Below are 72,089 nucleotides of genomic sequence, written 5' to 3'. Positions count from 1 at the left end.
CCAGAGCCAGGACATAGTATATATACAAACAGACTGTATAAGATCATAGGATCAGAGTGGACCAATGGTGTAACAGGTCAGAGTGGTTCTAGACTGTCGAGAACAACATGGACAAGGACATCTCAAAAGATTAAATGACTGGTTATCTAGAAGGAACAAATGAAGAAATGCTCACTGAATAAAGGTCACTGTATGTAACGGCCAAATATCAATAAAGCATATGTAACATGATGAGAGGAATAAACAGTTAATGGTCCAGATTTTTATAACACCCCTGATTACTTACTGGTTTATGCCACAGCTCCGGGCGCTATACCTCTCCAAATGATTGCAAGATTTGACCGATGCATTGATCGGGGTATGAGTGCTTCATGTTTCATGAATTGGTGTGTGACTCAGCTCTAATTATAAGCTCTTTTTGGAGATTGGCATATTTATCTAGGAGCTCTGGAAACATTATTCCACATTAATCCGCATGTTCAGTGCCAAAACCTGCAACCGGATAATTAATCATGAAACATAGGACTTTCAGTGGTCGACAGCACAGCGTGGTCATTAGTTACATACTCTCACCACCTCTCTGTCTGTCTGAGTGTATCTGTGTGTCTTCCACCTTCTCCCTGACATGAGTGAAGTGACGGCGAGCTGCGGTAGCGATTGTGATACGGCGGAGCTAATGGATTTGTCCCAGGCATCGGAGACACAACGCAGCCCGAGCCCCTCGGAGGAGATGAAACACAAAAGAGTTTAAACACTGGGCTCCTTCATCTTCATTTGGCCTCAAAAGACACACAGGAAAAATACGAAGCGCTGGGAACGTCGTCTCACATCTCACCTCATCTACACGGCCGGCTCCATCCATCATCTGTGGCAGCCGTAATCCCGCCGCTTTCATTCTGCCCCGTTTGTAAATGAGGAAGGGCCTTAGTCAGGGAATATGAGAATTTTTTTTTACAGTTTGGACGGAATATCAAATGGCACGTCTTTGTAAGTGTTCTTTTTATTAATCCGCAAATGAAGACAAAGTTGAGAAAAGTAGAATGAAAATACAAGCATAATCTAATAATATGAAAATCTGATAAAACAGTATTGGATTTACTGAAACAACATATCACATGTTCAACTATGGTGTTTACAATTCACTAGACAAAAATACTTTTACCAAATCAAGGATACCCTCCATCAATCTATCCATCAATTCATGAATCTATCCATCAAGTATCAATTCAGATATTTCAGGCAGTGACTCAGTCCAGTTGGTCACTCTATAAAACCGTGTCAGTCCAAAAGCAACAGACAGCAGATTGATCTGAACTCTTGATAGCCAAAAACCTCCTGAAAGAATAGCAGAACGTCGGCTCCGAAGGTCCCTGTGCAACTATTGTTTCATGTACAAATCCAAAAATCTATAACGAGGTGACAAGACACGAGACAGAAACGCAAAGGCAGCTTGCAGTCACTTGGAAATGGGTTATAAAAGAAGAACAAAGGAAACCTCAAAGCCGGGATTTGGTGATTTTATACCACTATTAATCATTAAAACAAACAGAGTATTTACACATTCCAAATCTCTCTCTCTCTCTGAACTTTTACAGATATTTTCATAATTTATTTGTTTGATATCAGAGCGGCCTTGTAAGAGACCAGATGCCCTTATAAAAAATCTAAAAAATCGTATTTTATTTGATCATTTTGGCCATAAAACTGGAAATTGTTATGGCCATACAAAATTAAAGTCCTTTTCTCCTTGAACATAACACAGCAAGTCAATGGCAATGCATTGAATGAAGTTTAAAAATGTACTGTAAAATTCAAAGCTAGAACTCAATACGCCTCAATATTACATGAAACATGTGCTTGCTTTGTAAATGATGTTTGAAGATTATGTCTCACAATGTCCTACATGCAATCCAACAAATGTATTCGTATCCCCTCCCTATCGAAGCACCGATCGATACATGACCTCTCATTTCCCAATGAAACTGGGTCAGGGCTGTTAACACAAGAATACAGCGGATTAGCCAGCGTTGAATGCTTATTGAATAATGACTTGTGATGGCAAAATGTATTTGCAAGAAAGACATTATTGATTTACTGTTAGGGTCTCAAATCCATCCATAATTCATATCTAAGCTCTCACATGGCTGCGGAAATCCCTTTAAGGCTCGAGCAGGGGAGGCTGAGTCACGGCGCACCTACTGGAGACAGGAAAAGGAGAGTGAAGAAGCCAATCATGTGACATTCTTGTATACTAAAGGTGTACGACAGGGTCACGGGGTCAAAAGTGAAAGGGCGTAGGCGTTGGGCGACCGCAGCTGTGTGCAATGAGCGGCGTCCAAAGCTCACTCAGGTTGACCCGCAAAGTCGGCGCTTTCACCGGGAGTTGCTCTGTAGCAACATCTGGAGCTGGTTGTGCCTTGTATTGAGCAGGTATCGCGGCAGGACACGGAGCCGTCCTCTCTCCTTTGTTTGTTTGTCATTTATTAACCCCTGGTCCGGCCTCGCCGCGCACTACTCATTAAACATGTGATTGACAAGGCAAAATGGCCCTTCCCGGCACGAAAATGTCGGTAAAGCTTTATTTTCAGAGATCAGATAGCAGCTCTAAAGGGCACTGCTATTAATCCAATGTGGTCGTAACAAGATTGAACGATCCCTTATTAAAGTCAAAACAACGGGAACATTCGTATCATCAGCCCACAAAAGAGGTGAGCACAATGTCTCTTTTTAAGTACTGTTTATGCGGTTGTACCAAAAAAAAAAGTGCACCACAATGAGTAGGCCTTTGGAGCACCTCTGCAGCTAGACTACCTTTTTTGTCACGCACCCTTTGGATCTTCATTTATACACCCGCCTGAAGGGTAATGCCAATTATTTAAGTAAACCCAGGATTTTATATGTGATTTTCTTAATGAATAGTCAGCAAATAGATGACTCAAAAAGTGTTGGTTTGAACAATTCTGTGTTTCTGGAAACAGACAACTGAAAGGTAAAGTTTCATTAGTGAGATATTATCCAGGCGACGGTTGTGCTGAAAAAGGGGCTGAAATGGGTAGCAAAACAGATTTTCCCGTCATAGGTGCTCATCTGCTTTGTGGAGGCTGTGATGGGTAGCGATAAGAAACGGAGACCCATAACCAAAAAGTCTGAAAATCCCCAAATCAAAAGTAAACAGATCGAAGACTGTGTGGCTCTGAATCCGTCTGATAACGTCTGACAGGAGATCAAACATGATGGACGGCCCAGAGCTCATTTTTCACATCACACGCTCACCCGACTAATGCCCTTTAACCTCAGATGACCCCCTGGATGTTGTGCTTCCAAGTCAGTTTTCTGAATGCATGTTTATTTGTTGGTAATTGTCAACATGTGTAGCCTTTAACCACCTCCTCCAGCGCCGAACCAGGTCATAATCGCACAAACTGTCACACCCACAATGACCTTTTGCGTCATCAAGAAAAGTGGACTTTAAGTTAAGTAGTTCATGTAGTAAACTTAAGAACATGTTTTAATTACCGTATTTTCCGGACTATAAGTCACTCCGGAGTATAAGTCACGCCAACTGCTGTGGCCATCTAGCTTTTTTGTTTTTTTCTTCATTGCAGTAAGAGTACCCTCCGCTTCTCGCCAGTCTGCCACAAGTGTCTCGCTCACTCCATACTTTCTTTCTGCTGCTCGATTACCCTTTCCGGCTGCATATTTCACTACTTGCAGCTAGTAATCTGCAGAATATGATTTCTTTTTTGTGGGTATTTGAGTTCAGAGTAGCAGAATACTGGCACACAAGCCACAAGTCAGTGTAGAAATAGTGAATATGGGAAATTATATATTTTGATGTAGAGTATAAGTCGCACCCCCAGCCAAACTATGAAAAAAGTGTGACTTATAGTCCGGAAAATACGTGTAATCCTGGCACAAAACAACATTTTTAGTAATTTTTTGTTTACCCTTTTTTTTTCTGCAAGTAAAGTCCAGGTACTCAACTTTCATTGGACAGGGAAAACTCACCAGCCAATTTAGCAATAGTTACATGTCTCCTTCTCTTTGGCATTAACATAATATATTTTATTTATCAAACAGCCTGAGATGCATGTTCTCTCCCGCCACCTGTTAGCGCTGCACTCTGCATGCCACCACGCGCCCCACACGTAATTGAGCAGCGCTGTGCATCTTCAAAGTGCACACAAGCAGATGTCTCTCATCTCTCGAGAGCCTATCTGAGAGGAATGGATAAATAAGACATAGGCGCAGAGCTGCAGATCGAGCAGGAGGTACAGAGATGATGAGCAGAGGGGATGTGATGAGACGCCGCATGGGCCAGGAGAGGGCACCAGGAAACAATATGGCCGCCAGGCACAGTCAGTGTGTGTGAGCGCGAGTCAGAGAGACAGCGATCAAAATTCTACTGGTGTGAAAGAGACAGTTGTAGGTCGGCGTGATCCTGAAACTTGACTGCTGAGGTAATTAAATGATTCATTGTAACTACTTTTGTTAGAACCTGTCTGATGAAGGGCAGACATATATCATTTGTGGTGAAAGAATTGCAGAGAAATTTAGGCTTAACGAAACTGTATTGCTGTTTGCTTTTTTGTTTTTTTGAATCACACAATCCATGCCCTACATTAAGTATGTATCTGTATTCACTTTCATTTATTTGTTAGTTGAGATATTTTGGGATTCTATCTTTGAGTGACGACTTGGGATTCACGGAATAACTGTGTACCACATTAGCATTTAATACTGATTTAACACTCACATATAATTACGTGATGACTTGTAATAATATAAACATTTTCCAGAAATATAGAAAAAGCGTCCTAGAAATTACTATGTTTAGCCCGATATCAGGAAAGAAAAAAGATTTACTGGGTCCAAGGTCCACAATGAAGGCTTTAAATTAAAATCCCATCTGTCACATCCACATTGAGTCACAATGACAAATCTAAATTGTGTCGATAAAAGTCTGAAATAAATCAGAAACCAGTTTCTTACAGTTACTGCAAGGACAAGGGCAATAGTCATATTAAAAGTCAAGAAAATGCTGCACTCTTACAAAAGAAATATACTTTAAGGAGGATGAAATGGGTTCTTTGCTAAATACTACGCTTTTCAATCCTCCATTCATTGTTGCCCAATGATAGGTCAATGACCCCATCATTAATTTTATCCAAATCTAATTGTGACAGCAAGATTGTATACAGTAAGCTGAGTAACATTCTTGCAAGGTTATGTATAAATTTAGACTTTTGCGCCACATTCCATTAAAGGGGTGGACGCAACATGAATTTTGCATAAAAAGTTCTCGCGCAATAATGAACTTTGTGTTTGTGGGGAATGGCAAATTACCCCTGATTAGACGGCTGAAATCTTGAGAGCAACCACGGAGTCAGCACAAACCCCACCACTTCCTGCTTCCTCATTAACGTCCAGGGAGACAAACAACAATGGGTCCAGGATCCCCGTGACAACTCACTGCGAGAGCCTAATCGATGATGCGCTCTCTCTCACCAGATAGTGACACCATATTAATGAGCTTCCAGCACCGATGAGAGCTAATTATCAATGAAAACAAGCGCAGGGCAAAAGACACTGAGACACTCGTGAGCAGAAATATGCAAAGTTCAGAACTGGCGATGGCTGCCGGGTCAATATTTTCAAGCGCTGACAGACAAGAGCTCTTCACATGAGCCGTGGCCATCAATTAGTGGCTAGCGTTGGCAAAAGATCAGGATAATCAAGTGGTGTAAATACACTGTTTACACCATTTCCCAAGGCTCAGAAAGGCAAACTGAAGGCAATAACACTAGCGCTATCAAAAACACCACTGTAAGGTTCAGTGGGGAATTAGCTGTATTAAGATTCACAAGATTACTTAATAAAATGAAAGTCTTACATTTCAATTTTATGATTAGGGTATAATGACAAACAGTATTCTCATCGAAAACAGCGTTGTTATTTTGTTTAATGTGTGTTAGTTAGTCTGTCTCCTTCACTTGAGCTCAAAAAGAAAGCCCCTCAAGAATACGTCAGCACTTTATAATCCATGAGGCTCCTTATTTTTTTTCAGTGCATAACCTTCACCAGATTTGCTCAAATTGTTGAAACCGTGCAGCTAAGCCTGTTTGACTTTTGCTACCAGTGTTCAGAGCTTGTTTTGAACTGTTTCTTTGTCCACAGCGCCTTCTGCTGCATTTTTGAACATTTTCATGACAAACAAAAAAAGTCCCGAGGGTATTTTACAGGCACATACATTATTCCAAGTTATTCTAAAGGATATGGAGTTCAGAGCATACTATTGGTTTATATGGGAACCTTTACAGTAGAAGCAGTTTGGGACTGCGGATCAACAGACGAATCCTAAAAGGAACAAAACAAATGAAGCTTCAAGGCAAATTCAGCCTGGAAGACCTACCTGCAGCCTTCATTATCCAATCATCCAATCACAGCCCCATCTCGAGCCGCGCCTTCGAGTCAGCCAATCACGGCAGCTGCTCATCCTGCTTCAGCCATTCAACGCACAGGATCCCCTTCTCAAGCTCCCCGGTCAATCACTCGCCCGTTTCCCAGCCGTGCTGCGACCCTCCTCCGCCTGGTCTCTCCTTGGCTCTGCTCGTCGTGCGGACTGGCCGCCCCGGGTCTCTTCCTACCAGTGTCCAGGCTCCGGGGGATGATTCTACCATGTACAGTGGGGGAAAAAAGTATTTGGTCAGTTTCACATAGACATTCTATTGGATTTTGGCCAAATACCTTTTTTCCCCACTGTATTTCATATCGTTAATGCAGTCTTCAAAACAACTTCCTAACACATTCTGTCTCTGTGAGTCTTTTCAGGTTGAAATACTGTATATAAACAAAACAGCTTCCCAAAACTGAAATGAGAGAAAAAAAATAAAAAAAATAAAGCTTCTTTGCTTTTGTTACACTGAAACGCTTCGACCCACAATGCCCACATTCTTCTGTACGAGCGCAGTAGTACTTTGTTGCATGGCGACAGACTCTGGCATTGTCCACTCGGTTCAAAGTGTCTCCTTAATAATACAGAGATGTCATAACAATAAGTTATAATATGTCCTTTGAGGTAAGCTAAAGGTTCCTGAACTTAAGCGTTGCAATAAGCTAATGCAGCAGGAGAGTCAAACGGCCCCGCAATTTTATGAGCAATTAAAAAGGTAGCTGGCTTCATAACCATCCATAAGCTCTGAATCTATTCCCTTTGGTTAAGACAGGAGAGTTTAGGGGCTTACAGATAAATCAGGAAAAAGGCACAAGTGGGATAATGGAAGTTACTTTTGGTGCGCTCACACAATAGATTTATTTAACTGCTTTTTCGGATTAAAATGAAGATACGGTAAGAATTCTCAATTCCAGCGCAAGTATTTAGGGGGCTACTAAATGTTAGCGAATCAGAAAATCCAACACAGACCGTGCAGATTACCGTTCATTAGTATAGACTGCAGGCTTCACTGATACCAAAACAATGGACAAGCTAAGCCTAGCCCCGCAGCATGTGACTAAACAAAAGCACATGATAATCACTTTTTGGACCGATAGCATAGACATCTGAGGCTTCTGACTCTTTTTTTTTCATTTTACATAAAACCACAATCCTGTTTAGAGAAAGGAAGGACCGGGCTATAGGCTACTACAGGCCTAATTTGTGGCCACATGAAAGCATGGCACCGCACTTAACAGAGCAGTGCCAACACTTGCGGGTGACGGGAGGGAAAATCTGGACAGAGATGCAGTGGACTGGCTGTGCTTGAAAATGAGCCATAGGATTAATACTCGAGGCTCCAGCTTTCTGAGTTGTTCTATTAAAGCTTCAAAATCAAACCGGGAAATGTTGAATCTGCAATGCTTAGAATAGAATTTATGTGTCTAATAAAAAATAAATTAATGGAGTTTGCATATTTGTTTGAGTATTTTGGCACAATCACGTACACTGTATTGATCGGTGGTTAGCGCTGTCGACAGAACATTTTACTTTTGGCTTCCTGGGTAGGGCTGGAAAGGGAATGCGCATTAAAAGGCAAAATCTTCAGCTAATCCTCATCCAGCGTATGATCTCGATCTCCAATAGCACTGAATGATAGGCGGACAAAACGAAATACAAAGAACATAAATGCAATTCCTCTCACATTTATCACGATCCAATATATTCTGGACATACAAAATATATCGGATGCTCATTTAGTGTAGTTGTTTGAATGCCACGTTACAACATACGTACATGTTGAAGCAAATCTGGTACAAATAGTTCTCCTAACAGGCCTTAACTCAAAATAAGTGTTTCTCATCCAGCAGAATGTTTAAAATGCCTGAAAAACAAAATGTGTTTACAGTATGGACTATGAGGCTATTTATAACATGCCGCCCCAGTCAGTGTGTGTATGTGTGTGTGTGTGGTAAACGTCAGACAACATTTGAAGAGATGGATGTCTTCCAAACGACTGTGACAATAAGAGAATGTCGAACGTCATGTGGGCAGGCATAGGGGAAGCTTCATGAGAGTGTGACAGAGAGATAGAAACTGCACTGTGGGAGATGAAGGGGAGGGAGCTAAAAGTGAGTTCCCTCTAGGTCTGTGTCTGCTCATTACACCTAGGTTTTCCCGTGCAAAGCGAAATGCTGGATACGTAGAAGCGTGCATAAATTGGGTGGATTTGCGGCAGAAAAATGGAAAGTCAACTGAGTCAATGAAGAATGATTAAAGTTCCTACACCCAATTCCTCCGTTCTAAAAATTGAGAGACATAGCCGTGGGAAGGTGTGTTTAAGGGCAAGCTGTGCATCCAAATACTTTTTCCAAACTGTTTTGAACTAATTAATGTTGCCTGAAGACAGATGGACATGAATTTCAGCTGTTTCCATTTGTATAATATCTCCCACAAGACGCTCCGCCCGTCCCGAGTGTTCAAACGCATGGATTCGCACACACACTTTTGAACTGTGAGAGTGCGAAGCAGAGTTCACTCTCAAATCCCGCAACACCAGCACACTGTTAAAAGTTTAGCAATTGATTAAAAAGGTTTTATTATAAGAAGCAGTCTCCCTGTTTTCACAACACACCAAGGAGGGGAAAGCATTTTACTTCCCCATGTATTAAATGTTCAATACTGTTCATCCCTCTCCCTTTTTCTGCAAACTGCATTTGTGGTTTCTGTGTTGGACACTGTTTTTATTGGATGCTTTTGTATGTCTTTGCCGTGTTTTTCTGAGGTTCAGCTGATTTCTTTAGTCCATAATGGTCCATAATGGCCCTGAAGGAAGCAGCTTTTCAACAGTAAACAAACAGCTAGCTTATGAGCTAAAGACATTGGAGACCTACACATTTCTTCTTCTGAAACACTGAAGAGGCAACAAGAGCCCCCCACACCTGCAGCCGAGTGGAGGCGTCACAAGAGCAGCAACAGGAAACAAGGAAGGGACAAACAAGGAGGTATCTGGGCGAGACTCGCAGCTAAGACACACATGCCTTCTATCCCTATAGTGTTCTTCTGCCTAATGGACGCTCACTGGAGAATAAAACAGATTAACTGCTAAGCTCTTCCCAGAAGATAGTGAAAGACTGTCGTGGAGCAGAGGGAGCTGAGAAGGAGGAGCTGACCAGTGCAGGACACCACGCTCTGAAACAGGGACAAAGAAGGCGCCACTTTCAGAGGATCAGAGGAGACTGAAGGCGGCGAGGTGTCCTGAAGGTGCTACAGTTTCCTCTACCTTCAAAAACATGCAGATCAGGTTGGCCCACAGAGGCGGCGCGGCTCAGGACTAACACCTGAACTCTATTTAATTATGCACTTCTACATCGACAAATAAAGCACTTAATACAAACAAATAAATGTAGTCTCTCATCAAAACCGTGTCCGAATGGGACTCCCTGCTGACATGATGTCCCTGCGCGCCACACAAAACACGAAACCAGAGCCATTACACTTCCACCAAGCTCTGAACCTGCTGTGTGACACTACATGCCAATTGTTTTATAGGCGCACTTACCTGGAGGGGAGTCACTGGAGATTTCACTGAGCTTTGGACCCAGATGTGCTTCCAAAGAGGCTGATTGGTCACGGTGTCCCCTCTTCTCTCAAAAGTTCTTTTTCCAGGACATGAAATAGACACAGAGAGATTTTGCCAATGAAAATGACCATGTAGACAAAGTGGTTATGGAGCAAATTACTTCAAAAAAATATCTGACTGACCAAATTTAATCTTTTACTGAGAAAGAGCAGCACTGATTCTGTCCTCGATATTATTTTGATCATAGCTACAATAAAAAGTAAATTGTCCCGGCAGGAAAAGACACAAATGAATCTGTGACAGAACAAAAACCTAATCCTACAGATCTAACTAACAAGTACAATACTAAAAAAAAACAAAAAAAAAAACAGGTGTTAGCCCATGACTGAAATGGTACACCAGATTGGGAACTAGTAATGTTGAGTGGTTTCTAAACTCAACAGATCACTTAAATTTCCATAATCCAAAAAGAGTTATTCATGTGGTCTGGTGTGCACGTCCTGACAGAAACGCTCAGTGCAGATAATATGACACGCGTAAAGGTTTTACCATGCACAGACTTACAGTAAAGTCTGCTTTTAAAACAGTTGGGAAAAGCATTGAAATGAGTGAAACAGTCATTTCACGGGTATTGACTTTTAGAGCTGTGTCGGCCCCACGTGTCGATGCCGCCGCAGTCTAATCCTCACAGCAGACCGGGTCACAATGACATTTATGTAAGAGCTTATTTGTATTTGGATTATATCAGAGATGAGTATCGCACATTAGTGAAGCTGACGTTGCAGCATTAAGCTCTTCAAACATGATATGGGAGAGTTTTAGTACATTATGTAGATGCATGAGAAAGTAATACACAAAATACCTATGCAGTTTGATTTGTATGTATTTAAATGTCTTCTTTAAATCTTCTACTTCCTTTCACCCGACTCTCGGTCCTTTCGGTGAGGTTAATAAAACCACTTTTCATTCTAATAGGTAAATCTATCCCCTTACTTTCTGAATGAAACCAGACAATATAAATTCTGATTCCAAAGTGAATAAATCCCGCTTGGACTGGGCCAATTATGAGGCCTAGTGCCTTGGAGTTGTGAGCCAAAAGCTATTCTCCCCTGCAGCTGGAGAATGCCTCTCCCGGGTACTTCAGTTAGTGCCCCCCACACATATGCACATTAAACACTAAGCCAACTGTGCGTGGATGGGATAAGCAGCGAAATCTATGGGGTTTTCTTAATTTTTCCTGAAATATGGTTCAAAGACATAACGTATGATCATTTGGAAAGTACAGCACAGTCCAGTTATGAAATACGATGGTGGAGACTGGCATTAATGACCTGGACTTCCTTATTGTTACCTCATCTGGAGTCAATAAATGCCATTAACATGTAGATGCATTACATAATACATTTGAAATCCGGTTAGAGAGCTTTGTAATCCAGTGTGGTCTTTGTGCCCATTCCAAACGCTTAAAAACAGATAGGACGGCCCTATTAGTGCAAATGACTGTTGCCCCATTGAGAAACAAAGGTTTTCCTGAAAGCTATGGATGCCAAATCAATAAGCCTCATGCGTGGTAGCACACCAAGACACAGCCCATTTTTGATTCAGAAGATTTTTCTAAGGCATTGGGGGAAAAATTAATGTAATACAATCTGGGGGAATCGCATGAACTTACAGGACATTGGGCCTCATTCACGAACATTCACAGCACGTTCTTATGCACAAATCTGTTTTAGGAAGATTTTTGGCATTCACAAAACTTGTTCTTAGCTGAAAACGCTCCTCTGTAAGAACAAATCCTAACAACAGTCTGGAGGACTCTTATGCACAAAGAAATCTCCAGTTCTGTTCACGATCCTGCTCCTGACGGGACACATTCTGAGTCATATATATTTGTACATATTAAATCATGTATTAATTAATTCCAGAATGTAAATATCCCCATCATAAATTACAGATGCCTTTATACAGAAATAAGTTGACAATATCACTTGTAGTCTACTTTTATTAAAGTGGCTAGATGCAAGTTTGCCATTTTATACTCACTACTGCCCTCTCAGGTCATACGTGTAACTGCCCTTCTATATTAAGAAAATACATGACGGCACTTCGGACCCGAATTAACACCTTTTTGAGTGACAGTGCAGGATTTTAGAGGCAGTTGTGGTGAACAGGTCTGGGCTCATTCTACACATTAGGACATGGCAGGAACATGTAGGGGGAGGATAATACATTATTTTAACATTTTTAAACTCTGTATAGTCCCTTTAATGCACCAATGTATTACTGATAAAAATATGCAATGTTGCCGTTCACAAATAATGCAGCATTAAATGCGCTGCATAAACTTTATTTACTGAAGACGAATGTGGTTCTCGAGAATGCGACCTTGTGTTCCAAAGGCGCGTACTCTGCTCGGTGAGCTAACCGGGAGGAGTGTTTAATCACAGGGAAGGAACACCTTTTCATGATTTACAGGTTATATCAATTTAAACATTTTGTAAAGAGAGCTAATTCGCGTGCCTAAAGGCTTAGGTATGTTCTTTTTTGTCCTCATGCTTATGCGCGTTTCCAAGTTGGGATTCACAAACTTGAGAACACAGTTGCAAAGGATTTTCCCTACTTAAGAACGTGTCTGATGGGCCATTGTTCCTTTGCATTCAATGATAAAACACTACCATATAAGGAAAGTAAATGACAACCCTCAGCATCTTTTTTTTTTCTTTTGATAAAACAAAGTGAGAACAAAGGAACCGAATGGCCTAAGCTAAGTCACATTGGGGAAGACTATCACACTGCGTCACATTGTACCAGTTTGAATCATCATCAAATTGAGCTAATTCGACGCGAAACACTGCAAACAGACACTGAGTGCAACAAAATCGACACTTTAGATGGGCTATTAGTAAAATGTCGACAACCACCCGGTGCATCTCAAGTGTGTTGGAGAAAATTTGGAATCAGATAAGACATGGGTCAGACCTCCCACAACCCACATCCACGACTTGGTGCACACTAATGGTCTCTCCAATCAGTTAATTCATTTAAAGTATTTACATTATGACATGCCTAAGTGATTCTGATGCTGCAATGCACACCTTGTGCTGCCAATGAAAGACTTGTCTGCAACTGCCTCTGTTTAGGCTACAGCATCACTGAAGAGGAAACAGGTTATTGGCCTGACATGTCTGCGTGTGTTTCTCCAAAAGGTCAAAGGCCAGGGCCGGCACCTCGCTTCCATTTTTTGTGAAGCCGCTGCGGTCGCGTAAACGCACACACGACAGGGAAACCTGATAGGGGTACGGGACATGAGGGAGTAACCCATGAAAAAAGTGGATAACCTCTAAATCAGAGGGTCATAAACACTTAGCGATCTGTGAACATCAGTAAGTGTAAAAGTGGAATGGGGCAGGCGGCATCCTGCAGTAATTGAACATAAAAGATGTCTGTGCGCTTTGGAAAACGCTCGGTCAAGGCCACCCCATGTTGAAATGAAGTCGCTTTGCTGAGTGCTCAACTGCCAAACTAAATCAAGAGCTCGTTGGTGAGTTTCCCATTCGTAGCCATCAGCAACGCACCACTCTCACTCCGGCTCCGCGAGTGATCTTGACTTGAAGTGTGGTATTTATTTTTGCAGCACGGCCTGATTTCTGAGAAGTGAACAGGTAAGAATGAAAAAAAACAAAAAAAAATCCGACTTGATGCATTTACTGTGTGGTCTGGGGAGACGTTTCTGTAAAACACGGGGGTTGGGGGTTTTCCATAAACGCTGAAGTTGAGAGATGACTTTTATTCATTTGCATTGAGCAAGACCATTACTCATGCATATTGTTCCACCGCTAGATCTGGACAGGCAAGATAAGAGCCACCGTGGTCGCACTGCTAAATGAATTTGATTAAGAAAGTTACAGAGGAGCCAAAGACAAGCCATGTGTTCAGTGAAATCAAGTATTTCGTTGAACTCAGATCCAAAGCATAACAAAAGTTCTAGTTATGTATTACCAAGTTTATGCAAAGCAATAACTGCATTATGATGAAGTTTTCACGTTACCTGTCGATCCATCTCGTCTGTTATCAATTCAACTACAATATGCTGTATGCTATGAAACCCATCCTGCAGTACTCACCTTTTTAGAATTCAAGTGGACCAGTATGCCCACATAAATCATTTATAATATTCTGGTGTTTCAGATTAGACGCAGCACTGGCTGTGGAGCCTCTAGAGGGGCAGGTTCTGCATGTGGTGGCATCATGGTGTGGAGGACAAGCCGAGCTCCTTCATCTACCTGACTACATGATCAAGCACTACCGTGGAACAGCCCACGCGGCACGGTGAGGAGGACTCTTCTATCCTGCAGCCGTGATGTGCGTCATGTGTTGATTTTGCAATGCCATTGTTATTCAGGCCCATGGCGGATCAGTCGCGACTTGGACAACAGTGGGAAAGTTCTTTTTTGTCTTGGACATAGATACAAAACAATGCATGAGGTATGGTTCTCCATTTTCATCAGTGGTGGAAGAAGTACCCATGTTGTTCACTTGAGTAAAAGTACCAATACAGATGCAAAGAAAAATGTATCAGATTGAATTCTACTTTATTTTTTAAAATCTTATCCAGACACTAATTACAAAAAAGTTAAAGCATTGAACACAGTTGAAAACTATCAAAATAGTAATGAAGAAATGTGCTCTTGAGACTGAATGTGCCGCTGGTGTTCTCAGACTTTACTATGGTAGTGTTTCTGATTAGAACTACTTTACTGCAACTTTTAGATTCACCTGCAGCGTGTCTACAAAGAGATCACTTTTAAAAATAGATGTGCCGCTCTTACAGCCATTTTCTGCTTCTCTCGAAACTATTTGACAATATGAAGAGGGGAAACCAAGCTTCAATAAGTAGGGTGGGATACACGTTACAAATATACCAGATACAGCAGCATTCTTCGCTATGATGGAAAACTCATGTATGACTGAGAGCCTGCATAACAAAGAGAGAAGAAAAGAAAAGAACATGGTCCCATAATTCTGTTCAGTACAAAGCCATGCACAAAACAGAGTTAATCTATTTTATTCTTTTCTCAGCCTTACATCTCCTCTCCGCGATGCACTCAAAGGCTGGGGAACAAAGTGAGCGTCTTACAACTTTCTCTGTCCTTATCCTATTACCTGTCCATCAAGTCGCTCCAACTCGATTACTCACTACACCTGTGACTTCAATTACCTGCATTGAGAAGGCGATGTGTCAAAATATTGATTCCATTAATCTTACACTCAAAATAATGACGCTCGGCTGAAGAGTTATGGCCTCTTCAATAGGGGCCTAATAAGGAAGAACTAATCAAACGGCGGCAGTGATGAAGCGTGTGACATTTGGGACTTGTAAAGTCTACAAGTCCCCGGTGGAAGCCAAACAAAGGAGGGTGCTAAGTGTCGGCCTGAGAAGCGCTATCCGTCTCTTTGTATTGACTGACTTCAGCTACAATTGGCCTTTTATCTGGGAGATGCCACTTGTCATTTCCTGCTTTGGGGATAATGGCTGTGACAAAGAGAGAAAGGACAAGCAAGACAGATCATCAGCAGCGAAGTTGGCTCATGCAAAATGCTGTTGCAAATTAACAACAGAAAGTTCCCAAATAGTTTAGTACATTGCCATCGACATTCAGCATTTTAATGGCAACTAAGAAACATTACCCAAAGACTAAAATTAGCTAAATAAAAACACAGACAGCAACCTCCCTCTCTTTCGGTACAGCTGCATTTTTTATTTCTGTCTGCCACATTGTTTTACTGGATACTTTTGCATGTCTTTGCCGTGTTTTTGTGGGGATTGGTGTTTTTTTTTTTTCCTGCAAAGAGTTCATAATGGTCCTGAACAGCTATCTTATCAGCTAAACCCATTTGAGACCTACAAATGTCTTCTTCTGAAACACTGAAGAGGCATCAAGAGCCCCCCACACCAGCAGCACAGTGGAGGCGTCACAAGAGAAGCAACAGGAAACAAGGAAGGGACAAACGAGGAGGTATCTGGGCGAGACTCACAGCTAAGCCACACATGCCTTCTGTTGATGGCGAAAACTGTTGTGGAGCAGAGGGAGCTGCTCCACAGGACGAAGAGGAAGGAGGAGGTGGAGCTGACCAGTGCAGGACACCACGCTCTGAAACAGGGATGAACTCAGGAGGCGCTGCATCGTTTCAGAGGATCAGAGGAGACTGAAAGCAGCCAGCCGGGTTCCTCTGGGTGCTACAGTTTCCCCGAGCTCCAAAAACATGCTGGTCAGGTTGCCCCACAGTGGCAGCGCAGCTCAGTTGCAGAGGTAGGTGTCCCTGCGTTAAGCCAATAGAATGTAGGGGGCGCACTATAAAAGGGGCCTCTTCCCCATCACCTGCCCTCTCACCTCTCTGACGTCACACCTGCTGCGGGGCTTCGCTAGCGGCTAGTCTGGGGTTGCCTGGTTGTGCGTCGTGTCGGGAGCCTCAAGCCGGCGACGTAGGCTTAAGGCCGTCAACTTTGTATGCAACTTCCATGCCTCGATGGTAAGCGTGTACGCAGCTTGTGTCTTGTCATGCGGGTAGGTTTTCTAAGTTCCTACGGTTCACATAGCGCTGCTGATGCCGGTCCGAGTGGTGCCGTATAGCTGGACGTGGTCCGGGGTCTGCGGGCTCGTAGGGTGTCTCGCTGCGCTTTCGCTACCTGGTAGGATCTTTGTTTTGTTTCTGGCACCTGTAAAATGCATTGTTCCGTACTCATGTTAAATGTAATTGCAGGGTCTTGGCAGCACCATCATGCCTCCCCTGCCTGGAGGTCTGTCAAGTTGTTCTCTTCTGTACGTCCAGGATTCAGCTTTTAAAGAACGAAACGTCCAAAATGAGCTTTTTAAGAAACCAAACTTAACTTGTATAATAAAACAAAATGCTTTTGTAAATCATTTGCCTCTGCCCGGTCCTTTTAACGAACTTGTGTGCCTTAGACTTGTTGTAAAGGTATTTCCCAGTTATACTGGGTGGCGTTGTGGCAACATATTTATTTAATTATTTTATAGTAACCTCCACTCTGCTACACTTACTTACTTATTTTAGATGAATATTTGGTTTGAGAGCAACATATTGGTATTTAAAGGTATCTCTGACTAAGACTTGACCATAATTGTCAATGAAAGCTACAGTGCAAACTTGAGGGGGAAAATGGTAATATATCACCACCTAATCTTTATGGGGATACTACTATCACTGTTTTTAGAGAAAATGGAGAAGATATCGTTGCATCTCCTTGTGAAAGTAGTAACCTGGGGGTTTTGAGGCATAGTGTAGGCATAATGTAGGTCATTACATAGGGTGCAATAGTGTCATCACGCGGCAGTGCTTTCTGGATAAATGCTAAGGAGTGCAGATTTTATTGAGTACATTAAAAGCTAATCTTTGTAGTGAAATTGGGCATATGCGATGTAAGCCAGTGCTATTCAGCTTCTGTGTGGCTTAAAATGTATGGCATAGTTACAACAAAGAAACTTCTGAGTTCATCTGTGTTAAATGGACACCTATAAGGTTGGAATATCCATTGATTTACTGTATGGATCTAAATTAAATGCCAAAATGTAATGGACTATGGAACTGTCCACAGTCAACAGTACCTGCGGTGGCTACAACAGCAAATATAATGCGCAAATCTGCATAGAAAAAGCAAATTGATTTACTGCTGTATTGTCAGAAATGCCCTCCATTGGGTTCTGTCTTCAAACAGCCCCAAGAACATGCTGCTGCTAAAATTGCCACTTTCAGAACTCTGCACTTTCCTGTCCTTGGACTCTCAACCAAGACAAATAGCCCCACAGTGTGGTCAGTGTCCATTACAAAGCCTACTTCTGCCGGTAAAAGCTGAACAAAAGGTGGTGTTCTCACGGCGAAGACATCTGCTGGCTGGGTGTGCAGGGGGGGACAAAGTATTTTAAAACACACTGCAACATCTTAAAGCATTTACTGGCATCAAGAAAGCGAGAGCGAGGCAAAGGGGGTGGAGAGCGTGCGGCGAGGAGGGGCTGTGAAACGCGGCAATAGCTTTTTCATGCCAGAATAGTTTCAGGGCGCCAGCAGCCAAATTGGTTTACAATTCGATGCATTGAAGAAAAAAACAAAAAAAAAACACTGATAAACACATAATCAAAAACACAAGGGATAATTCCGCGCGCTTGCCAGGAGTCGACATCACAACTGCAGATAAGATTGAGAATGAGGCTCAGAGGGCAAGCAGCAGACAAATTATGGCATTTTAGAGTGTGGAACTAAGGCGAGGCAGTCACATAATGTAGCACTTGTCATAAAAGAGGCAGGGCTTATAGGTCAGGAATTCTCCATTGCGATTGTGTTGTTGTGGCGCTAGGGGAAGTGAGCCAAGACTTGTCTGCGCTCTGGACTATTTCAATCCAAGCCTTCGGGCAGGTGTTTTATATGGTCCTGAGTGCTTTTCTATACTCCGCAATATCCTCAAGCCTGCACCCTTGGGAGTCTGCGCAGGGTAGAAGTGTTCTGCACAATCGGAAATAAAGGAATATCACCACCAATGCTCTCTTACACTCCTACACATGCCATTTGCATTTTGATATTTAAATCTGGAACATGCATCTCGGGCCCAAAAGATTATATTTTTCTAGACAATAAAATAAGGATTAGAATTGCAGCAACCGGCAGAGGAGCAGGGGCACAGCGTCAACCACGATTGGGGAAAATGTAGAGCTCACGCCTTGAATTATCACAGACACAGCAGAGTGTTGTTTGCGTTCATTTGGAACGTGTGCTCGACCGTTTGACCCCTGCTCAAAATAGCGAGCCGCTTTGAGAAATTATTTACTCCTTTTAAACATAACTGAAGACCTCAATTAAGGCAGTGGGCCACCTTTCTGTAGGGGCTAAATGGATTTACTTCTTCACAAATAGCCTCTCGGGCAGTGAGCTGGAGGACGCATGGCTATTGCTGCATGTGCATTCACTGGAGGCTGGATAAAGGCTCCGTGCTCAGCAAACTAATAATTGCAATCATTTTTTTTATTGCTATAGGCAAGTAAATCGCACCTATGTCGCTCATGTCAACATGTAGACTTGATATCTATTAGCAATTTGCCTTTAAATATTGTTATTGCGATTTGAACTGAAAGTGTTCAAATCAAGACGTGGTTTTATCACATCTCAGGAGGCAGGATTATGAACTTAACAAGAGTCACATGCATTCAGAACACGATTTATATTGATCTAAAACGAATGACTCCACAGAGATAGGTGTTGTGTTGAGGGTACAATGCCGATCTTTTAGAGGTCGACCGATATACAGTTGTGCTCAAAGGTTTACATACCCTGGCAGAATTTTTGATTGTTTTTTTTACAATTTTTCAAAGAATATGAAAGATAACACAACAAATATTTTTTCACTAATAGTTAGTGTTTGTGTGACGCCATTTATAAGATAAGATAAGATAATCCTTTATTGATCTCACAAAGGAGAAATTCACTTGTTACACTCGGCGTTCAAGAAGATCACTCAGAGTTAATAAAGTGCAGCTGATACAGAGATTATTGCACATGTTACTTTACAGTCTTATTGTACAGTCAGTACAGTTGTACAGTATGGTGAAACAACTGCTATTTTTAAATCATAATGTAAAAAGAAAGTACCAAAATGGCCCTCAAAAGTTTGCATACCGCAGTTTTTAAGTAGGTAAGTTGCACTTTTCATCATAGGCCTGGTTGACAACAAAAAAAGTGCACCATACCTACAGTGAAACATGGAGGTGTTTCACTGATGCCAGTGGCTCCAGCAGAATAAAGTGAAGGTCCCGTTAGTGTCCATCTCAGTCTCCTGACCTCAGTATCATTGAACCACTGTGGGGAGATCTCGAAAGTGCAGTTCATGCAAGACAACCCAGGAGCTTACAATGGGCCGCTTTACCATCAGAATAAAATAAAGAACTTCATCCACAACTACCACAAAAGACTCCAAGCTGTCATTGATGTTAAAGGGGGCAATACACAGTATTAAGAACTGGGGTATGATCATCTTGGTACTTTCTATTTTCATTATGATTTAAAAATAGCAAACTCAGTTGTTTCACCATAAATAGCTTCACACAACCACTAACTATGAGTGAAAAAAACATGTTGTGCTATCTTTCTTTGAATAATAGTCAAAAAAATCTAAAATTCTGACCATGGTAATGAAAAGGATTCTTATTCTGATTGACCATGCTACTCAGGCCCAAAATTAGCATCCTAGACAGAACTGGCATTAAGAAAAGCACTCATTTTGATCGACTCTTAAGTTTAGAGATTATGAGAACATGTCTGTCGCCAACCTCATCATCTCCTGCACTGCTGAGTAACCAGCTGTAACTGTTGAGAATAAGACAGCACCAAAAGTTTTTTGTTTTTTTTTCCCCTCAAAGCATTTCAACGATTCTCTTTGCAGCATAGCCTTAGATGAATAATTCTTGTTTCTTATTTATAGAAGTGTACAAGCAATAACACACAGTATGGGAGCTTACAGTAAAACCCTTCACAAAAGGACATTGAAACAGAATATTTTACAAGCTCGGGGAATCAGGACCACCAAAGCACAGAGCAAATATCGCTGAGAAACCAAAACAGAAAAATATGATTGGTGTTGATATTGCGGCCTGAAACCAGCCCGACGACTGCCGTTCAATTTCGGTCTATGCCAACTTCATCATCAACTAATTGCTATTCTCATTTTCACTCTTCCTTTTTATTTTTTCATTTCTCCGGGGGCAAACTCTATCTCCACCACAGAAAAAAAAAGGTTTCAACACTTCTTTTACAGTACATTGAACTGCACCCCACTTTTGGATCTCTGCCCTACAATTGGAAACCACTGATATTTTCCCGAACTGCCTCACAGCCGTTCTCACCGTCATTCAGTGAAGCCATGAGACATTATTTATTTAACCTCACACGTAATGGTGCTATCCTTCTTATTACACGGTCTCATCTCGGAAACTCGAGAAGCCTTGTTTTATTTAAGTAAATCTCCCTATACATTGGAGATAATCTGACGCAAACCACAGAGTAGACTATAACAAAAATCCCTTGGCGCCTGGCAACAAAGAAAATTGTTTCTAGCGGTGAATTATAGTCATTTTTATGTCATAAGTAGTGATTTTCAAAAAGAGACGTCAGGATTCACATGGAAATGACAAGCGTAACTCTAGCCCCGGCACTATCCGACGCCAAGAAACCCGGGGAAAAAAAAAAATTGCAGACCATCTTTTTGCGGTTTTATATTGCAAACATTCACTATAGCAATCTATTTTATTCTCCTGCCCCCCCCACCCCCCTTCAGCTCCACATCTGCAATTCTGATTCCACCTGTGTGTGCAGCTGAGTGTGTCCGCTGCACAGGCTCTGACAGGCCCTCTGGACGTGGTGCGCAGGTAGCCCCTCTGCCGGGTGGCGCACGGTGAAGGACGGATGACACACCGCGGCGCTGGGGTCTGCTCATGTTTAATTCGGATTACGCACCCGGCTCTCCCCACACGGCCGAGACCGTCGTGCCGCGCCCACGCCTGATCCCAGCGAGCAACTCCGAAGGGGAGTGGAGGGAGGGGATCGGAGCGGCTCTCTCTGTCCATCACCTTCGCTACGGTGGAACATTCAATTTATTTTATAGCAGCACTCCACTTGATAGCACTGACCTCCCAGGATCCCATGGAGAGTAATGAGATGGCTACAGTGATGTCAGTCTCAGGGTCGAAAGGGGGGGGGGAAACACCGGCCTATAGCCAGATCTTGCGCGGGAATACAAAAAAATATACATCGGGGAGGGGAAGGGATTAATTTCAAGAAGAGCCATGTTCCGATTTCAAAGAAAGCACCGGCGAACCCGCTGTGCCCAATTGTTACAGTGTCCTTGGGTGACGGCCATGTGTGATCGGTTTGTCACGCCTGGGCTTCATCATGGAATCCAAACACAGGGGGGAAGATGTGCATGAGACAAGCGCGGGTTTCAAGTGATGATCCCGAAATGACTCAAAATGTCAGAGCAAAGGAGCGGAGATGACAGAACGGGGCTCGCGTTTCAGTCGGACGGCTGGCGCGTCGCGGTAACTGAGAGGAAGTGCCAGGATTGATTTTTTGTTTGGGGTAAGAACTGATCAACATGTGGCCCAGCACGTTCAGACATCTGCCCTATGTAAAGCTCCACACTGTAAGGGAGACAAGTAAAGTCAGGAAAACAATGTTGTTTTTGTAACATTTTTAAATGGTTCAGACTGCAACAAAGTAAACTAGTTTAAATTGTTTATCTTTGATTTTGCTGTAAGTCAAGAGACAAAAACAGCACCTGCCACCATATCGCATAATGTTTCTATTGTAAATAATGTCAAGCTGAATCTGAAATGATGTTACAAAGCTACTAACTTCTCATGTATCCTGCCTTTCTCACATTTTTATCATCAGAGAGAGATACCACAATCACAGGGTACTGCACAAGACGCAGAAACATCTTAAAGCGGAAAAATTGCAAAGTATTTCAACTAAAATGCTGACAAATGATTAGCAACTGTGATTTGCTTACTGGTCTAACATAATGCAATATAAAAATTCTCCTGCCGACAGCCTGATGGATGCCGAGTAAATGTTTGCAACTTTCGGATGTGCTGCTTGCCAAAAAGGCAATTTGATATAATTATGAAATTTCAAACTTTGATCAGTGTATGCCAAGTGCATGCAAAGCTGTCTGTTATCCACCAACATGGCGCTGACTGTCCTGCATTGCAGTGGGCGGCACGGTGGCCGGACGGGGTCTTTCTGTCTGTGCAGTTTGCATGTTCTCCTCGTGTCTGAGTGGGTCTCCCCCACGACTACAAACATGTAGACCAGAATGAATGAGAGTGTGAGTGGTTGGTGGTGGTCAGATGGTCAGGTGGTCACGGGGGCCGATGGCTCAGATTGGAAGCCTGGTGTCAATGAATACTGACTACAGTGTGGCACTTTGAGCAGTGGTGGAAAGCAACAAAGTAAAAAGTACAATTAAAAAGTTCCCACCCTCACCTATGGTCATGAGATTTGGGTAATGACCGAAAGGACAAGATCGCGAATACAAGCGGCCGAAATGAGTTTCCTTCGCAGGGTGGCTGGGCGCACCCTCCGAGATCGGGTGAGGAGCTCAGTTACCCGGGAGGAGCTCGGAGTAGAGTCGCTGCTCCTTCACGTCGAAAGGAGCCAGCTGAGGTGGCTCGGGCATCTGTTCCGGATGCCTCCTGGTCGCCTCCCGCGGGAGGTGTTCCGGGCATGTCCTAGTGGGACAAGGCCTCGTAGAAGACCCAGGACACGGTGGTGGGACTATGTCTCCGAGCTGGCCTGGTGTCGCCTCGGGGTCCCCCCAGAACAGCTGGAGGAGGTGTGTGTGGACCGGGAGGTTTGGGCATCTCTGCTGAGACTGCTGGCCCCACGACCCGGCCCCGGATAAAGCGGAAGAAAATGGATGGATGGATGGATGGACAATTAAAAAGTACACATTCTAGGTAGTTTTACTTTACTTAAGTACATTTTATGATGAATACTTTTTTACTTTTATTTCTCTACATAGAGCCTGTATTTGTACTTTCTACTCCACTACATTTTTAAATTTGATCAGTCAAAGCATTTCATTTTCAAAGGGTCCTCGCTACAATGAACTGGTTGTTTACGACTGGTTTAGACCTAGTTTAGTCCGGGTTTTGACTTGGTTTAGTTCCTGTTTTTGACCTGAGTTAGTGGTTTACTTGTTTAGACAGTAACTCTGAAATTATTTTACTTTATAAAGCACATTTTACAATGCATACTTTTATACTTTTACTTTTACCAAGTACTTTTACTTCAGTACATTTTTGGTCCTGTATCTGCACTTTTACTTAGTTAGCAAGAATATGGAGTACTTCTTCCACCACTTTGAGAAACTTGGTAACACAGGCTTGAAAAGTGCAATACAAGTGTAAGCCATGAATATGAGCATGGAAATCAGCTGCTGTGTCACGTTTAATAAAACAATTGTGGTCAAAACATACCGCCTTCCCTGTCGTGGATGAGTGGCATTGACAGTATATCTGCGCAGCGCCCCCTACTGTTTTGGAGTGTGCATCATGAGGCTTTTAATGGGGCGAAGCATGCTGCCAGTTTGATACTTTTTACTTTGGAGTCTTTATACGAATGCAGTGGAGTAAATCTTTTACATTTATCTTAAAGTAAGTAGTAAAGTGGAGAAAAATATAGAAAAAATACTACTCAAGAAAAGTACAGATCCTCTACTTAAGTACAGTAGCCTACTTGAATGCATTTAGTTGGGTACCACTTCTGTCATCAGTGCTTTTTCTGCAAAGCCGTCCAAGCGAACGTTGCTGAGATAACAAAAAAAAAACATTAAAAAGTTAAAACTGTCTTTAAATATCCGTTCAGTACAGAAAATATGTATTGTACTTATTGTTGTGTGACGATAAGGGCCTTTACAGTGATGCTTACATGTTTCAAAGACTGACAATCTGGAATGCACCGTGTGAAATAAGACCTGACATTTCCCAACAGGCGCAGACAGACGGCTTCACTGTGATCCATGTGATACTTATCATATTATGTCTCCACCAATCACTATCAAATATTGTCTTATTCATTTACAGTTTCAAAGAACAGGTTTTATGGCAGCAATGACAACTGAGTGTGAACTGCAATGATTAATGAGAGAGCGAAAGCGGCAAAGGTTTTTTGTGTGTGTGTCAGAATGGGGTTACAGTGTTCTTTTGGCTGAGGGAAAGTTTACTTTGATGAAAGCGTAGATACATTTACAGCAAAACAAAAAAGATATATTGTATGAAAAGATTGCATGGCTGAAATTGGAGCACATGGCATTTTTTTATATTTTATGCAGACAAATGTCCTTACTTGTTTTTATCCGGAAAAATATCAAAATAACCCAGTGAGCCTCCACCGTTTTTATGACTTATTTGTCTTTGTAATTAAATTAGAAAAAGAGCAATTCACTTCAGAAAGGGTCTGAGAAACGTTATTAAGATTTCTCTCTCTCTCCTGTTTTCTACTTCCAGGCAGAAAACTCGCTAACCAGACCAGAGGCTCTGCCCCAGGTTTCTGCATCTTAAATGTTGTGTGTGATCTGGTTGTCTTCATGTCTTCCTCTCCTATAAGGGTTTGTGGTAGTAGTTAAAATGACATCACTCTATTCTCTTTTCCCTGCTCTGAAACTTGCACCGCCAAAATTCCTCTCTGTCTCTCTGATTAAGTCAAACATTAATCACAGCCTGAGGTGATTGTGTGTAAATACTCCTGATAGTACGGCGCAGCGCCGGTGTCATCACATTTCACTGTGTTTATGTGAAAGACTGCCATACGTTCCTCTGCACCACCTGCTCATTAGCATGTCTGCCACAATGCAGCTCATGACTATTCTACTGGGACCACTGGTAACAGGGACTGGCGTGGGACACAATGGCATGGTTTTGGTGTGAGCTACAAAAAGTTTTAGGCAGTTTGGAAAGGGAAACTAAACTTATATATGGAGAAGTACACACAGTAACAACGGGCACAGATATAACATCGAAAGTAACTAAATAATCCCAGCCGTCCAGGTAGATAATTCAGTCTTGCAAAGATAAAAACACAGGACAATGGATACCCCTGTTGAAACCAATAACTGCAGAAATCAGGGTGAAGTTTCAGTGATGTCCAATGTCATCTCAAGAGGAGGCCTAAGACATGGCCTGAATGGCCTGAATGCTCCTCCTGACTAGTGCCCGACTGATATGAGGCATTTTACACATCAGCCCATAAAAATGCCAATATCTCCGGTTTTCCAATTTGCATTGGAAAACCTCAGTCAGAGCTTTAAAATTAGCCCTCCTACAACTTCCTAGGACTCGGGGTCGCGAATAAGCATTGTGGTGAAAATTGGTTACAAGTTTTTACACCTATTTTATACATTTCATGTTGTAGACTTTTGGAACCAACAGAGATACAGATTTTGTTTTTGAATTGACTGTTGTTTGTCTTCCAAGCAAGCTCACTCTAAAGTACCTACTATACATGAATATACAGCGCCCCCTGCTGTCACAGTTCAACAGTGACACGTTTAGAAGCTGCATACTGATCTGATTAACAAGATTAACAAGTAATCGAATTAATTACTATTTCCTCTGTGAGAACGGCCTACCCATTTCTAAGTAACAGGTTTATTAACCGCCGGCTCACACTAATCACGGTCCAGGTTCAGTCTGGGTTTTGTCCTGATCCAGTCCGAGTTTGCCCCAAACTACCACTCACAGTGAGTCCGGCTGACACTGTGAGCTCCGCCGGCTCCGGCGCCAGACGCTGCGCCAGGCACAGAAACGGCACTCACAGGAACAGAAGTGCACGTGGGTTCACGCTCTTGATGCGAGTTGAGTTTTTTTGTTTTTTTTAAACAAAAGCCATATTTGCCAGTACACCAACTCTCCCCAGTGAAGTGGATGTTTTGCAACACACTAGTGCCCCTGTGTCACAGGTAATGGAGAAATGTTTACATTTCAGACGTTACGCTCGTGGTAAGCTCAGGTGGTAAACGAGACCAGGTAAGTTGTGACCAGACAGACATTTTATTTTGAAATACACCGGATTTTCTTTCCTCACAAGACCGGACTTCCTGTTTAGCATTGATCCGCAGGGCTAACCGGACCCGGACTTCACAGATCGCAGAGGCCGTATCGGACCTTAAATGGATTTAATGTGAGCTGGTCGTAAAGCTGAAACACCAGTGTGACACACAAGCTGATTGTATGGATATATTTCATTATTTGACGACTCGTTTGGATGGATTTAAAGCTGGCGACGACAGACTCTCCCGCACCTCACGACGACAGACAGTGAGGTGCGGGAGCTGCTGCGAGTTCGTGGAGTTTTCAAGGACTCCAGGTCTTTCAGCCATTTCTGAAGCTCTTTCACCCCTCATCTAACATTAATCCTGTTTTATTGAGTAAAAATGTGGCAGAGACGTTTGCCAGTCATTTGAAAATTGGTATTTCCCTGCTACCACACTGAATACAGCCATTATGTCCTTTGGCAAGACACTTCACTCACATCTCCCATGTCTAAATGTGTTGGTGTTTTGTGGTGGTTGGAAAGAGCACATGAACTAGATTGGCAGCCATGCTTCTTTCTGTGTTTCTCAAGGCAAAATTACAATGTACCAATTTGAAAATGGATTCGCCATAGCCTTAAAAGTGGTAAAGCATTAGCAGTAATAATATGTTGTAGTTATTCATTTTCAAAAATGGCACTACATTGTATCAACGGAACAACAGATAGTTTAACATGACTTCATAGTCCAATACTGACCTGTCCTGAAATCACAAAGTTTTTCCACATAAATATAATTCACGGGTGGCACCGAAACTTTACACAGCACTGAAAAAAGACGGAACTGGAAGGAAACTGGTGGTGGTGACAGGGAAAGTAAAAGAGTTTTGATAGAGGAAGTGAGTTTAGATGGAGAGGAAGAGAAATTTGGCAGAACAAGTGGCTTCTTGAAGAGGATCGACATTGCGGGTGACAGGCAGAGAAAGTGCGGACAGCTGTGACTTTTCCAAGGCTTGGCCAAACGCTGGTCTTTCATGAACAAGTACCCAGCATTCTCCCTGTGTGGATTTCTAAAACCCCACCACTTGGACAGAATCCGGTAAGGTAGTTTCTTTCAGGTTGGCTAGAAGAAAGTGACAGCGTGTTTTTCTCAATGACAGCTTTTGAATCTCAATGATTTTCCTTGGCTCTCCCTGATGTAAGCTCTTGACAGCCCCGCGCCCCAAGACTGTCAGTGGAGTCCTTCAGAGCTACTACTCTGGGATCTAGCGCCGAATAACTCCAGCAACTCTTTGCTTGGCCTCATCAACATTACGGAAGCTAGTGATTACCTGCTTATTCATGGAGATCATTTTTAAAAATCACTCAACAGCGGGCCTTTTTTTGTGTTGGATTTGACTCCTTCAGCCAATGACTTTATCCAATAGGCTTCCTTTTTCATTATGTTTTTTACTCTGGCCCAGTAATTCAGTACCAAACTGAGTTAACAAACAGTATTATTAAATACACAAGTTATTCCTGCTTCACTGCTTTGAAGAAGTAGGTTTAGTCTTTGATTTTCATTGTCGCTAAATGCAGTAAACCATCCAGGGTGTATTCTTATTAAGGCCAATTGGTAGCTCGGATTAAGCTCCAGCCATCTGTGAAACTGAGCATCAACAAAGAGCAAAATGCAATCAGGTGCTAATCCATTATTTTGTCAAATTTAAAACAAACTGCACATGTTCTGTTTATTACTGTTTTCTCTGGCAATTCTCTCTACACAAATCTCTTTGAACTTGTGAAATTTGCACAGCATGGAGCAGCATTCTCCACCGCATTCTCCCAAATAAATGAAGAAAAGAAATACACACAAGTCAGTCGGCGCGTTCGTAGATAAAAAGTGCCATATGGAGGTTTGGAAAAGTATCTGTCAGAGAGAGCGGAACTTGTTTTGGAGGAAGGAAAAGGGAAAACTTCAGTGATAAACACTAATCAGCATAAACTAAACCTCCACTGTCTTCGCATAAAGTGATTCTAATTCAACAATCGAGGCCATTTACAGTGAGCGTAAGATGGTTTGAGTGTTTTAACATTTCTCTGCGCTCCGAGCCGACTCCTGCAAATGCTTCGATTTATGGGGATGTGCTGGTTTTTTCTCCCTTTTCCCAGACTCCGCTGCCCACCTCTGTTATTAGATTAGTTCATTTCTTTTCTCTAAAAACACATCAGAGACACCATCTGGAAGCCATACCTGTAGCTGTGTCTACCCGGAGTTTTAAAAACAAGGGGTACAGCACCGGGGGCATCGTAGTGGCCGGGAGGCAGAGTGAATAAAATGTGACGGGAGCGAGAGGAGCTGTGGGCAGCCCTGACAGAGAAACCACCATCTGATGTGGAAAATTACTCTTGGACCATTTGGTGTTCCACATTTCACATGGTTTATCTCCTGAAAGCGCTTTTACGATAACACGGTACCAGAACATTTTGGTGGTATGGTAAATGGTGCTAATCTTAACCCTTTATAGGGCAAGTGACTATTTTTGGTCATTTCCACCCACTTTACATAATGGCCTCCCTGCTGCACATCAGTAAGGTAAAGAAGCATATATAGTCCTCACTCACCCAATGAGAAGAGATCACCCTACATCACAGATACTGTAGCATTTGACCAATCAACAAATGCTACTTCATGTTTTCTCTGAAGTCTGAAAACGACCCAAGTAAATTCATGGTACATTTCTAACCATGGTAAGCTGATGAAACTCACGAATTTTATTGGTGAATAATTGTGCTAAGTGACGATATTTGTGTTGTTTTTGGAGGACGTAATGAAATAAGTGAAATTACAACATGAAAAAGACAGGCACCATATTTGATCATACGCCATTAGTTTTGTCCATATTTGGACATGCCCGAACCAATGAACCCTAGGAATATGTTTTTATGTTGCCAAAGGTTATTTTTAGTCACATTTTTAGGCAAACAATGTTGGATGTGACTGACCCCGCCCACAGCTGTAAAGCACAATCACATTACAAAACCTCTTGCCTATGACAGATGCGATCATTCAAACATCCATATCACAAAACACAACATTTCCAGACTACCAGCACCCCACGAGACCTGAAAGTACTTTTGTATATTTTATAGATACACCTTCTTTTTTTTTTTTTTCACTTATAGGGCAATTGACTAAATATGATATCTTTGTGTTTTACCATTTAAGGGCAAGGAACCAAATATGGTAACTTTGCTCACATTGATTTTCTGCATGATATTTATTTATTTTATTTATTTATTTGATAGGGACAATGCATATTGATGAACAGTTGCACATGAGCACTGTAAATATGCCAGATTATAGCAGGGATGCTAGTTTCCATCTGTAGTCCCTAGGCAGGCAGCACATACACAATTAACAATTTGCAATTAACATAATGTGACAACAATAAATGCAGTAACAACTAAAAGTGTTCAGTTTACAGTTTAAAACGTGCTTTAAAAGTGGCCAGAGTTGGAGTCTCTCTGACTGAATGAAAAATGTGTCCTCCAATAACACTCTTCATTTAAATTATTTATTTCAAAGAGTGCCCTTTAAAGGGTTATGTCATTTTTTTTTGTACCTATGATTACTTACCAGATCTTGGCAACAGAGCACAATTCTGTGCGGGATTGAATTATTGATTTATGTGGGATTGAAGTGCAAAAAGATACGTAGCCTGAACAGTAGTGAATTTCAAATGATCATGGCTTGACCCGTGTGTAGGATACAGAAAAACAGAATACCGCAGAGTAAAAATAACCTGCAGCAGTAATACATACATAAAATAGTACTACAGTTGAAAGAGAAAATACAGCCGAGAAGCCGAGAGTTTCCTGTGGTCTGCGCGCTCAGGCTAACGCTGGCTTGGAGCGCAGCCAGACGAGGAACAGCGCAAGATAAATACCTGTCTTACACACACTTTCCCCCACAGAGCTCCTAAAGCCACAGTGTAAACACATAATGAACCCAGTCCCACGAGGCAGCCCTAATTACAGATAAGACTCTTGTGGCTCATGCCTAATACCAGGTAGATTAGACGGTCGCAAGGAGAAGAAATAAACACAAGACCGTTCATTTACTCCGAGAGCAATAAAAGATGAATGAAGAAGGTTTCGTCCCAAATTGATGGATATTTTCAACTGGCCAAGGCGGGGATGGTAGCAAATGTTAGGCCTTTGCTCATCTATTTCTGAAACAAGCAACAGAGAAGATTCAAAAGTGAGTGCTGTATCAGAGGGAGATATACTTGCATGAAACACAGCGCTATACAATACAATAGGACAATTAGAAAACCATGTAAATAATACTGACTTTTTCTATTTGATTTATTTCACCCTTATTCCATACAATGTTCTGAATGGTTTATAACACCTGAAAGCAATACAGACGGTATCTTTGCGAATGCCCATATATGGTCATGTTCGAAGCAGCCACAGAGGGAAAACAAAGAAGAGAAGAGAAAGAGAAAATTTAACTTTCTCTCATTTCTCCACCATTACTTTAACAAATGCTGTATTATGAATGTATTTTTCTTCTAAATAAACATACCGAGACATGGAGAGGAGCAAAGTGGTTCCCCAGGGGTCGATTGTGGGGCCCCTCTTGTTCAATTTGTACATACTTCCACTGGGTCAATTAATGTCCAGTAATAATCACAATTACGCAGACGATTCTCACATCTATGTTTCACTGATGGTGGTAAAATGGTAAATGGACTCAACTTATATAGCGCTTTTCTACCTTTATCAGGCCCAAAGCGCTTTACAGCAAGGAACCAGTCACCCATTAACTCTCTCATTCATACACCAATGTACGCAGACACTGGAAACAAGACAGTGGCTGAACATGGGCCTGTAGATACACTGTGTCATTGTATCAAACAGATCAGTATGTGGATACAAAACAACTTCCTCCAGTTAAATACAGACAAAACTGAGATAATTTGGCCCACTTACACAAAGAGAGGTTGTCATTGGTCATCTTGAAGCTCTGTCATTAGAACATAAAAATCAAGTAAGAAATCTAGAAGTAATCATGGAGTCAGACCTGAATTTTAACTGTCATGTCAAGTCCATTTATAGTCAGCGTCTAATAAAGCATCTAATAAACATTGCTAAAATAAAAAACAAAATGTCTAAACCAAAGTTGGAGAGACTAATTCATGCGTTTGTCTCCTGTCGGTTACACTACTGTGATGGCCTGTTCACTGGCCTCTCTAAACGAGCTGCTAGACAACTGCAGTATATCCAAAATGCTGCGGCTCGAGTCCTGACCAGAACCAGGAAATATGAAATATCAATCCAGTGCTCCGGTCTCTGCACTGGCTTCCTGTCGCTCTGAGAATATACTTTAAAATTGCTCTGCTTGTGCACAAGTCTCTTCATGGTTGGGCCCCAAAGTACATCTCTGACATGTTACAGCCATGTGAACCACCTCGGGCCCTGAGAACTTCAGGGAGGGGTCTCCTGGCGGTTCCAAGAGTCACGACTAAACATAGTGAGGCTGTGTTTCAGTTTTATGCAGCAAAAGTGTGGAACCTCAGTGAGCCTCAGTGAGGACTGGAGACAGGCCTCAAAGCACACTTATTTACTGCATTGTTTTTATCTTGTTTTTATTGTATTTGTGTGTTTTCTGTGAGGCACATTGAGTTGCCTTGTGCATGAAATGTGCTGTATTAATAAATTTGCCTTGCCTTCTTGAAAAACAGACAATGCTAACCAGGAAGTATTCTAACGCATGGTAACGCTAGCGAAGCAATGCTAACGAGTGCAGTGTTTCGCTTCTACTGAACAATTTGCTGTGAAAAAACATCCATATGGTCCTGATTTAGCTTGACTTTAGTGGTGTGTGATAAATATGTTCATAGAAAAGAGCTAAAAAGAGTGAAAAATTGTGATTCCCATGAGAGGTTGTCTTCCCCTTGGGCTACACCGCAAAAAGTAAATATCAAGCATTGTCTTAAATGACTTGAATTGAGGAAATATATCTTGTTTTGAGCGTTTTTTTTTTGCTAATTTAGACATTTTTCCTGATCGGACCCAGTTTACTTTGCTTGTTTGAGGACATTTCAGACTGGTTCTAAGGTAAATCTTGCTTGAAATAAGAAAGTAAAATTGCCAATGAGATTTCTTACCCCATTGGCAAAGAAAAGGACGAAATGTATCGAGAAGAGTGAAAATAATCTAGGACAAATGCCCAACAACAATTAACCTAGTCAAAACAACTAAAATTTGGATTATTATGCTCAAATTGAGATGTTTATACTGATCTAGTTAATTACTTTTTGCAGTGTAGGCCCTTTGTATGACACGTTGCTGTCTGTATCTATACACTGCCATGGGAAAACATGCAAACACCACACGGAAAGACCCCACTTTGAATTGAACCCCTGCAAGACATTCTAGCTGCAACACAAGAGCACTGGAACACTGTGCCACCAAGAAATTTAAAGAGAAGGATAGTTGACTTGTGTCTATACGTCTACGTATGGCTAAAGTCAAAGTAATGGGGTTGGAGATCGTCATGTTGCCATAATAATTACCTAAACCTAAAGTAGTTTTTATCCAGTCCAGTGGTTTAAAACACTGAGGGGACTGGGAGTTGATAGCATTGTGTTTAGACGCTTTTGTTCAAACGCCAGTCACAGCCTCCACACCTCACAAAAATTATCCTACTCGTTCACACTTCAAAAAGAGAAATATGGCAAAAAGTTTGTTGGTTTTATTTGCTTTGAAAAACATATTTATTTCTTTGTGGCAGTTTATTATTAAAAATTATTCATCTTGGTGAAAACAGACACTCTTTAGAAGTCGTCATAATAAAATTAATTAGCATCAACTTACAATAAAAAAAAACTTCAAAAGATGTGTGTTTTCGGATTTTCTTACAGCATTCGAAAGAGCATAGAAACAAAAGCAACTAATTATGAACCTAACAATTGAAATAATTAATTGAACACATAATTATCCTGCATTTTTGAACAATGGAAACAAATTGTCTGATTGAATGGAGTGCAAATGACTTCATGTTTAAAGTTAATATTTAAAGCGTTAATTTGAACAAAAAGCTGAGTGTTGTTTGATGCACTTGTTCGAGGGACCCGTTCCCAGTTTGTTTGTAGCATCACAGCTAATCATGGGCTTTTCTTTGTTAATTCCTTCTTGAATGGTGATTATAAAAAAAAAAAAAAGAGGATCCTGGGTTTCCTCCAATTGCATGGTTAGCATCAGCGGAGCGCGGTGAGGCCAAATGGACTGTGGGATTGATGGTCAGGAAATGAACACACATGCTCAAATCAAGCGGCCATTCACCGCTCTCCCACGATTAAAGCGGTTCAGTTTCTCTTTTGGATGGGTGCCTAACAAGTCCAGGGGTCTGTCTGCCCGAGCTGTTGCAGAAACCTCCTTTACAACAGGGATTCATATGCAAGACACGTACAAAAGCATGAGAGCCGGTCAGAGCCATACATGGAAACATGGCTCAGCTTTAGCGGAGCGTGGTGCCCTTGAACGAGAATCGTCTAATGCTGGACAACCTCAAAACTCAGACTCAAACTACAATGTTATTAAGTTACATATTTAGATTTAGTGTGCGCAATACAAACGCACTGAGGTGGACATACTTGTGTTTTTCATAACCCACTATATATGTCCTTGTAGTAAAGTTATGAGTTCCTACCATCACATTGGAGTGGGAAAAATCCCTGTAATCAAACTTCATCCAAAAAGTGCATAATGTATTATATCGGCCTGGCTAAAAACCCAACACAAACATTGTCAGCAAATATTTCAGTTAGGTTGGCTTTACAAAAATATAAAAAAGGCTATCCTCGTGCAGCCTTTTCAGCAATGCTCCATTAAAAGGTCATTGTGTGATCCCATCACTGAAAGCATAAAGGAACACGTTTACATTCTTGATTTTAATGTAGACCTCAAGAGTCAAATGGCATGAATAGTTCAACCTTTCTCCCAATTTCAAAATGATATTGTTTGAGAAAAACATAACCCGCAACAGGGGTTTACTGAAATCCAAGATGTCCATAACGCTTTTGGCAAAACTCTGACATTAGACCCAAGTGTTTAGTTACACACCAGCAGGAATTGTTGTGTTTTGCTTGGATCGGCAGATAGCGATAGATCTGTAATAGAATCAATTTCAGCCCGTCACGCATTATTAAAAGCAAGGAAATGTAATGAATGGGAGAGTTTCAAAGGCACCAGAGACGAGGCGATACTCAAACAACCGACACTGGATCCTGCTGTTTAGACGACCTTCCATCCATTGTCCCCGTTCCCCTCTGTCCTTCCTACGCTTGCGTCGTCCCCTGTGCTTCCTCTGCCGCTCACCCCTAAGACCGGCTGGTGATTCGGAGAGTGCGGATCTGACTCCAGGTCTGTTTACGGGCTCCATCTCAGGAAGTCAACATCAGATAAGTCGATTCCTCGCAGATACATTTCAAGCACGGCGACACGGTGAAGGATGTGGCCTAAATACTATTACCCGGGGAAGGATGTGAGTAAAAGGGTTCAAGGTATGATTGTGCAGTAAGGGTCGTGTGTGAGAGCGCGCTTTCTCAGATTCAGTGTCCATCATGAAAGGCATTAGTTTCCTACGCGTCCAGGCTACGTAGATAAGAAGAGTCCCATGTTGTGCTTTTTTCAGTATTTGACACTCGTATTTTACATTTGATAACTTACACAAACAAGACAAGAAATTACCTAGGATTTTCTAGTCCAGAAATTGAATCGATGGGGGAGGGACAAGGGATATAACGCCAAACAATTATTTTAAATTAATTGAATTGCCACTTAAAATAAAGACTTTTTAGAAAATATAAATAGAAAATGTTGAGATTGTCTTGTTATTCTTTTCTTTCAAAAATGTACAAAAGATTCTCAAATGTCACGCATATTGCCACTCCTCTTGTAAGATCTTTGGCTCTGAAAGGTCTCCTGTATCTGATGATGCAGATTCAGATTCAGAAAACTTTTTTGGTCCCAAGGGGCAATTAATTTGTAGCAAACCTCAGAACATAACATTGCACAGAACACATCACAAACAGTCACTCACTGTGTCACTACCAACAGCTCTGACGCGAGTAGATGCTCAAGAGAGCAATAGTTCATAACAACAAAAGTAGGGCACATTTCAAAAGGTCTATGTTACTTAATAAACACACTCCCTTCAGAATTCAACAGTTCAGTGACAGATTTTGTGTGTGTGTGTGGAATAGAGCCTTTTTTAAAGGCTCTATTCCACATTGTGCGACTCATGCTACGATCTACGTGCATGTATCGGCTCCCAGAACATTTTGTTTCCACCACACACACACGTGCATTTGTTGTGGGCTGCGCCCCCAAAAAGGAGCACGCTGTACAGATCATCATTAAAAGTTTTGTATGCCGCGATCAGGACAAATATGGACAAATGCTGCCTTGTGGTGGGAGTTATGGAATCAGTCAGAGGTGCCAGGGAAAATAAAACAGAAATGCAACAGCTTATTAACTTATTAACAAATTAACTATAAAGGTAAGCAACATGCAAATGTTATGCTAACACCAGCTAACAGTGGCTAAATGCTAATATCAACCAAAATCCACTTTTAGAACAGTGGTATGATGTTGTGAAATAAAAATCTGTATGACCTGCGTGTCAATAGTGAGGGATGTCCACTCCCTTGCTGCCAGTCAGAGACCAGCAGTCTGATCACGTCACATCAGACACAGGTTAGCGCGCTTCGGCCACAGCCGGAGGTCGGCCCCAAAACTTATACCTGGTCAGACTGGTTTGGCCCTAGCCTTTGTTATGGAAAAGCTTGACAAACCGGGTTGACCAGGCATTGGGCTGATACGTGCCTGCCTGTGGAAAGAAGACTTAAGCCTTATTTAGTCCCTGCACCTCCCACAGAGACTGTAGATCTTTTTGTTTCACGCCAAAGATATAAGAGCAGATTCTGACAATGCAGTTTATTTTTTGATGATGAGGCTGGACAGGATTGAAACATCCACAACTCTAATAGCCCAGTCCAATAAACAAATAACTCGCAACTTTGACAGTCTTTATTCTAGAGAAGGAGATGAAGTAGCCCAAATAAAGCAAAAAACAAAAACAGTATGAGATGAGTCCGGTGAAGATGTCTGTGTGGGAGCACCGCAGGTGGGGGGGGGCATCCCAGGCAAGTCTTTTGAGACTGAATGAGCAGGATTTCTCAAACATCCGTGTATAAAACTGAACACAACTTCAGCTATGTATTCATGAGGGAACTACTTCTCTAAAAAGTAAGTATAGTCGAATATGGCTCTATACCCTTCCTGCTTTGGTGCGTATAGAACTCTTTTATTGTGTTCCAAATTACCTAATTGTCCCTATATGCTCTTGATCATGACATAGCTTTTTGGCTCAATATTTCATCCGGCTAAGGACAATTGCAGTCCAGTCTCTTCACCTCCCGCTCCGTAATGCATTGCACAACACAATAGAATGTAGTCCAAATTGAGACCAGGTGTTTCCTTACAGTATGGCTCTCGTCCCAAAAGCAGACAGACAGGGAAGCGTCTGGCAGGTACAAGAGAGCAGTGTCTTGTCATCCACAGGCGTACATACACTGAAAAGAGATTGTGCGTGTAAGTCATATTTACAGCAGCCGTCTCTGCCTCCCCGTCTCTACGCCATCCATCTACTGTACTTTCAAATCAGTTGCAAAGCCAAAGTGAGATCACCACGGCTGTCACTTACTTTAAAGTGTGTATTTTGTAACACCGAAGCCAATGGATACAAATGAGAGTAAGATGAACTCCCGACAGCAGCTCTGCGTAATTTAATGGTAACATGCCTGGACAATGATATTTAAAAAACAAGAGTGAATTTATCAACAGTTCGAATTTGCACAATGCTTTTTTTATTTCCCCCTTTTGGAACATCACCCCCGGCCAATTGCTAAGATATATTTGAACACGAAAGCTTCAGAAAGCATTAAGGGTAGAACAATGTAAATACATAAATCAGACATAAACGTAACCAGGCCCAGCAGACTTCATACGGGCTTCAATGTTGGTCATAAAATGTATTGTTTATTGCTCTCATGTCAGTAGCTTTGTACATTTGTCCATCTCTCCTATAAATGCGCTCTCATGCCAGATGTGACCAGATGTTAGTCCAACATTTTTTGGACTGTTCAGGGGTTGATGCCGTGAATCTTTTGTCTCAATGTTTTGTATCCTCTTCTCTTTCACCGGAAAGCATCATGTCCTCCATCACTGTATCCATAAATCTCCACTTTGGTCTTTGTCTAGGCCTCCAGATCGGAAGCTTATTTTATCAAAACAGTATATTCAGACCAAGCTCCCTAAAAGACTATAATGTTATCCCATCCAAGCAAGAACTTGCCAAAAATTGCCTAATGAAGAAGAAAACAACAGGCTGAATACGGTATGCTGACGTCACACATTGATGGTTAGCTACATGAAGCATAAACATTTTGTTTTCTTCATTGCGGTAAGAGTAACCTCCGCTTTCTCGCTCACTTCAAACTTTCTTTCTGCTGGTCGATTGGCCTGCAGTGCCAACCAGTGACATGTGAAATTATACATTTGAATAAAAAAAAAATGAAAATCACATATTAGTTGCTCCCCCTGCCAAACTAAGAAAAAACGTAGTCCGAAAAAAAGGGTAGTTTGGCTCAAGGTCGGCTGCCTTCACACCAAACCCTCTCCACCCCAAGTCTATCTATCTATCTATCTATCTATCTATCTATCTATCTATCTATCTATCTATCTATCTATCTATCTATCTATCTATCTATAGTGAGCCGAGAAAGCCTCCCTAAAAAGGTGTGTCTTAAGTTGACACTTGAAATTATCCACAGAATCCAACATGTGCAGAGACAGGGGCAGCTCATTCCAAAGGCGAGGAGCCTTCTAAAAAAAAACTTAACAATGACAAAACACTGCAATAATTGTGTAGTTTAGCCAGAATGTTCTCTATCTGCGGTTTGGGTCAAATAACTTCCAATGACATACTGACATACATGAGATGATCTTCCACATGTGCGGCCCATGTCATAATCTAATGCACTTTACAGATTTGTCTTCCTGCCCTGCGTTTTGTCCCGGCTCCACATCCTGTCGTGAGCTGAAGTATGATGAAATGTTGCTCCCTGGTGCCCATCATTTTGAGCCTCGCCGCATTGCAAACGGTGATGAGATACAGAGTAATCCTTCTCCCGAGGACCAGCCCCTCGTTCAGACTTCTCATCACCCCGTTATCCTCCACGTGGGGCACCATTTCAGCGGCCATCTTTAAGCACTCAGCAAGTCTGCCTCTGAAAACACACCGTTCGTTATTATACTCCTAATAAAAGTCTCCGCTGTTACGAAGGGTGCGCTGACGTATTTCGGATTAACTTCGAACACGCTGCGCAAACATTCAGCTTAACGGCCGGTACATGTGAAACGTTTTGACCAGCGGCGTACTTTGAAATCAAAACAAGTGGTTATCTTGCAGACCTTACTTCCTCAGTCTTTCTTTTTTTTACTCCGTCCTGTGGAATTATAAAGGCTTCCAGCTAAATAAATACTAGCTAATGTGCACCTTTTCCTTCATCGCAGAGAAAAAAAGCGCTCTGCCACACTTGATTTGTGAGCTGTTCCATTTTGGGTAATGAAGAGGAAAGACTACGCAGTCGAAAGGGAGGACTCCATCAAGTGGTCGGTGTGCATGACTGAACCCAAAAAACTGTTAAGTGTGGTAGTTTACCCTTTTAGGTCATTTTCTATTAAAAACTGACGGTGAAGGAACACCCAGACATAATTCAAGAGAAAGCAACTGCGCATCACTGCATGGATTAAGCATCTCTGCTCCACCATTTTGAAAAAATCTGCTCAATTTAACTGAAGAGAAAGAGGAAGAAGAAGTGAGCTGTTTAACTGTTTGCAGAAATAATCGTTTCCCTGATTATTTTATATATGTATAAACTGTCCAATGTTGAATCAGTAGAATTGCTTATGTGACTAAGATGAAGAAAAGAGTGTTTAACTTGTTATCTTCTTATTCTTTTCTAAGTTTTTTTATATTAATATATTGTTATGATTTATATTTGCTTGATATTATCATTTCCCAAAACTAACTGTCTAATGTTAAAACTGTAAAATTAAAGAATAGATGTATTAAACAGCATTCACAAGTCATGGCTTCAGTAGCAAAGGATAGAGACGACATAAATATCACACATTAGTAATAGCAGTTTAACGTGTAATGTGATACATTATAGGGCTGCTCGATTATTGAAAAAATAATCATCACGATTATTTTTGTCATAATTGAAATCACGATTATTCAAACGATTATTTGTTGCCTTTAAAAAAAAGTCTGTCTTTATTTTATTTATTTATTAATCAAAACACTATGATGAGATTTTATGTTTTCTGAAAAGTCATAAAAGCACAAATGATTTCAAGTACGCCTTGATTAAAGAGAGGTCCCTGTTTCACACCTGCCCCCTGCTGGCCAGCCCTCACACCTGCGCAAGTAAACTGAGCAGCGCGGCATGATTACATCATCACACAGCGCCGTTTGTTTTTATGTCAGACAAAAGCATGAGCCATGGCACGTGAAAAGCGAAGGGAAAATAATCCCAGCGCCGTGAAATAACGCAAGTCTGCTTTGCAAAAAAAAAATCGAAAAAAAATAATAACATTTGAAAAAATATATATATATATAATCGATTTTTTGCGATTATGCTAATTTTGTAATCGTTTACTGTTGTAATCGAAATCGTAATCGAATTTCGATTAATTGCACAGCCCTAATACATTATATGGTAAACTACAAAACTACAAGCACAACTAGTGTCTCAAAGTTTGACTCAAGCTCAAGATTGAAAGACAAAAACCAACAGCTTTGACACTTGGTACATTGTCTCTAAAGGTTCATATGCATGCAGTTTTTTTTATCATTGGTGGAATAAGCACCTGTCAGATGCACTAGCATGTTCCACAAGAGCAGTAGCTACTTCTCAACGCCTATTCTCGGAGGTATTACTGCATATATCATTACCAACCCCAAAATAGCTGACAATGGAGACCAAGCCGCGCTGAACCAACCAAACAGCCGCGTGTCTATCTTTGCCACGTGTGTACTTTTACTGAGCCATCTGTGTGTTTTTCTTCTACGCTGTGGTTATACTGAGGTTTGTGGACCAGATCCGGGTCCCGATAAATGCCTTCTACAAATCCACAGCTCCAGCTCAGCCGGATGGAGGATGCACTTCAGCCATTTCCTGAATAATAAATTTCATTTTTAAATATTATTACAAATGGTTTTGGTTCACAGGAAGGGTTAACTTTTGTTCAGACAGCTGTTGAAAATGCTTGCTTGTTTATGAAATCTCAAAGTAGCTACAGAACTACTTTATTAGCGACAGGACTACAGAAGAGGTTGTGATGGTGCTTTTTCTTCTATATGCAGTATTAAAAAAACAGGGGAAATAATGAATTAAGTCAGCTCAAATCACATATAGACAAACTGAAGACTGAGTAGAAAATGAGAACAGCCATTGATTGGGCTGAAGTGGTTGGACAGGCTTTCAGCCATTAGATAAATCCCCAAGTCTCTTCAGGACGCTGATTGTCCAAATCCAAATAAACCGAAGACCTGAACGTCAGATGGATATTACATTGTTGGCTTTTATTACTTGGGTCTCCAGTCCAATTGTTAAAGGGGAACACTAGTATAAAGCAATTCCTTTATAGACACAGTTCCAATGGGTTTGGGTTTTTCCCTCTAAAAAAAGTTGGGACACTGAATCTTTTTCATGAAGCTCTTCCGAGAATACCTTATGAGACGTGGTGCAATATTTAGTACTGTGTATTCATTTTAACCTGCTGACCTCAAAACCAAATGAGAGTATTTTTTGTTTTGTTTACGTTGCTATAGAGCAGGGGTGGGCAATTCATTTTCATAAGGGGCCACATGAGAAGCCTGAATTGAGTCGGAGCCGCACCAACAATAACTCAAACTTATATCGGGATATAAGTATATGGGGAGTGTATCGCCGGCATCCATAAACAAAAGCTCCAAAATAAAAACAATTGTTTTGATTGAGAAAATACATTGAGGATTTTTTTCAATAAATAAATAATAATGAGCCCGACAGGACTGTAGCCTCTTAAAAACAGCTTACACTTATTGCACTTTACAAGCCTGTGTCACAAGTCTCTGCTACATTGTAGTCAATATTCATTCACTCCACATTCCGTGGTAGTAAGCTACTATTGTAGCCACAGCTGCCCAGGGGCAGACTGTCCATTTCCCACTTGCAATTCACACAATGTGTTGTTTATATCCTGATATCTTACTATGTCAGTGCCCTCCGCTGTACACCTGTGGAATTCTTTCCTTTTATTCTTATTTCATCTGCCCCCTAGTGGCTGAGTGAGCATTCTGGTCATTTTAAAACAGGATTGGGCTAGAGACTTACTTTTTTTTTTTTGACATACTTAGGAATTTATGCTCTACAAGTTGTGGGCCGGACTGAATCATCTCGTGGGCCGGATGTGGCCCGCGGGCTGTATTGAGCTACATGTCGCCATAAAATAGGCCGATGCATCTGGGATGGAAGTAAAAAAAGAATGTGTGCATGTTTGCCAACAATAAAAGAAGAAGCGAATAAAGTTGCTTGTAGTCAGAGCTCATTTCTAACGTCCTACTCTTCACAGGGGTTCACAAAGGTTTAATTTTACTAAATTTTACAACTTTGAGCGGAGACGTCTCCAGCTCGTCTCCATGGAGATGCCGACTAAAGGCAGCCAAATATGAGATTTAAATAAATTAAGTCCTCATCCAAATCCATTTGTACTGAAAATCCTTCTGTGCCTAGCTGGACATTGGGAGCATGTTTTACTATACTGCTCGCAACGGTATAATCCAAAATGTTACACAGCACGCCTTTAAGCCCATATCGGTTCTCTGCATCATAAAGTCCCATCCAGGCTCTAATCTTCTCTTACAGTCATCAAAGGACTCAACTAATGGCTTGTCTGTTTCAAATAAGTACAGTATTCGTTTGACCTCCTTTCCTGACACCTGTTTATTCTCCACATAAAACTCTAACATATGACTCAACCGGTTTCTTTCATGGGAACGCTTACGCAAAGAACCACACAGACATTTTCACTAATGAGTTGCCTAGTGAATTCTGAAAATGTAAGTATAGCTGGTTTCTCTCACGTAATTTACAAACTGTCTATCGTTAAAAACACAATGAGTGTAGCCACAGGAGCAGCATCACAGACAAAGCTCATACACTGTGACCGCAGGAAAGGACATCACAAGTGTGTACATTTTTTCAAGCTTTTAAAATAATTTGGCACACCTAAGCATTCGCATTGGTGTTTATGATTTAAAGTGACTTGTTCACCTTAATAAATCCTTTATTAAGTGTTAATGAGGTGATTGGGGGGGTCTTTCATCTCCCCCTGGCGTCTCTGGCCAGAAAATCACCATTGGAACTTTCCTGTACCGGGTCGGAGGCACAATACACACTAATAGAATCACAAAGAAGAAGCTAGCAGGCTAACGGGCAAGGCTAAGTGCAGGTTAGCGCCACTTTAGCAGTAATTACAACCACGTTTCAGTGAAAAAAAAATATCTCCATTATGTCATTGGCACAATGTACAATATCCCTCTCTCCCTTTGTCTTTTCTGTCAACGAAGTACTTACTCGAATGGACAACTAATGGGTAAAAAACAACACAACATGCTACGACACCTGCAGTGGCGCTTATGGCCACTAGGGGCATGAGTTATTAGTTCTGCTTTAAGCCATATCTTTGGAACATGCAAATGTCGTGACCCCATGCTGGGAGTTAAACAAACTGCTAATCTGCCAGAAATTATTTGTAATGGAGGCCAATTAAATTATTAAATTATCAGAATGAGTTATATAAAGCTGTCAGATGGAGAGAGAAAAAAGATTCACATCAGAATGTAGAGGGTCACTGCATGAATTATACAGAAGAGAATTCAAGTTATTTCTTTCATGAGGAAACGTAATCTCAAAAATGTTTATCAAAAGCCAATATAGATTATGATAGGTCTGAAGTCTGCAGTGCACTGCTATAAAAGAGACAAGTTTATAATGTGTCTAAATGGAATAGGAATTGGTTACAGTGAATTTACTTTTGTTTTTATGACCGATGATTACATTTCAAGCAATTTGTCAGCCATTTGAGTAATTGTGACTGCGGCACACATTCTGTAAACCCATTTAAAAGCCATTAGGGTTTTTCCTTCATCTTTCCGTTTCCCTCGAACAATGAGGAGCGTCTGGTTGTCTTGGGTTAACCACTGGATGCCACTCTGGTCATTTTTTCGGCAGATTCCACAGCACAATGATGTCTTTTGTGAGCGAGCCCGATACATGCGATGTGTGCAATACAGCTGCTACAAAGCAAAGTGAGAAATATCTTCAGGGCAGTGAAGTCTGGGAGTGAGCGCGTGCTTTTCTGTCTCATTTATTCTCTGGCTCTTGGGCTCCGCCATTGCTGCCCTGCATTATTCTGTGTGATAATGCTCAACAGCCCACAGGAACAGACATTTTAGGCAAAGTAGTTACCGCTGTGGAGGTGCAGCGCGGGGTGGTGTGATTCACCTCAAAGATAGATTTAGCTACAATATTTTCTCAGAGCTGCAAGGTTAAACCGTCCTATTAAAGAGAAAGGTCAATGTAACATTCTTTTTGCTTGACTTTGCTGTTGTGAGGAAAAAAACATTATGAAAACTGACGCCTTAAAAACCCAACTTTTACCACCTAAATCTAAGTGAATATGGGCATGCTGTATATCATTGTATTTTTTTTATTTTTTTTATCGCCGCGCAAAACGTTGCGCTGTCAAGAGCATGCTAAAGCTAGCGGGTGCATGCTACAGCTAACGCAAACTAATCAAGGCTGGGTCAGAATCTATGATAGAAATACCTAAAGTAGTCTAATACAATAAAATAACCACTGCTGTAGCCAAGTGTTAGGGATGGGTGGATCGATACCAAAGTATCGATATATCGATGCCAAACGGCTACTTTTTAAGTATCGATATTGGGCAAAAAGTATCGAAACTAATTTACCATATGTAAAAAGAAGGCGGGGCAGCAATTATCAACACAAAAGGATGATTTATTTCTTTGTTTTTGAGCCAAAACAGTCACAACAGCAAAAGATTGAACTGAGCCAGGCATATCATTCTGGTTTAGGTTCTGTTTGTCATTTAGTATTAATATTAAATGTTGTTTATGTATTTAATTTCACATTAACATTGTTTAATTAACCAGTTAAAGTAATATAATTTTAATTGACCAATTAATTATATAAAACAACCAGTTTTAGAAATGTATATTGATTGGAATACATTCACCCATATGAAATGACCAGTATCGGTATCGGTATTGGTATCGACAAAAAAGACCCCAAATATATCGGTATCGTATCAAATCCAAAAAATGTTGTATCGCCCATCGCTACCAAGTGTTTGTATTTTAGTTTTAAGAAACTGATCTGATCTAATATATTTGTAATGATCAGATCACTTCATGTGAGTTGTTTATTTTAATGTAAACTAAAGCCTGTCATATAATTAGTGTAGAAAAGTCCAGTGATCCTTGTTTAATGTTTACCCATTAGTTTATCAATAGATATAATTGATAATTGATCTGTGACATAATGACAATAAAATATGACATTATTGATCTTAAAATGGAGACAAGAGTCAATTCGAATTTTCACTCAGAGAAAGAGACTTTCAAGACAGTCTCTTAGTATCGGATAATATCGGATATTGGCAGATATTCAAACCCCAGTATCGGTAGCAAAAAAGCTGGATCGGTGCATCTTTTCCTGCTTTACCAAAGACCAGAATTCACTCGTGCTACCATTACTGATTTAAACTCTTAAGCCCCACCCGAACCGAGCACATTTTCTCCACTTTGGTATTGCCAAATCTAAAAGCTTATTGAAAAAAGGGTCAAAATAGCGTCAAAAACAAGAAGAAAATGAGAATGAAAATGCAAACAACGTCAAAATAAACCAATGAAAGTGCAACAAAAAAGTGAGGAAAAAGCCACAAAGGAGCAACACAATAACTGACAAAAAAAAGCAGAAAAAAGTGTCAAAAACGGCAACAAAGTGAGGAAAAAGATCCACGTACAGTAGATTAGTTTTGTAGGTCTTAGCTTTGTAGGTCTTTGCTTTCAAATGAGTTGCTACACTGGCCTAATAGGCTGTAAACTCCAGTCGAGGAGCTTTTAGATTTAAGTAAAGCCGAACTGGTGGGAGGTTAACATCAGTTGCACAAACAAAATGCAATATTACGAATGCTGCTCTAAATATGTCTGAAGGAAAAGCCTGGACGCTACAAGATGTCACCCTATAGGTCAGTTTTCCCCGCTGACAGCACCACCGCTGCGGAACACATTAATTGGCCAGTAAAGTCCCGGGTCACTGCAGGCATCGCGGCGCTCGCAACAGTGTAAAGAATCTGCGTATGGGAAACAAATGGTCGGTTTGGAGAGGCGCCATACAGCCTGATGACCTGGAAGAAGCTGCGCGGAGATGAGATCAGCCTGGTCTGGACTTCCAAGTCAAACACAGGACAACAGCTGAGCGCGCAGTGATCCGCTGTGCCTCACTTAACCACCCAGCGGCGCGGACGATGCACATGGAGGACCTGCATATGCTCACAGGCCACGGCGGGCTCTGCGACGCTCCGTTAGTTTCCTGCAGGGGAGGAAGAGTGCTGAAAGGGGCCAAGATTGAAGGTCTTGTTAAGTGACGAACAAGTGACCAGCGATCAGGCGAGAATATTTATCACTCAACGGTTTCAAAGAGCGGGGAAGGACTTTTAACTGCAGGATTTCACGCTAAAGCACTCCATAGGAAAAGTCGTGAGAAAAGAGAATGCATTTCATACCACGGCTAACCAGTGAAGTGCTTTGAGAGTTTTCTATACCACAATTGCCTCTCACAGTAGTGAAGTTACGAAGCAGTGCCCTTGACCTGCAAAACTTTCACAACAATAAGACTCAGCTCTGAGAATTACAATGCATTGATTCAGTGTTTTGTTCAGTTCAAATCGAGATGATGTAAATTACAGCAACTTGACTCAACAGACGGTGAAACTAAGGATGGTAACACAGGCCAATGGCTTTAAAGCAATCACGCTGGTAGTGTACTCCTGCAGCTTTTTATGAGATTTCTTGATGTCCATGCCTAGAAGAAGACAGGGCACATAAACCAGAAAGTCTCCGGGAACGGTCAATGAATTGAAACCAGCCAAGGTGTAACCAGATCTGAGCCTGCCAGTAGTATTAAGGTAGTTAAATCACATAAAAGGCCCCGGCTCGCCCCATCGTTCCTGTTTTCTCCGCGCTCGGATCGACGCTGTGCATTAAAACACAGATGAAACAGAGACTATAAAACATACAGCCGTAACCCTTTGAACCTTCTGGAGTAGCGGCGGAAAAGATGTGCACGGCAAAATGAAAAGCTGTTTGTCAAGGTTGTATTAAAAGAGCTAAATAAAAAGCAGTGAGCAAGGACTCCCCTCTGCAGCTTGTTACCTCTTTAACCAATCACAAGCCCATTTTTTCCCCCATTCCTCAAAGATTGCATTATCAAATTAAAGGCTCAGATTTATGCCCCAGTGGCAGAGCAGCAGCTTTAGTCAGATTTGAAATCATTTATCCCATCAGAGGGTCGCTGAGTGTGCCTTTTGATTGATGGAGTCAGAGCACTTGCCTGGAGTACACACTTACACACACGGCCTGATTCAGTGCTTTAACGGTCCTTCGGCCATGGCAACACCGGGCATAAAGTAAACATTTTTCATCACTTAAATGGACGCGTATATTTCCGTTTTATTATCGGATGTCACCTGACCTTATGGCTAAAGCAATGAACAAGTGCATAAAGAATTTATCAAGATTAAATTAGGCTGCGTAATGGCTGTGGCAGTAGACAGAACATTATCCGCATTACGAATGAACTGCAGTGTGGACATAAAGTGCCTTGCACTCTGTCTATCAAATGAAAACTAAAGCAGATTTAAACCAAAGAGCTAAAAGCACTAAACAATTAAATAATGATGTGATTTCAGAGACTTAATAACCAGAACAGTCACAAATTAAAAATGCAAATATATCTATTGTGTTAAATAATACACTCAACTTTCCCCTTAATTACAATTCATTATACTCTTAATTAATTTTGAATAACTAATTAGTAGGCAACAGTGTTTAATTTGTTTGAAATGGAACAAATGACTTTGTGTTCTTGGGGTCTTGTTTAATAAGTGCATGCACATAACAGCAATTAGGCATCTGTAAAATTACAAATGAGAGTTATACACTGAGCATTATGAAAAATCAAGCAACAATCATCATAGTAATTCCAAAGGCTTACATTAAAGCTGGAGTATCTAACTCACTTTTTTTTGCAGTGGAGTACTGTAACTTTCCTTTTTCATGGAGTATACCGTAAATGCAGCAATTTGTGAAAAACAGGCCGTCACGTGCTGTCTGTTTTTCACATAATGCTGCATCGCTAACACAGAAGTGTCCAAATGTATTTCTAGGACAGTCTGGCCCGCTGTGCCATGGCATCTGCCCAAGCCATACATGCACAGAAGCATTTTGGGACAGCAGGACACAGGATAAACTCCACTACCTCCACCATTCACGGCTTGGAAACTGGAAAAATCCGGTACCTCATCTTTAAGGTCATCAGGCACACAATCAATGCTAAATCTATGCAAATGATTTGTTGCGGTGGATAGGAAAACCGATTATTTTTAACACTTGTGTTAGGAAGTTGAGAAACACAATATTTAGTTTGTTTTATAAGCCAGAGAACCCATTTATTTTCACAAGTCAACAGCATATTTGGAGAGGAGGAAATTGCTAACATAGGGATCGTGACTCCAGTGTTGGTCTAGGCCCGCAACCTGAATAACTCCAACAGGAACCTAACGCGTTGGAGGCAAAAAATAAGCAGGATGCTGCCATTATTAGCTGATGTTTGTATTTTCTGGTTTCCTGTGGGGATGCGGGCAAAGCTGTGGAGAATCATCAAAGGCCCACATCAACGCATGCATGAGGTTTCAACTTAGCCTCTGGGCGCCCGTTGCTCCAATTCGATCTTTTTGAACACATGACCGCCCGTTATTTTCAAAAATAAAGGAACCCGAATCTACAACTAAAGGTGCAGGGACAATTAGGGGGGATTGAAATGGGAGCTGTCCGAATTCGAAACATACGATCCCCAGGAATGTTAAGCTAATGTTGTTTGAGCATCACGGGTGGGTTGTGAGGACAGTGTGTGCCATGTTGACGAGCCGTAAAGTGTGTCTCGCATTAGAGTGGGCCTCAGCGGCAGGTTTGGAGAGCGTGACATCACCGGAGAGAAAGGCGCTGTTTGGATTAACGCACACGGAATTAGAGGAGTCAATCAATCTTCATCCTCTATGGATATCCACTATCACAACAACACCCAATCAGGGCATTGCAGGAGACTTCTCATTAGCTCCAATTCGAGGCACAAATGCGCACACAGACGTAATTGCAGAAAATGGCCACTGTAACAAATTGCGGCGTTTTAAAATATGGGAAAATATTTTGACGTTTTTTTGGAAGTTGTTGGAAGGTTGTAGATCACGTTACGCCATTTCACTCCACTGGTATCCACAAGATCTGCCATTTACCGCAGCTATGGCGATTGAATTTAAAAGCGGACCGATTCGTTTTAGGCTAAAGAGTAATATGTAAAACATTTCCCGACTTGTCAACCCAATTCAACCCCCGTTCAGAACTTCATAGGTATCATTTGTATTAACTGCAGCACTCTTGACTTGGCTTAGAAATGATGATCAAAACCACTGAAGCCAATATTTCAGCGGGGAGGAAATAGTTGGTGCTCAGTAATGGTGGTAAGACCGTGTGAAGAGTCCACCTGGTGAGTATCAGCGTAAGAGGAAGCAGCTGCGGTGACAGCATGAAGCCAAGTGACACGTGATATGCTGCAAACACTGAAGTAATGATCAGGTAAAGGCCAAAGATAGTGGTTTATTTCTACAAGATGTTGAGCAATCAGTGTAGTGGTTATGTCTTTGTGAAATCTTTTAAACACTTTTGGAATTTGTATTGTGTAGAAAAGAAACATTGAAACTTTTGCCTCTTTAAGATAATTGACTCTGTGCATAACTTCAAATCATAGCAACGCCGCCCAAGAAGTGACTTCCTGTTTCGATCCAGCGCGCCAAAATAAAAGCACACAGTCTCATTGACTAGTTCAGCAGGTACTTCCAACATGACAAAGATATAATGAAATACACACATTTTAAGCGTTTTTTCTGTTAATAGTTAGGCAGAAAGAAAGTTAAACTAATGAATGAGACGGTGCTTTTATTTTGGTGTGCTGGATTGAAACAGGAAGTCACTTTTTGGGGCGGCATTGCTATGATTTGAAATTATGCACAGAGTCAATTAGATCAAACAGTAATTGTAATACTGATCATTGATTTTGAAACTTGGAATTACTTCTTTTTTTTCATTTGAACAAAACTTGAGATGGTTGACTTGAGTTGGTTGTAGAACTAAGCCAAATTATGTAAAGCTTCCCTTTTCCTTATCAAAAACATACCTGGGTTTGTGTATGTCACACATATTGCTGCATATTCAGTCACCTCCACCTAATGATGTCACAAAGTGGTGCTGCATGTTGTTGTTTCATTGTTTGTTATTTTGTTTAACCTCTTAACCCCCACCTTAACCGAGTGCATTTCCCCCCAGTTTGGCTTTACCCAAATCTAAAAGCTTCTTGAAAAAAGTGTCAAGAATGAGTGTCAGAAATGAGAAGAAAACGAGGACAAAAATGCAACAAAAGGAAGCATTACACTGGCTGTTAACTTTTAGATTTGGGTAAAGCTGAACTGGAGAAAATGCACTTGGTTAAGAGGTTAAAATCAGATGACTGCAAAGAGCAAGTACTCACTCCACTATGAATGTACGGCTCAAAGCAGCAGTTGTTTTAGCGCTGCTTTAACTGTGGCTGTGACAGATGTTTTGCATGCTACGAAATAGGGCTGAATTATGTTTACCAGTTTGCTTTACATACATGATTTTAACTGGAAGCTATTTATGTGTCCGAAAGTACACACCAACCCTTTAAATGCATGCAGTTGTGGTGGTGGTGGTGGTGGTGCTCCAGGTTGGGAAACTTGATTCTGTTGTATGCGCACCATGGACATGAATTGTCAAATAGGATACGAGCATTTTGAATTATATATATGTCGACGTATATAATTCAAAATACGGAGGGATTTCCCGGAGCATTGTACCTCATTTTTGAATGAGAATATCAGTGTTGGCTTTGCTGGAAAGAGATATCCTTTGCACAGGGCCTGTCTGTGTCTTGATAAATTCCAGAAAATGTGTAAATATATCAAAGCTTTCAGCAAACATCTGGCACACACTTGGTGCTCCGCTGTGACCACTTAACCACACGGTAAAGAGCTGGAGGAGGACTTTTCCTCTTCAGATATTGCGCTGCACTTTTCTGTCTCTCTCTTTTTTCTTTTTTTCTTTTTTTTACTAGCGCTTTAGTGCTGGTTGTAAAAGCGGTCGCTCCATGTCGGCCTATATGTTGAACAGTGGGTGCTGACACAATGACAATAGAAGGTAGGGACCCCCGCTGAGTTCTTGAAATTATTTATGTGCACAGAAGGCAAGCACAAGAGGCAATGGCATGGGGATTGTCACATCAATCTTGCGGGTGAAACTGGTGGTCTGTCAAAAAGTCTATGGAGTGAGTAACGCTTTCTAAATTTGTCACTGAAGGGGGCAACTACATGGAACGACACTGTTATATTTCCATGACAAATGCCATGTTTGATTTGAGCTCCCCGGACTAAACTAAAAACCAAGTTCTCAAACAGAGCACACGTCGTACTTTATACTCTCCACATGGCAGCTCTATCCACAAGCTTTCATCCAGCATTCCTCCCATCCATCCCAGTAAACAATCGCTGTTCTCATGTCACTCTCCGGCATTTCTGCATAGTCGCATGATGCTCTGAGAGGTCTTTTTTTAATGCACTCCATGTCTCTGAAGGTAGGCTGCTGCGGAGCATGTGTTTGGATATGAGGAATGTTTGAAGACAGATGGAGTTCCTGGCTGCATCTTTTCAACAAACTGCCTCCTGGTAATTGGCCATTACTTTAGAACTGAGAGACGGAGCTGTGCAGAGGGCAACTGCACTTGTCTGGAAACAATCATGGAGTTAGCAAGCTGGCAGACAGCCTTGTCACTGGGATATGCTTCTCCAGCTGAGTGTGGCAGCTCAGGGGAGGACCGACCCCGATGGAGGGAAATGGCTGACACTGAGATCTATTACAAAGAATGCATAATTTTAGAGCAGCCTCTTTTTTTGACAGACCCGAGAGGCAAAGATAGTATACCATGGGCTCTGGAAGTTTCAGACCTCGTTCAATACTTTTAAAATATATCTATTGCAGCATTATGACACTTAAATTGTTATTTTTAATCAACTTAAATGTTACAATGTTGCTCCGAAATCATAAACATACCTAGAGCAGTGTTTTCGACCCACTCGCGCATCTTTGAGCCATTCCTAGCATCACGGCGACAGCTCCCCAACAGCTCCTCCTGAGGTCCTACGTATCCAGGAAACCAACTCTTTATTAAAACAGCTGTGCAGCAAAGGAGAGCAAGAGGAGCGGGGGGGGAGTGGGAGGGGCTTACGGAGAATCTCATGAAAATCAGGAAGTAAAACTAGAAATTTTAGATTAATATTATCCTTTTCAAAGTGGGGGTCACGGGACACTGAAGTGTGTGTGTGTGTGGGGGGGGGGGGGGATCACAATTGTTTTTGAGATAATATTTTTTTGATATTGAATTTGATTTAATTTTGATTTACAATAGCATATTCTAGTGAAATCAAGCCAAACATTAAAATAGAGCATCCAAACTAACATCACTAAAATCACTTAAATCATTATAAATACTAATCACATTTTGTAGAAGGGGGTCCTGGGGGGTCTTAGCCGGAAAGGTTTGGGAATCCCTGTTCACAACAAGATAGTCATAGTGATGTGTGTTGAATTCAAAATGAATCTTTACTGGTAGAGAATTCCACACTGAGTATTCCACAATCCTATATCATAACAGAAACTCAAAATTTAAAATGGAATAGGGACATATTCAGATGCTAATATTCAACAGCTTTTGAACATTCATAATTGGTGGATTCTATTCATTGCCCATGATACAAAAAGGAACAGCATCTTACACACTCTTTTCCATGTGCAATAGGTGACCTTCAACAACTAACTCCATAATTACCCCTGAGCACGAAAGGTATGCCAGGTGACCTTCCTCGTCTTGAACCAGACTAAAACATCACATGGAAAAAATAATAATAACAACTGACACGTCTACCTTGTGAACGGGCAACTGGATCCAGATGGTGGGGGGACTTTACACTTTTATAGAAAGATATGAAAACAATAACACGTCTCTTTCAGATTTCTGCTTTTTAAAGAAAAATGTATTTTAAATCAGACTGCTTGTCCCCAGTGTCGCCTTGTTCTTGGACTTTTTGAACTTAAATTGCTGAATTGTGTAAATGTAGGTGCAATAAGTTAATGCAAAGAACATGGCCCAAATAAACAAATGTCAAATGGTAGAGATGAGAAGAATATATACTGTACAATGAATGAAGGAAAGAATTCAGGATACTGACTGAAAATAACAGGGCCTGGGTTGATTCCCCTCTCACCTTCCAAATCAACCATTAGAACGAAAAGTTACTTTTAAAAAATCCTTTTTCTTCCCTGCCGACCTCCTTGAAGCCCATTTTCTTCGATCTTGCTAACTAAGTATGTGCAGTCTAGTACAGCTGTTGGATCTATTCCCTACACATACTGCACTGAGTGTGCAGTGTGTGTACAACAGAAACATATTTCTGTTTCTAAGTTTCCACTGCAGGTAGAGCACACTCTACCCTCTGCTCCACTGGGACACAGCTCACTGGCCAAGAACAAGCACCAAAGCTGCACCCACTTTAAATTACACTATATACTGTATGCAGCAGTTGTCCTGGAGATGTACAAATGAAAAACTAATTAATATGCAAAGGCTGTGGTCATCTCTTTGATCAGACACCGTAGTATAATAAAGTCATTACTTTGAAGCTTCTAATAGAAGGATAGACAGATTCAGAGCTTGAGACAGAGGACGACCCAGGGGCCTCAGAGCACCCTTAGGCCTGCAGATGCTCTCACATGCATGACACAGGTGTCATAAGTGAAGTTTATATTCATAAATAAGCTCTGTGAAAGTTCATCTTCGAGGAAGGTTTTGAGCGACATGTAAGAACGAAAGTTTAAACTAAAGTTAATACAGCGTTAAGAGAGTAATGTCAGTTTTATTCAATGGTTTTGTGTCAATATTCTGATATAGTTCAATCTCCTTCACCTCCATATTAACCTCAATATTTTTAAATTGATTAACTTTAAATAGAAACAATTCTCAATTCTCTTTCAAAGTGGAAGCTTCACCATCATTCTCCATTCATTCAATGTCCTTCCTTTCATATGCTTAAAAAAACGACAGACTAATATTCTGGATTTACCGAGCTGACAGTGCGCTGGCACTGAGCCCATGTCAGCATTCACACAGGGAATCCAGCAGCGCTGCCGTCATATCAAAGAATGGAAGATTTTTCCACTTGATTGAACCCAAATACTATCAATCATAAGTGCAGAGACAGGCTTTTACCAGTGAAACGCCAAAACAGTTGAATGCTATATTTAGAAAGAAAATATTCAGTGAAGTCCAATCACGCCATGAGATTGAATGGGATCAAGTAAGCTTTTTGTTTGAGATTTTTTTACATTATGTCCACAAGGTTAGCCACAAAGGCTCGTGTAGACTTTCAGAAGTGACAGAGAAAGCCAAATATGACTCAGACCAAGAAAATGGAACTTAGGAACTTTCAGTTATAAACAGGCCATTGCCACATCATGGAGTGTGTGGGCTTCAAATGCATTTCCACACTTTAATCTTTGCTCATTTGTTTAAATAGTGCGGCACAATTGACACGCATGTGTAACTGACTAAAGATTTTACTGCAAACCTTCAGAAAATTGTGTTTAAACAGTGTCATACATGTATTATAACTCCAAAGTAATGTGACATCCGATACGGTTTTCTTTGTGTTAGTAATGTATTGATTTAATTCCTAAATGCCATCTTTTTCAAAGAATTCAAAGCATTTCAGTTTTGACAAAACCACATATGCAGTATTTACCATTGAACGCTTCAAATCAGTATTCTGTCAAGTCAGTATTCTAGGCTAGTTATATAGTTGATAAATGCACAAAGGCTGAGAGACCGAGACTTTTAACTCAGAGAGTGAGAAACATTCCACGTGTGTTTGCAGAGCCCACTTTTAACTGAGGGGGCGATCTTTCAGTTCACTTCATGTCCAAGAAAAATACTGACATTCTCCCGAGCGCATGTGAAGAGCAGTATGTTTTCAGAGAACTGTAGCCAACTTTGCAGTGGGCCTATTAACTTAAACAGTAAAACACCGAAGGAGAGAGGACAAGCTGTGAAATCGATGTGCAGGGCGCTGGAGAGCGAGGAGGGATTCATGACGCTGCTGCTTAGGACGCCGCTGTGATTGACAATGAGGACAGGCTGGAGGTGGTCGAGATTTATAGCTTCACGGGAGTGAGAGCTGGAGCACACATCTGGCCTGACATCTGCGTTGCCATGACGTTGAGGAGCAGTCGGAAACTCCATGTGACTTGAAGCAACGTGGGAATAAGAGGAGTGTGGAGCGTTAATCTTTTCTCTAATGGATTGTTCATTAATATATTACGGGTAACACTTTATAATAATGGTACATGAGTTCATGCATGATTTTCATCAAACATTACTAAATCATGACTTCTCAAGAACAAACATGATGACATGTTGGTCCAATTAAACATCTAACTACTGTAATGAATGTACATGAAAATCTTTCATCATGATCATGAGGGTTCACATTAGAATACCATGAAATCACTAAAAAGGCAATGAAATAACAAAATAATGATCAACCAATCATGATCATGAGGATCATGCATGAACATCATGACTCACATGGAGGAAATCTACTTGAAATGCAAATTATGGACAAGAACACAAAGTATAACTTTATAAGATAAAATGTACGATAATCATGAACTTATCATTTGCTAATCCTTAATACATCATGATTTCATTATGATTGTGTCCCCTCAACTATGGTGTCTTTTTGTGTTTTTATATAGAAACACACTAATAATATACAGTACAAGTATTACCAAAATAAATGTCATTTATATTTCATGATTATGAATAAATCATTAGTTCTTCATTGCTTCATTTTTTTTTTTTTTTTTTTTTTGTTTAAAACCACCTTAATCCTAAAAAGAAGCAATGATTTCTGGATTATTTCCTCTATTGGAATATTGGTGTGGAAAAAACAATTTAAAAACTTTTTTATTACAAATTATTACAAGTACAGCATAACCAAATACGATCTCCAGAGCGGGTCCTGTTGGACACAAAACTATATAGACAGCACGTTCGTGAACAAAATATGGTTTCAAATGATACATAATACCCTATATTGGCACAAAGATATTTCTAACCTCTTCACCAGCACCTGAAGCGCACATTTTCTCCAGTTTGTCTTTACCCAAATCTAAAAGCTTCTTGAAAAAAAGTGACAAAATAGCGACAGAAAACGTGAAGAAAATGAGGATAAAACACAGTAAAAAAGAGATGCAACAAAAAGGGAGTTTTTGTTAAAACCTTTATTTTAATTTTAAAGCATTTAGTTTCTATAAGGTTCTATCACAGCTTTTAAGATCATGCCACGGTGATGCACTTGGTTTAGCCCTGGTTTGGTCCTATTTCGACTTAAATTTAGAGCTAATTCCGCTGTTTATGATCAATCTTGCATTTTCTAAAGAACAAAATGTAAGATGGTGCTAAAAATGCATTTGACGTTATTCCCAAATACCCTCAAAAAGTATAATGCCCGCATTTTAATAGAACAGGACCAAATTCGACAGGCAAATGTCTATTGGGAGATGCTCCTGCTGTGATTTTAAACACAATGTGAAGGTTTTGTAGTTCGGTAGAGGTTAAATCTCAGTCATTACAAACATATCGGCATGGTGGGACACCTGGACGGGCCGATGCCGATATTTACTGCTGATATTTTTGGCCTATTTTTAAATGTGTTATATGTGTATATATGTATTGATTATAATCCTATTTTGTATTATTGTAAATGTGTGAAATTAAATGAACCACAAAACATTTCATGCATTGTGAACATAAATTACATGTAGGGCGGCACGGTAGCGCAGCGGTTAGCACCTCCGCTTCACAGCTAGAAGGTCCCGGGTTCGATTCCCACCAGTACGGGGCCTTTCTGTGTGGAGTTTGCATGTTCTCCCCGTGTCTGCATAGGTTTCCTCCGGGTACTCCAGTTTCCCCTACCACTAAAAACATGTGCAATAGGTGAATCCAGCCAGGAGATTCTGACCATCAGCCTGGCTCCACATCATGGAGGTGGGTACCCGGGCGCGGCACGGCCGTCGACCACTGCTCCTTACGGGTCGCCCAGCGGCATCGAATGATGGGTTAAATGCAGAGGACACATTTCCCTACGGAGACCTACTGGAACTTCTCAATTGAGCTCCGTGATCAGGTGGATCCACCAACGATTGGATCTGATTTTCGCTAGCGTTTGGACGTGACGTATGTAATAACTCTTGGGGAGTTATTACTCCCCAAGAGTTATTGGGGAGTTATTACATACTTCAATTTTGATTTATGGATATTTGGGAGCCGAGCCAGGACGGATTGAAGAGCTTCCATTTCTTTCGTATCTGCCGCCATTGCCAAACTACAACCCGCAAATCGGCACAAATGCTTGACGTCTCCGACAACCCCCGCCTCCCCCGCTCGCTGAATGGTAGGTAGAAAGTCAATGGATGTAACGCAACCACTGAGATCAAGCCCAGACGTACATGTAGGGATATTTAATCATAATAATTGACCGGAGTTTACGGAGGGCTAAGGCCAGGCTACATAAATTATAATGTCTTTGATGTTTGTGTTTGTTTTGTCCAACAATGGTAAAATGGTCAATGGTCTGCACTTATATAGCGCTTTTCCACCTACATTAGGCACTCAAAGCGCTTTACAGCAAGAAACGCTTTACACCAATGTACGCAGACACTGGGGGCTATGTGGGTGAAGTGTCTTGCCCAAGGACACAACGACAGTGTGTGCTTTTAGGAGGTGGGATTTGAACCCCTGGCCTTCCGATCAACCATCTGCACCACTGTCGCCCCTTAATAAACACCTTGATGTTTGTCCAAAGCATAAAGTGCATCGCTTTAGTATAGTGGATCAACATGAATTTATGCGTATAATTGCATCTAGTACTTACTTATTTCTGCGCTAAAATTCAGTGAAGTATCTGTTTATTACTTTCCACTGTGAGTAAATGCGGCAAATGCTTCATTTATATCTATATAATAAAAGTAGCTTGTCTCGTGCGTCTCGTTTCTTTTGTCTTTGAACTTTCTTTGTAATTACCACAATTTCAACATGATTTTATGGCCTAATTGAAAATAGATCAAACTGTTACTCCGTAATCTCAGTACTCAAGCAACATTAACACAAGTATTTTTTCTACTTTTACTTGAGTGAATGTTTGCGTCACAACTTCTTACTTCTACTCGAGAAAAACAATTAGTAAAGTTACTTTTTCCATCACGTTTGTTAAGTGGTGACGTCATAGCTCTACTTCCAGGGTCGTAGATGTGCGAGAAACTACAAAAAACTCTTTGATACCACAATCAATATATCTGAAACTCAACACAGAGTTACTGAACATACTTATTTATCAGGCCCAGTAGCCAAAAATGCTGAACCTACTGCTATAAAAGCAATATTTACCAAAATACTTCCGGTACTTCCGGTTTAGCGGAAACAAATGCTAACAGCGCAGCAGCTTCCCTAACCCCAGAAGTACCGACTTTAGTAAATAATACTTTTTTAGCAGTAGGTGCGGCATTTTTGGCTAATGAGTCTGAGAAATAAGTAGGTTCAGTCACTCCCCGTTGAGTTTCAGAAATATTGATTGTTGTATTAATATTTTCTCGCATATTAGCCGGTATGCTGGGACCCAGAAGCGTAAGTCGTGACGTCACACTTAACAAACGTATAGATTCGTATAAGATTCAGTTGGTTCTAGTTTTGTTTCTTTTAGTAAGACAGAAGGTTTAGTTTACCTGCTTGACTAGTTTCGATCATTTCCTGTGATCTTCCTCAGAAGCGACATCTGGACAAAGGTGTCGCTTCTGAGGAAGATCACAGGAAGTGATCGAAACTAGTCAAGCAGGTAAACTAAACCTTCAGTCTTACCAAAAGAAACAAAACTGTAATAGACTTAACTTAAGAAGACAGTATGAACCTTCTACAAAGAAAAAAAAGAGATTCAGCTGGTTATTTGACCAAGATTGTTCCACTTGTTCTGAGATGCTCTGACTCGTTTCAACACATTTTGTCGATATTTCAGATTAATTTACTTGCCAATGGGATAAGAACATTTCTTTTGTTTTCGTTTTAATTTCTTATTTCAAGCAAGATTACCTCAGAACCAGTGAGAAATGTCCTCAAACTAGCAGAGGTAATCTCGCTTGAAATAAGAAATTAAAACTGCCAATGGGACAAAAGTAATGTTTTACCCCATTGGCAAGTAAATTAATCTGACATGACGACAAAATGTGTTGAAAAGAGTCAAAAACATCTCAGAACAAGTAGAACAATCCTGGTCAAATGACCAACTAAATCTTAAATATCTGTGTAGGCATTACGGTATTCACTTGGACATGCAGGTCAGTGAGAGGGCAAGGTGGGGCTAAAGCAGCAGACTGACCTGGAGTTTTAAAAATGGCTCTTTGAAACGAGGAGCCACCAGCCAAGGAGGCTGGATATGACGGCCGATTCATAGGTCAGAGGAGAGACTTCTCCTTGAAGGTTGTCGATAATCTGGGCTGTTTCCGTTTGGTCGATAAATAGTTCATTTGGGATGGTGTGGTCGGCAATTACAGATTCTTCAGCGATGGGCGACTTCAAGTTCTGCTTTTGGATTCCTGGGAACAGCTGAACTCCAATTTTTACATTGCACAATCTTAGCCGTAGCAATGAACTCAGAGGCATATACAATCTGAAACCTACCATCTCCAAAGGGACAGATCTGTGTGAAACAGAAAGGCAGATCACGGACACGGTGAACGGAGGGAAGGCGGAGAAAGACAGAGATGACAGCGGAGGCAGATACAGGAAAATCGAAGGGTACATGTGGAGATTTACCATTTCCCATGGTACAACATGATCCATTACTGTTATGGCCAGGTAAGACCTTTTAAAAGGAACCCAGTCCGGGAGATGGAAGGGGCAGAAAGAGAGAGGAGAGACAAAAATGGTTACTGGCCCAAAGTTGAACGTGAGATGGGTCGTTGCACTGATTAGAAAATGAATGATCAACTCTGTTACTTGATGGAGATCTGTCAGGGCTACGAAGAACCAATCTGCTCCATGCATAATCGTTTGGATGGACGCCATCACACCTAGGACGGCAAACAAGATCATGACGCCTATAAAAAAGTAATTCAGGCAGGAAATCACAGTTTTCCAAGGAGATCGTCGCGTTGGATTTCTGTTTAAGAGGATGCTGTCAAGATCCTCTCTTAGGCGGGCCTTTTCTAACCGCAGCTTATGAAGCCGTTGGAGCATGGCGTCTCTTTCTGCAATCCGGCCCATCCTTAATCAAACTACAAAAAACCTGTAGTATTATAAACTATGAAGAAAAAGATGAGCTTTTCAACTTTTAACCTCAACTCTGTGGGTCTTTGACGTGGGTCTGTGACGCGGGTCTGTGACGCGGGTCTGTGACTGTGACGTGAGTCTGTGACGTGGGTCTGTGACGTGGGTCTGTGACGTGGGTCTGTGACGTGGGTCTGTGACGTGGGTCTGTGACGCGGGTCTGTGGGTCTGTGACTGTGACGTGAGTCTGTGACGTGAGTCTGTGACGTGGGTCTGTGACGTGGGTCTGTGACGTGGGTCTGTGACGTGGGTCTGTGACGCGGGTCTGTGACGCGGGTCTGTGACGCGGGTCTGTGACGTGGGTCTGTGACTGTGACGTGAGTCTGTGACGTGGGTCTGTGACGTGGGTCTGTGACGTGGGTCTGTGACTGTGACGTGGGTCTGTGGGTCTGTGACGTGGGTCTGTGACTGTGACGTGAGTCTGTGACGTGGGTCTGTGGCGTGGGTCTGTGACGCGGGTCTGTGACGTGAGTCTGTGACGTGGGACTGTGACGTGGGTCTGTGACGCGGGTCTGTGACGTGAGTCTGTGACGTGGGACTGTGACGTGGGACTGTGACGTGGGTCTGTGGCGTGAGTCTGTGACGTGAGTCTGTGACGTGGGTCTGTGACGTGGGTCTGTGACGTGGGTCTGTGACGTGAGTCTGTGACGTGGGTCTGTGACGTGGGTCTGTGACGCGGGTCTGTGACGTGAGTCTGTGACGTGGGACTGTGACGTGGGTCTGTGGCGTGAGTCTGTGACGTGGGTCTGTGACGTGAGTCTGTGACGTGGGACTGTGACGTGGGTCTGTGACGCGGGTCTGTGACGCGGGTCTGTGACTGTGACGTGGGTCTGTGGGTCTGTGACGTGGGTCTGTGACTGTGACGTGAGTCTGTGACGTGGGTCTGTGGCGTGGGTCTGTGACGTGGGTCTGTGACTGTGACGTGGGTCTGTGACGCGGGTCTGTGACGTGGGTCTGTGACGCGGGTCTGTGACGTGGGTCTGTGACGTGGGTCTGTGGGTCTGTGACGTGGGTCTGTGACGTGGGTCTGTGACGTGGGTCTGTGACGTGGGTCTGTGACGCGGGTCTGTGACGTGGGTCTGTGGGTCTGTGACGTGGGTCTGTGACGCGGGTCTGTGGGTCTGTGACGTGGGTCTGTGACGTGGGTCTGTGGGTCTGTGACGTGGGTCTGTGACGTGGGTCTGTGACGTGGGTCTGTGACGCGGGTCTGTGACGTGGGTCTGTGGGTCTGTGACGTGGGTCTGTGACGCGGGTCTGTGGGTCTGTGACGTGGGTCTGTGGGTCTGTGACGTGGGTCTGTGACGTGGGTCTGTGACGTGGGTCTGTGACGCGGGTCTGTGACGTGGGTCTGTGGGTCTGTGACGTGGGTCTGTGACGTGGGTCTGTGACGTGGGTCTGTGACGCGGGTCTGTGACGCGGGTCTGTGACTGTGACGTGGGTCTGTGACGTGGGTCTGTGACGTGGGTCTGTGACGTGGGTCTGTGACGTGGGTCTGTGGCGCGGGTCTGTGACGCGGGTCTGTGACGTGGGTCTGTGACTGTGACGTGGGTCTGTGACGCGGGTCTGTGACGCGGGTCTGTGACGCGGGTCTGTGACTGTGACGTGGGTCTGTGACGTGGGTCTGTGACGTGGGTCTGTGACGTGGGTCTGTGACGTGGGTCTGTGACGTGGGTCTGTGACGTGGGTCTGTGACGTGGGTCTGTGACGTGGGTCTGTGGCGTGAGTCTGTGGCGTGAGTCTATGTGACTATTCTGGCCAAAGCACACAGTTCCGTTGCTATGACTGCGGCTAAAAAAAGCGTTGCCATAGCAAATCTATTGAAATGTTTGAATATGTTGCCATGGTGATATCTTGGAACACAATCACATATGCAGTTAAAACAGATATGGCCATATATGGTCATGTTTGAAGCAGTTAGAGGGGGAAAACAAAAACGAAAATAAAAGCTGAACTTTCTCCCTTTTTTCTCCAGCATTACTGAAACAAAAATGCAGATTTATTCATCTATTTTTCTACTAAATAAAGATCTAGACACGATGAGTAAAGTTGTTCAACAGTCCATAAATACTTAAAAAAAATGGACAATGCTAACCAGGAAACGCTAGCTTCAGTGCCGTTGTTTGCACTTTGCAGTGAGAACATCCATATGGACCAGATCTTGGCTCGGCTTTATTTGTGTGTGATAAATGTGTTTATAGTCTACCACAAAAGGGTTTAAAAAGGGCAATAATGTCATTCCCATGAGTAGTTTTTATGGTGTGACAAACTTATACTCTTGAATTCAGTGTTCTTTTGAGCCAGTAGAACCACTTTGGACAGAGTAAATGTCTTAAATCCCTTCAATATGTCACCATTAAAATCATTAATGAAGATGTTATTCTACAGCTCTTAATAACGAAAATTGTTTGCCCATTTAAATATATTCTAGAGAAGGCTTCTATTCACCTTATTCCGCCCCGCCCACTTTTGCCCTTTTTGCTTTGTCTCGGCACTTTCGTTGTCCTGACACTCCCGGTAGAGCGCGAAGCCCGTTCATAATAGAATCTTTTGGGAAACACAATTTTTTACTCCTTTAAGCCATTTCTGGCAAAATATAAACATATTTATCACATACAAATAAAGCCAAGTCTAAAATCGGGTCCATACGGATGTTTATTCACTGCAGATTGTTCAGTAGAAGCGAAAAAATGGCAGTCGTAGCTAGCGCTAGCACGATGCTAACATGAAGCATCATATTAGCATTCGCCATTATTTATGTATTTATGGGCTGTTGAAGCACTTTGCTCCTCTCCATGTCTTTGTATCTTTATTTAGTAGAAAACTATATTAATTAAAAATAATGAATTCATCATTTTTTAAAGTAGTTTTGGAATAATTCGAGAAAGTTTAGATTTTTCTCCAAATTGTTTCCCCCCTTAACTGTTTACAAACATGACCATATATGGGGGGACTCCAGAGATGGCGTCTGTATAGACATCTATAGATATCTATGGACATCTTTTACTGAACAATCTGCTGTGAATAAACATCCATACCCGACTTTATTTGTATGTGATAAATATGTTTATATTTTGCTAGAAATGGCTTAAACAAATGAAAAAAACTATTTCCCAAAAGATTCTATTTTCCGCCTCGGCGAGGCCACGCCCCCTTCTATGGTCTATAGTAGGTGTATACAGGCATGGTATCAGTGGGACGCTATGCCTCCCCAGGTCCAAACAGCCCCCACAGTGTTTCCACTTCTTTCTTTTTTTCAGTTTTCAGTCCCAACCCTGCTGTGGTGCCACAATGAGGATGGCAAATTAGCAAAACTGCTAATAAAAACAAAGACACTTGTGCATGAAGATGTTTTTCTACAGTTCTAAATAACCAAAATTGTTCACTTTGCCCAGATTCTAGTATATTCTCGAGAAGGCTTCATGTTGTTCCCAGAGAGATTCTACTATACTATATGAAAGGGTTAGCACATACACACATTCATCTCCACAGCAATCCGCAACTTGTCCTCAAGCTTTGCCACCAACTGCACATGTTTCCAGGCCACAATTAGAGCAGAGCATTTGTCTTCATTTGCACGTTAGCTGTTAACTGTGCCTTGGGGAGGGCCACTTGACCCCTGAGCAGTCACTGAAAATGCTGCCCATTTATTGAAGGTATACTGATACGGGTTAATAAGTCAAATGATTACTTATTAGGAAGACTTTGCAGGGGGGGGGGGGGGGGGGCATGATAATAGTCTCCAGTTAGAAGTGCATTGGACATCAAGTGGGTGTTTTTGTTTTGTTTTTGGGTTATATTAAAATATCATGATATATTTGGGTTGCTTTTATCGGGCTATTGCAGTTAACCGGGTATGGATTTGATTTTGTATACCAACATTTCACAATCCGACTTTCAAAAAAGCCTGCAACTGTAAGTGCATTTATAAAATAACACATCCTCACTCACACAGGTATGCAGATAAAAAAAAAACACACACACATCCTCTTCTCATTACACTTCCATTACGCCGTGAATTAGCAGTGACCCAGGAGGGACAGGCCTTCAGGGTAACCCTCCATCACCTCATGTCATCCTGCTGTGGTCCCGTGGCCGCGGCTCCCTGCGCCCCTGCCCTGTGCAATCTGTCACAGAGATGTCTCACTTATCAATGGGCGAGGCTTATTGTTTCAGGACGCTTCCTCTTTCCTGTCCCGAGCCGGTCCTTCTACGGAGGCTATACCGTATTGCCTGGCTATGTTAATGTCTTTGGGCATATTGTAAATTGAACTACTCATTTCAACACAGACCATGTTGCAATTTAACATCCCCCTTTTTTGATTATCTCAAAATCATCATCATGTCCGAAATGCACTATTCACAGGGCAATTTAAGTCATTCTTGACCATTTAGAGATGTCAGCATATTAGCGAACTCAGAGTCAGGATTATGATTAAAGCAATTAAAAATGAAGGGAAAATGAACAACTGAGCACGTCCTCGGAGCCCAGCCAAACTCTGGTCCGAAGTGCGTCGGAGAAATAATCCAAATTGAGTCGGGAGGAGTCTGGGCACTGGCAGACTTACACGAATGATTGTTGTGGAGGAGGCATGCCGACTGAGAAATGTGTAGCTCACTCCTTTAATCTGGACGTGGGAAGAGATATTTTGCTTTTTTGCTTCTGGCACATATGCGGCATGGACTTAGACGACCACTGGGCAAGCAAGGGGTGTTTGCTCAAGTGTAGCCAATTACTCAAAATAAATTGGGTCTTCCTCTCTGTTCCCTCCTTTGCTGTTCACCGCTCCCGCTCTCCCTCAACCCCTCATCCCGCTGGTATGGATTGTCATTTGGAAACTGGGTCAGATCCACGGTGAGCTCCTCCTTCCAAATAAACAGGCCAGTAATGGTTGTTTACCTAGAGTACAACAGCCATTACCCACGAGGAAGTTAAACATCTCTGACAGGAAAAATGGCAGCACAAATCACTGTTGCTCTTTCTGAGAAATCGGTTGGAGGATACGCTGATGTTTCTTTAACTATTACCATCAGGCCAATATACATTTGTGGTTGATTTTGAAATTACGTAGAGCATACCATCTCAATGGTGATGGTAACTTCTTTGCTTTCTCTTGATTGGCCCAAAATTGCTCCTAAATGTCGAGTACACAAAAAGTAAAATACTTCAATTACTCCACGAGGCCAGCAAAACTGCACTGCATTAAGATAAGATAAGAAAAACCTTTATTGATCTCACAAAGGAGAAATTCACTTGTTACAGTCGGCGTTCAAGAAGAAGAGTTAATAAAGTGCAGCTGATTAGAGATTATTGCATATGTTACATGTTAAAAGTGTATAATCAGTGTGGCTATGAAGAGCTTGAAATCTTTTTTAGATAACAAATTAGAGCACTAATCTGTTATAACAGTGTTTTAATGGTAACCCATTCTGCTTGATAAATGCATTTGTAATGAATCAGTAAAACAAACATTCAAAATATGAGGTTCCATCAAAAGGCAAATGTTGAAAAATAAAATGCATGTTTTATTTATAACAAATGTTTTCTTAAAATGTATAAGTGTAACTTTTATTCTGATGTGTAGTAAATATTGTATGTTTTAATAAAGAAGTCTAAGAAATGTAAATGAGGCTTTTTATTAAAGTGTTTCTAACACCAAAACAACAGCAGAGCTGGAGCTCTGCAGTAGCAGCTGTAGCTGAATACTTTACAGATGGAGCCAGAGGCACAGCCCTCTCTGCATCTCAAGCTTTTGCAGATCATTTAGAGCTGTGAGAGAATGCACAAACGGACTGGGGCATGTTGTTGTAATTGGCTCACAACAGAATAAGCTGTTGCTGCTGAGATGCGGGTTGGACTTCAAATGGATATAGCCTTAGCTTTGATTCAGTCTTTCATCATGGCTTAAATCTCAGACAGAGGACAGTTGTATGGTGTCCGTCTATAAACCCTTGCACTGCACAACAGGAGTGCCTGTCTCGTACATTTCCTCATAATGGGTGACTGGCCGGATAAAACAGCTTGCATCCGGGGGAAATCAGATGGCACAACAGTATGTGTATGCTGGACATGCCTGTGTGTTCTTCCTGTTGGCCAAGCTCCAATCGATCTACACAGAGAGCGTGGATCTCTTCAACTGTCGCAGTGCCAGGCAGCAGTCAACACCTGGATCAGCAGGTCTCCCCTCGTGAGCGTCTACTCTTACACACTCCACTGATCCCAGTCCACTACACTGGCAGAGTCTTCACAGCTGCTCATTTTCCCATACACATTCATGCTGCGCTGAGCTACTGTAACCAAGCTATGGCCACGTTTCACCACGTCCAGCAATCCTCCACTCCACAGTCTACAGTTGCATTACGTGGGGCTTGTATTGTTTTGCTTGTGTTTCATGTTGTATAATTTACAGTGACAGCGTAGACTTGATTCATGCAGATTACATTTCTCAGCATACGTTGATGACAGATGCTGGGGGCCGTGCTGTTCTTGGGTCAGAGGTAGCTCAAACTTTGAGGAATCTTTGCTTTGTTAAGTGCCAGTAATCTCTGCATAAAATATGAGGCTATTTTAATTGGCGCATTTGTATTCCACGTCATGAATCTAGGTTGTTGAATTTATTCTACAACAACAATCCAAAATGGCCACAGAACCTGGCGAGGTGTGTGTTTTCACTTTTGCCTTGGGGCGCTTTGGAAAGCATAAATAATCATACCGCAGAGCTATTCTGGGATGTTTTTGGAGCAAGAGCGGTTTTAGTTCAAGCGAAGCCTGGAGTCATGATGGACAATGAGCAGGTCGCCTACACTGTCACAAGCTCTCCCAGGTGGCCTATTACCACTCAGAGTTCAGATGTGCCTTCGAATGAGGATCAACACACAGCTGCCAGACGTCATCACTTGACACAGTTACATCAGATTGTCTCACCTAATATTACAAAGCATTGTCTGTACAGCATCAACGTTTTCCCAACCAACCGTCAGGATCTTAAGGATTTATTAAAAGGCATGAAATGAAATAATTTGGTGGAAATCTCATTAAAACACAACTTCCTTTGGAGGACTGGCAGGGAATCGTACACAGTGATGGCAAATGACTCTACAAGAACGTGTCAGGTAAATGGTTTAAATGTTTAATGAACATGGTTGTCACTCTGTGGATGAACCCCCCCCTGAGACCTTGGAAACTGCGATGTGATTCATATCCAAATGAGGCACACTGCCATCTTTAAGAGTTGTGAGGGCAAGCAGAGGCTGCTCAATTCTTGGTGCTGGAGATATGAGACTTCATTAAAAGGCAGCCGTACTCCAGATGAACTGGAACTCCCATCAAGTATTCGCTATACAGGGGGGGTAACATAACTTTGACTATGAAATCTTATTGGATGGAAATGTAAACACAAAACAACAAGTAAGTCATAACACATTACTTGAGCAGCACGTATAAGTCAGCTTGAATGTGATACTACAATACTATGTCGGACACATGGGCTTGTTTTCGGTGCCCTTTTACTCGAACATATGTTCATTAGGGAGTTGAAAGGCTGCACTTGTGTACCAGCAGAGTCCCTAAAAATAGGCCCTTTGCCCTGAGTTGCAGGCCTTTGAGGATCAGAGCTCAACGGAGGCGCAGCTGAACAGCGCCGGTGTGTAAAAGCCTGGGTTTTGTGGACAGATGTTGGGGAGAACAGGTGGCTGGGGCTGTCCCGTGGATTTGCATGGCTATGACAGACACAGCAGACCTCACAGACTTCAAAGACCATGAGCACGACTGCTAATGATCTGTGGAGAGAGGGAAGAGGAGTGGCCCACTGCTGCGCTTGCTTCAGAGAGGCGCCACGCAGGCAAGAGCTCCCAGCACCAAGTCCGGGGCGAACTCTCTCTGCTACTGGATGTTTCCTGGATCATGGATCGTCATAGATACTCTAAGGACCTCCAAGACTATCTCACAGAGTAGCCAAATAAGAAGGACTTTAGGGTGTTATCCAAATGAAATAGAATCTGTGTGTTCTATTGGTTTTCAGACCATGGGAATAACTGTATGATGTAAATTCCGACAATCAATTTAAAGGGATATTTCAGGATTTCCTAGTTTTCCAGAGTGTTGCTGATTTCTGGAGGAGATATATATATCTTTTTAAATCATGCAGTCCTTATATTTGAAGAGTTTAATGGTGCTAGGCTAGTGCTAGGCTAGCACACTCTAGTAGCCTACATTAAAAACAGTCTGACCCAAGCACACCTGAGGCAAATCACTTATAACACCAGACTACCCATATAAATGTCCGTGTTGACTGATTTTTTTTTTAAATGTAACCATTTTGCATTTAAAGGAACTTATATTTGTGCAGCATCAGCTTCCTGGTTGTAAGCTACGCAGCAGCGGTGTGATCTGCAAGGCAAGGCAAGGAAAGGCAAGTTTATTTGTAGAGCACAATTCATACACAAGGCAATTCAAAGTGCTTCACAGTTGCATAAATCCAAGAAAACAAATAGAATCAATAAAATCATCAACATAAAATTGATCAATTACAGTAAAAGGCGAGAGTGCAGATAAAATACTTTCAGTCATATGCATGGGCAAAAAGAACTGTTTTCAGCCTGGATTTGAACGTTGTCAGAGTTGAGGCCTGTCTCACATCCTCGTGAAGACTGTTCCAGATTTTATCTGCATGAAACTGAAACGTTTATTATTGACTCTGGGATCCAAGTTCTCAGGGCCCGGGATGGTTCATACGGCTGTAACATGTCAGAGATGTACTTTGGAGCTAAACCATGAAAAGACTTGTAGACAAGCAGAGCTGTTTTAAAGTCTATTCTCTGAGTGACAGGAAGCCAGTGCAGAGACCGGAGCACTGGACTAATATGGTCGTATTTCCTGGTTCTTGTCAGGACTCGAGCAGCAGCGTTCTGGATGTACTGCAGCTGTCTGACATCGAGCAGGCCGTTACAGTAGTCTAACCTGCTGGAGACAAATGCATGGATAAGTCTCTCTAAGTCTGGTTTTGACACTATTCCTCTGATCTTAGCGATGTTTTTCAGATGGTAAAAAGCTGCTGATGTTATTGCTTTGATGTGGCTGTTTAAGTTTAGGTCTGAGTCCATGATTACTCCTAGATTTCTAACCTGATTCTTTGGTTTTAGAGAGAGAGACTCAAGGTGACTGATAACACTTTGTCATTGTGTCTGTGGGCCAAAAACAATGACCTCAGTTTTGTCTGCGTTCAGCTGGAGAAAAATTGTTTTGCATCCAAAACAATAGGTTTCCGGATCTACAGTAGTTTGTTTACCTGCAGCCGGCATTACTACACGTGGAATTCACAAAGGAGCTTTCTGCAAATCAGATATGGCAACGTTTGGAGGACTACCCCATGATTTTGAAGAGGTTTTTAATGCAGGCTACTAGTTACCATAGACATGCGCTAGCCTAGCACTATCACCTCTAGACTCTTCAGATATAAGGGCTGCATGAATTAAAAGAATACATATATATATATATACCTCCAGAAATCAACAACACTCTGGATAACTAGGAAATGAGGCCCTATGCCAAAAATCCTGAAATATCCCTTCAAGCTGGAAGACAACAGATTCCAACTCTATAATAATAATAATAACAATAATATGACTTTCTAAGCTCATCATCCTGATCGCAATCCACGTGTAAGCTTGCAATTAAGCCAGACAAGCAAATCGTCTGAGTCGGTCCCGCCCCTGTTTCTGCCCAAAAAAAATTTCACTTTGATCTTCTCTAACCCCATTCATTAAGCAAATACAACACACAGCCACTTAACGTCTGGGATGGAGCCCTTAACGTCTAATGAATAATGCATTCGCCCTGGGATCCAAACATGAGATAAGTACCCCGCGAAAAAAAAAAGGGCAAACACATGCTCAGCTCTAATGGCGAATAAATGTATGCGGGACAGAAGAGGGAAAACAAAACTCACAAACGAAGCCACGCGGTCCTAGCCTTAGATTAAGCGGAGCGATTATGGATGCAGTTGTTTCCACCTATCAATCTAAAGAGCCGGGTTCTAAGGGGCGAAATGTAATACCGGATAGCAATATTAACAACGCATTTTAAGTAGCGCGCTGTCCGGAGTGCAAGAAGGATGAAAAATGGGAGTCGCGGGGCTGCTCATTGAAAGTAGCTCGCATGAAAGTGAACACAGCAGCTATAAAGAGGAGCCCGTCCCTGTCACCTCATCGATCACCCGGTCTATGTTGGAGAATATTCATGAAAAAGTCTTTTCAAAGTTGGAAGCAGCCGCATTATCGTTTAAAAGTTTTGAAAAGGGGATTATATTTGACCTGTGATTTGAACAAAAGTGTGTTTATTAATCTGCAACATGTTATTTTCCTTAAAGTGATGAGTGTTTAGGTTTGCTTCGTGGCTAGAAAGCGGGAGCTTGACGTCCTATTGTGAAGCTAAATTCAAAATAATCTGCTCGTTCAAAGGATTGGATTCATGACGACGAGTGTGAACGTGTAAAGCAAAACGAGAACAGCTCCAACTAAAACATCCAACCTTTAACTAATACAAAGCTATGTTTCTTAAGTTACCAAGAATGATTCCGTTTCTCAGCTTCCCCCCGACTTTTGTGTATAACATAAAATTGTAATAAAATTGTGAGCAGCCTTTTCATACCGCGGAGAGCAAGGGTGCCATCTTTTTTCACATTTTGAGGGACTGGCTGAAATGAAATGACCCGGAGTTAGCGGGAGGGCTTTGACTACATCTTGACTTTATTACCCACAACTTTAAATCCCACTGAGCCATCCCTCTTTTCTAAGTCATATTCAAATAAACATTCAGGAAGGAAAAAAAAAAAAAAAAAAACACTTTCCCTCCTCTTGTCCACTGACGCTCTCTGGTCTCCCTCCTCGTCTGTCTCGCGGTGCGTTTGTTTTCTCTACCTTCATCTTTTTTTAAAGCGCGCTGATGGGAGTTCCACCGCCGTCTCCGCCCGCCTTGCCTCCCACCTCCCGCCACACACACACACACACACACACACACACACACACACACACACACACGGTCACAGTCCTGGCTTTGGCTTGGCAGAGGGGGTTAAGCCCCAGAGTTGACTTTGAGCCCACCGGGACGTGCTTCTGCTGCTGTATATTCATGAGCTCCTTCGGGGCACGATGAATGAGGATTTAGGAGAGGACTATGTTTACATTACGCCCTAGAAAGCAAAGGTCCCGCGCTCCCCTCCTTGAACACACAGAACGAAGAATAACTTTCCAAAGGGCAGGAAATGGGCTCTATCAAACGGACTTACGCACTGAGATCTGTAGTAAAGCCTCAGCATGGACTTAATCTCAAGCCGGAACGCACGCTGCGGCGAAGACCCAAACACGGAAAGTGCCTTCTCCACGCGCTTCAGAAAATCCCAGGAAATTATACATGATCTGCTGCAGCCTACCAGGCAAACTCCATATGATAGCA

This window comes from Gobius niger, assembly GCF_951799975.1.
Source record: "Gobius niger genome assembly, chromosome: 17".
Classification (NCBI taxonomy): domain Eukaryota; kingdom Metazoa; phylum Chordata; class Actinopteri; order Gobiiformes; family Gobiidae; genus Gobius; species Gobius niger.
This window is presented reverse-complemented; position numbering follows the sequence as displayed.